The sequence below is a fragment of the Neofelis nebulosa genome, chromosome X (assembly GCF_028018385.1).
Source record: "Neofelis nebulosa isolate mNeoNeb1 chromosome X, mNeoNeb1.pri, whole genome shotgun sequence".
In the NCBI taxonomy this organism is placed as follows: Eukaryota; Metazoa; Chordata; class Mammalia; order Carnivora; family Felidae; genus Neofelis; species Neofelis nebulosa.
This window is the reverse complement of record NC_080800.1, coordinates 83,041,069-83,113,157: the sequence shown is the minus strand read 5'-3', so window position 1 is coordinate 83,113,157 and position 72,089 is coordinate 83,041,069. Positions and strand designations below refer to the sequence as shown.

General features: G+C 39.9%; 1 pseudogene; it reads right to left on the bottom strand.

Annotated features, from left to right (window-relative positions):
• Positions 1–21,653: 21,653 nt before the first annotated feature.
• LOC131502109 (NADH dehydrogenase [ubiquinone] 1 beta subcomplex subunit 5, mitochondrial-like) lies at positions 21,654–67,341 on the bottom strand (annotated as a pseudogene).
• Positions 67,342–72,089: the final 4,748 nt, after the last annotated feature.

Sequence of the window (72,089 nt, the reverse complement as noted above, 5' to 3'; positions counted from 1 at the left end):
AAAGCTCACTATTGCTGTCAGGACCTTATGGGCACTTACCTTGCTCTTTCACAGCACAAGATCACTGCGTGAGGAGCATGTTAGATATTGAGTAGACACCTACTTGTTGGTAAGTGGACCACAGAATAGGGAGATGAGTCACTGGGTGGAAATAATGGAGTCAGACACCAGAAATAGGAGTAACACACCAAATTCCCTCCAAAACTGGGGCTCATTCTGCACCCTATCACTTAATGCTTCTAGTGCTTTCTTTGAATACTTGTATTATTTCATTTTTAAACTTACAAGTATTTGAAGCATTTGAAATTCTTCCTGATTTAAGACAGAGAAATGGGTCCATTTTTACCTATTTACCTGAGTGAATGGATATCTTGTTATCACCACGCCACTTCATTTTTCTTAATTGTTTTTAAATTTAAATTCCAGTATAGCTAACATATAGTGTTCCATTTGTTTCACGTGTGTAATATAACGATTCAATAATTCTATATATTACTCAGTACTCATCATGATAAGTATAGTCTTTAATCTCTATCACCTTTTTCAACCATTACCCCACACACAACTTCCCTCTGGTAACCATCGGGTTGTTATCTAAAGTGTCTCTCTCTCCTCTCTCTCTGTCTCTATCTCTCTCTTTCCCTCCTTCCCTCGCTCGATTTTCTTTGTTCACTTGTTTTGTTTCTTATTTTTTTCTTTTTTTTAATATAATTTATTGACAAACTGCTTTCCATACAATACCCAGTGCTCATCCCAACAAGTGCCCTCCCCAATGCCCTTCACACACTTTCCCATCTCCCCCACCCCTCATCAACGGTTACTTTGTTCTCAGTGTCCAAGAGACTCTCATGGTTTGCCTCCCTCCATCACTGTAACATTTTTCCCCTTCCCTTCCACCATGGCCTTCTGTTAAGTTTCTCAAGATACACATATGAGTGAAAACATATGGTATCGGTCTTTCTCTGACTGACTTATTTGGCTTAACATAATACCTTCTGGTGCCATCCAAGTTGCTGCAAATGGCCAGATTTCATTCTTTCTCATTGCCAAGTAGTACTCCATTGTATATATAAGCCACATCTTCTTTATCCATTCGTCAGTTGATGGACATTTAGGCTCTTTCCATAATTCGGCTATTGTTGAAAGTGCTGTTATAAACATGGGGGTACATGTGCCCCTACGCGTGTGCACTCCTTGGGTAAATTTCTAGCAGTGCTATTGCTGGGTCATAAGGTAATTCTATTTTTAATTTTTTTGAGGAACCTCCACACTGTTTTCCAGAGCAGCTGCACCAGTTTGCATTCCCACCAACAGTACAAGAGTGTTCCCATTTCTCCACATCCTGGCCAGTATCTATAGTCTCCTGATTTGTTCATTTTAGCCACTCTAACTGGCGTGAGGTGGTATCTCAGTGCGGTTTGATTTGTGTTCCCTCATGAGGAGTGACGTTGAGCATCGTTTCGTGTGTTTGCTGGCCATCTGGAAGTCTTCTTTGGAAAAATGTCTATTCATGTCTCCTGCCCAATTCTTCACTGGATTATTTGTTTTTTGGGTGTCGAGTTTGGTGAGTTCTCTGTAGGTTTTGGATACTAGCCCTTCATCCGATATGCCATTTCCAAATATCTTTTCCCACTCCGTCGGTTGCCTTTTAGTTTTCTTGATTGTTTCCTTTGCAGTGCAGAAGCTTCTTATCTTCATGAGGTCCCAAAAGTTCATTTTTGCTCTGAATTCCCTTGCCTTTGGAGATGTGTGAAGTAAGAAATTGCTGCAGCTGAGGTCAGAGAGGTTTTTTTCCTGCTTTCTCCTCTAGGGTTTTGATGGTTTCCTATCTCACATTCAGGTCATTTATCCATTTTGAGTTTATTTTTGTGAATGGTGTAAGGAAGTGGTCTAGTTTCATTCTTCTGCATGTTGCTGTCCAGTTCTCCCAGCACCCTTTGTTAAAGAGACTGTCTTTTTTTCCATTGGATACTCTTTCCTGCTTTGGCAAAGATTAGTTGGCCACACATCTGTGGGTCCAATTCTGGGTTCTGCATTCTATTCCATCGGTCTGTGTGTCTGTTTTTGGGCCAATACCATACTGTCTTGATGATCACAGCTTTGTAGTAGAGGCTAAAGCCTGGGATTGTGAGGCCTCCCGCTTTGGTTTCTTCTTCAATATTGCTTTGGCTATTTGGGGTCTTTTGTGGTTCCATACAAATTTAGGGTTGCTTGTTCTAGCTTTGAGAAGAATGCTGGTGCAATTTTGATTGGGATTGCATTGAATGTGTAGATAGCTTTGGGCAGTGTTGGCCTTTTGACAATATTTATTCTTCCAAACCATGAACGTGGAATGTTTTTCCATTTCTTTGTGTCTTCTTCAATGTCCTTCCTAAGCTTTCTAGAGTTTTCGGCATACAGATCTTTTACATGCTTGGATACGTTTATTCCTAGGTATTTTATGGTTCTCTGTGCAATTGTGCATGGGATCAGTTTCTTTATTTCTCTTTCTGTTGCTTCATTATTGGTGTATAAAAATGCAACCGATTTCTGTACATTGATTTTCTACCATGCGATTTTGCTGAATTCATGTATTAGTTCTAGCAGAGTTTTGGTAAAGTCTGTCTGGTTTCCCAGGTAGAGTATCATGTCATCTGTGAAAAGTGAAAGTTTGACTTCATCTTTGCTCATTTTGATGCCCTTGATTTCATTTTGTTGTCTGATTGCTGACGCTAGGGCTTCCAACACTATGTTAAACAACAGTGGTGAGAGTGGACTTCCCTGTCATGTTCCTGATCTCAGGGGAAAAGCTCTCAGTTTTTCCCCACTGAGGATGATATCAGCTGTGGGCTTTTCATAAATGACTTTTATGATGTTAAGTATGTTCCTACTATCCTGACTTTCTCGAGCGTTTTTACTAAGAAACGATGTTGTGTTTTGCCAAATGCTTTTTCTGCATCTGTTGACAGGATCATATGCTTCTTATCTTTTTTTTTTATTAATGTGATGTACTACATTGATTGATTTGTGAATATTGAACCAGCTCTGCAGTCCAGGAATGAATGTCACTTGATCATGGTGAATACTATTTATATGCTGTTGATTTTGATTTGCTAGTATCTTCTTGAGAATATTTGCATCCCTATTCATTGGGGATAATGGCCTGTAGTTCTCCTTTATTGTGGGGTTTCTGTCTGCTTTGGGAATAAAGGTAATGCTGATTTCATAGAATGAGTCCAAAAGTCCTCCTTCCGTTTCTGTTTTTTGGAACAGCTTGAGAAGGATAGGTATTAACTCTGTTTTAAATGTCTGATAGAATTCCCCTGGGAAGCCATCTGGCACAGTACTGTTATTTGTTTTTTTTTTTTTTATATATATAACTTATTAAGTTTCTTCACTAGTTATGTGTCTGCTAAAATTTTCTATTTTTTAACCTTTGAGTTTTGGTAGTGTGTGGATGTGTAGGAATTTTTCCATTTCTTCCTTGTTGTCCAGTTTGTTGGTATATAATTTTTCATACTAGTTGCTGATAATTGCTTGTATTTCTGAGGGATAGGTTGTAAGAATTCCATTTTCATTCATGATTTTATCTGTCTGAGTCTTCTCTCTTTTCTTTTTGAGAAGCCTGGCTAGAGGTTTATCAATTTTGTTTATTTTTTCACCAAAACAGCTCTTGGTTTCATTGATCTGTTCTACTGTGTGGTTTTTTAATTCTGTATTGTTGATTACTACTCTGATCTTTATTATTTCTCTTCATCTGCTGGGTTTGGGGTGTGTTTTCTGTTCTCCTTCTAGTTCCTTTAGGTGTGCTGTTAGACTTTGTATTTGCAATTTTTCTTGTTTCTTGAGATAGGCCTGGATTGCAATGTATTTTCCTCTTAGGAGTGCCTTTGCTGCACCCCAAAGGTTTGGGATTGTTGCATTTTCATTTTCATTTATTTTCATACATTTTTTGAATTTCTTCTCTAATTTCCTTGTTTACTGATTCATTCCTTAGTAAGATGTTCCTTAACATCCATGCTTTTGGAGTTTTTCCAGACTTTTTCCTGTGCTTGATTTCAAGTTTCATAGCATTGTGATCTGAAAGTGTGCATGGGATGATCTCAATTCTTTTATATTTATTGAGGGCTGTTTTGTTTCCCAGTATGTGATCTATCTTGGAGAATGTTCCATGTTCACTCAAGAAGAAAGCGTGTTCTGTTGCTTTGGGAAGCAGAGTTCTAAATATATCTGTCAAGTCCATCTGGTCCAATGTATCCTTCAGGGCCATTGTTTCTTTACTGATTCTCCGTCTAGATGATCTGTCCATTGCTGCAAGTGGAGTATTAAAGTCCCATGCAATTACCATATTCTTATCAATAAGGGCGCTTATGTCTGTGATTAAGTGTTTTATATATTTGGGGGCTACCGTATTCGGTGCATAGACATTTATAATTGTTAACTCTTCCTGATGGATAGACCATGTAATTATTATATAATGCCCCCCCTTCACCTCTTGTGATAGTCTTTAATTTAAAGTCTAAGTTCCGGAAGATGGCGGCGTAGGAGGACGCTGGGCTCACTGCGCGTCCTGCTAATCACTTAGATTCCACCTACACCTGCCTAAAGAACCCAGAAAACCGCCAGAGGATTAGCAGAACGGAGTCTCCGGAGCCAAGCGCAGACGAGAGGCCCACGGAAGAGGGTAGGAAGGGCGGCGAGGCGGTGCGCGCTCCACGGACTGGCGGGAGGGAGCCGGGGCGGAGGGGCGGCTCGCCGGCCAAGCAGAGCCCCCGAGTCGGGCTGGCAAAAGCGGAGGGGCCGGACGGACTGTGTTCCGACAGCAAGCGCGACTTAGCGTCTGGGAGGTCAGAAGTTAACAGCTCTGCTCAGAAAGCGGGAAGGCTGGAGGACAAAGGGAGGGAGAGCTGCTGAGCCCCCGGACGACAGAGCTCAGCTTGGCGGGGAACAAAGGCGCTCGCCAGCGCCATCTCCCCCGCCCATCCCCCAGCCAAAATCCCAAAGAGAACCAGTTCCTGCCAGGGAACTTGCTCGCTCCGCGCAAACACCCAACTCTGTGCTTCTGCGGAGCCAAACCTCCGGCAGCGGATCTGACTCCCTCCCGCTGCCACAGGGCCCCTCCTGAAGTGGATCACCTAAGGAGAAGCGAGCTAAGCCTGCCCCTCCTGCCCCCATGCACCTTGCCTACCCACCCCAGCTAATACGCCAGATCCCCAGCACCACAAGCCTGGCAGTGTGCAAGTAGCCCAGATGGGCCACGCCACCCCACAGTGAATCCCGCCCCTAGGAGAGGGGAAGAGAAGGCACTCACCAGTCTGACTGTGGCCCCAGCGGTGGGCTGGGGGCAGACATCAGGTCGGACTGCGGCCCTGCCCACCAACTCCAGTTATACACCACAGCACAGGGGAAGTGCCCTGCAGGTCCTCACCGCTCCAGGGACTATCCAAAATGACCAAACGGAAGAATTCCCCTCAGAAGAATCTCCAGGAAATAACAACAGCTAATGAACTGATCAAAAAGGATTTAAATAATATAACAGAAAGTGAATTTAGAATAATAGTCATAAAATTAATCGCTGGGCTTGAAAACAGTATACAGGACAGCAGAGAATCTCTTGCTACAGAGATCAAGGGACTAAGGAACAGTCACGAGGAGCTGAAAAACGCTTTAAACGAAATGCAAAACAAAATGGAAACCACGACGGCTCGGATTGAAGAGGCAGAGGAGAGAATAGGTGAACTAGAAGATAAAGTTATGGAGAAAGAGGAAGCTGAAAGAAAGAGAGATAAAAAAAATCCAGGAGTATGAGGGGAAAATTAGAGAACTAAGTGATACACTAAAAAGAAATAATATACGCATAATTGGTATCCCAGAGGAGGAAGAGAGAGGGAAAGGTGCTGAAGGGGTACTTGAAGAAATTATAGCTGAGAACTTCCCTGAACTGGGGAAGGAAAAAGGCATTGAAATCCAAGAGGCACAGAGAACTCCCTTCAGACATAACTTGAATCGATCTTCTGCACGACATATCATAGTGAAACTGGCAAAATACAAGGATAAAGAGAAAATTCTGAAAGCAGCAAGGGATAAACGTGCCCTCACATATAAAGGGAGACCTATAAGACTCGTGACTGATCTCTCCTTTGAAACTTGGCAGGCCAGAAAGGCTTGGCACGATATCTTCAGTGTGCTAAACAGAAAAAATATGCAGCCGAGAATCCTTTATCCAGCAAGTCTGTCATTTAGAATAGAAGGAGAGATAAAGGTCTTCCCAAACAAACAAAAACTGAAGGAATTTGTCACCACGAAACCAGCCCTACAAGAGATCCTAAGGGGGATCCTGTGAGACAAAGTACCAGAGACATCACTACAAGCATAAAACATACAGACATCACAATGACTCTAAACCCGTATCTTTCTATAATAACACTGAATGTAAATGGATTAAATGCACCAACCAAAAGACATAGGGTATCAGAATGGATAAAAAAACAAGACCCATCTATTTGCTGTCTACAAGAGACTCATTTGAGATCTGAGGACACCTTTAGATTGAGAGTGAGGGGATGGAGAACTATTTATCATGCTACTGGAAGCCAAAAGAAAGCTGGAGTAGCCATACTTATATCAGACAAACTAGACTTTAAATTAAAGGCTGTAACAAGAGATGAAGAAGGGCATTATATAATAATTACAGGGTCTATCCATCAGGAAGAGCTAACAATTATAAATGTCTATGCGCCAAATACCGGAGCCCCCAGATATATAAATCAGTTACTCATAAACATAAGCAACCTTATTGATAAGAATGTGGTCATTGCAGGGGACTTTAACACCCCACTTACAGAAATGGATAGATCATCTAGACACACAGTCAATAAAGAAACAAGGGCCCTGAATGATACATTGGATCAGATGGACTTGACAGATATATTTAGAACTCTGCATCCCAAAGCAACAGAATATACTTTCTTCTCGAGTGCACATGGAACATTCTCCAAGATAGATCATATACTGGGTCACAAAACAGCCCTTCATAAGTTTACAAGAATTGAAATTATACCATGCATACTTTCAGACCACAATGCTATGAAGCTTGAAATCAACCACAGGAAAAAGTCTGGAAAACCTCCAAAAGCATGGAGGTTAAAGAACACCCTACTAACGAATGAGTGGGTCAACCAGGCAATTAGAGAAGAAATTAAAAAATATATGGAAACAAACGAAAATGAAAATACAACGATCCAAACTCTTTGGGACGCAGCGAAGGCAGTCCTGAGAGGAAAATACATTGCAATCCAGGCCTATCTCAAGAAACAAGAAAAATCCCAAATACAAAATCTAACAGCACACCTAAAGGAAATAGAAGCAGAACAGCAAAGGCAGCCTAAACCCAGCAGAAGAAGAGAAATCATAAAGATCAGAGCAGAAATAAACAATATAGAATCTAAAAAAACGGTAGAGCAGATCAACGAAACCAAGAGTTGGTTTTTTGAAAAAATAAACAAAATTGACAAACCTCTAGCCAGGCTTCTCAAAAAGAAAAGGGAGATGACCCAAATAGATAAAATCATGAATGAAAATGGAATTATTACAACCAATCCCTCAGAGATACAAACAATTATCAGGGAATACTATGAAAAATTATATGCCAACAAATTGGACAACTTTGAAGAAATGGACAAATTCCTAAACACCCACACTCTTCCAAAACTCAATCAGGAGGAAATATAAAGCTTGAACAGACCCATAACCAGTGAAGAAATTGAATCGGTTATCAAAAATCTCCCAACAAATAAGAGTCCAGGACCAGATGGCTTCCCAGGGGAGTTCTACCAGACGTTTAAAGCAGAGATAATACCTATCCTTCTCAAGCTATTCCAAGAAATAGAAAGGGAAGGAAAACTTCCAGACTCATTCTATGAAGCCAGTATTACTTTGATTCCTAAACCAGACAGAGACCCAGTAAAAAAAGAGAACTACAGGCCAATATCCCTGATGAATATGGATGCAAAAATTCTCAATAAGATACTAGCAAATCGAATTCAACAGCATATAAAAAGAATTATTCACCATGATCAAGTGGGATTCATTCCTGGGATGCAGGGCTGGTTCAACATTCGCAAATCGATCAACGTGATACATCACATTAACAAAAAAAAAGAGAAGAACCATATGATCCTGTCAATCGATGCAGAAAAGGCCTTTGACAAAATCCAGCACCCTTTCTTAATAAAAACCCTGGAGAAAGTCGGGATAGAAGGAACATACTTAAAGATCATAAAAGCCATTTATGAAAAGCCCACAGCTAACATCATCCTCAATGGGGAAAAACTGAGAGCTTTTTCCCTGAGATCAGGAACACGACAGGGATGCCCACTCTCACCGCTGTTGTTTAATATAGTGCTGGAAGTTCTAGCATCAGCAATCAGACAACAAAAGGAAATCAAAGGCATCAAAATTGGCAAAGATGAAGTCAAGCTTTCGCTTTTTGCAGATGACATGATATTATACATGGAAAATCCGATAGACTCCACCAAAAGTCTGCTAGAACTGATACATGAATTCAGCAAAGTTGCAGGATACAAAATCAATGTACAGAAATCAGTTGCATTCTTATACACTAACAATGAAGCAACAGAAAGACAAATAAAGAAACTGATCCCATTCACAATTGCACGAAGAAGCATAAAATACCTAGGAATAAATCTAACCAAAGATGTAAAAGATCTGTATGCTGAAAACTATAGAAAGCTTATGCAGGTAATTGAAGAAGATATAAAGAAATGGAAAGACATTCCCTGCTCATGGATTGGAAGAATAAATATTGTCAAAATGTCAATACTACCCAAAGCTATCTACACATTCAATGCAATCCCAATCAAAATTGCACCAGCATTCTTCTTGAAACTAGAACAAGCAATCCTAAAATTCATATGGAACCACAAAAGGCCCCGAATAGCCAAAGTAATTTTGAAGAAGAAGACCAAAGCAGGAGGCATCACAATCCCAGACTTTAGCCTCTACTACAAAGCTGTCATCATCAAGACAGCATGGTATTGGCATAAAAACAGACACATAGACCAATGGAATCGAATAGAAACCCCAGAACTAGACCCACAAACGTATGGCCAACTCATTTTTGACAAAGCAGGAAAGAACATCCAATGGAAAAAAGACAGTCTCTTTAACAAATGGTGCTGGGAGAACTGGACAGCAACATGCAGAAGGTTGAAACTAGACCACTTTCTCACACCATTCACAAAAATAAACTCAAAATGGATAAAGGACCTGAATGTGAGACAGGAAACCATCAAAACCTTAGAGGAGAAAGCAGGAAAAGACCTCTCTGACCTCAGCCGTAGCAATCTCTTACTCGGCACATCCCCAAAGGCAAGGGAATTAAAAGCAAAAGTGAATTACTGGGACCTTATGAAGATAAAAAGCTTCTGCACAGCAAAGGAAACAACCAACAAAACTAAAAGGCAACCAACGGAATGGGAAAAGATATTTGCAAATGACACATCGGACAAAGGGCTAGTATCCAAAATCTATAAAGAGCTCATCAAACTCCACACCCGAAAAACAAATAACCCAGTGAAGAAATGGGCAGAAAACATGAATAGACACTTCTCTAAAGAAGACATCCGGATGGCCAACAGGCACATGAAAAGATGTTCAACGTCGCTCCTCATCAGGGAAATACAAATCAAAACCACACTCAGATACCACCTCACGCCAGTCAGAGTGGCCAAAATGAAGAAATCAGGAGACTATAGATGCTGGAGAGGATGTGGAGAGACGGGAACCCTCTTGCACTGTTGGTGGGAATGCAAATTGGTGCAGCCGCTCTGGAAAGCAGTGTGGAGGTTCCTCAGAAAATTAAAAATAGACCTACCCTATGACCCAGCAATAGCACTGCTAGGAATTTATCCAAGGGATACAGGAGTACTGATGCATAGAGGCACTTGTACCCCAATGTTTATAGCAGCACTCTCAACAATAGCCAAATTATGGAAAGAGCCTAAATGTCCATCAACTGATGAATGGATAAAGAAATTGTGGTTTATATACACAATGGAATACTACATGGCAATGAGAAAAAATGAAATATGGCCTTTTGTAGCAACGTGGATGGAACTGGAGAGTGTGATGCTAAGTGAAATAAGCCATACAGAGAAAGACAGATACCATATGGTTTCACTCTTATGTGGATCCTGAGAAACTTAACAGAAACCCATGGGGGAGGGGAAGGGAAAAAAAAAAAAAAAGAGGTTAGAGTGGGAGAGAGCCAAAGCATAAGAGACTGTTAAAAACTGAGAACAAACTGAGGGTTGATGGGGGGTGGGAGGGAGGGCAGGGTGGGTGATGGGTATTGAGGAGGGCACCTTTTGGGATGAGCACTGGGTGTTGTATGGAAACCAATTTGACAGTAAATTTCATATATTAAAAAATAAATTAAAAAAAAAATAATAAAAAAAAATTTAAAAAAAAAAAAATAAAAAAAATAAAGTCTAGTTTGTCCGATATAAGTATGGCTACTCCAGCTTTATTTTGACTTCCAGGAGCATGATCGATGGTTCTCCATCCCCTCACTTTCAATCTGAAGGTGACCTGGGGTCTAAAATGAGTCTCTTGTGGACAGCAAATAGATAAGTCTTGTTTTTTATCCATTCTGATACCTTATGTCTTTTGATGGGGCCAGTTAGTCCGTTTACATTCAGTGTTATTATTGAAATATACGAGTTTAGACTTGTTGTGTTATCTGTAGGTTTCATGCTTGTAGTGATGTCTCTGGTACATTTTGGTCCTTGCAACTTTTCACTCACAGAGTCCTCCTTAGGATCTCTTGTTGGGCTGGTTTACTGGTGATGAATTCTTTCCGTTTTTGTGTGTTCGAGAACAGCTTTATCTCTCCTTCTAGTCTCAATGGCAGGCTTGCTGGATAAAGGATCCTTGGGGGCATATTTCTCCTGTTCATCACATTGAAGATTTCCTGCCATTCCTTTCTGGCCTGCCAAGGTTCAGTAGATAGGTCTGCTACTACCCTCATTTGTCTACCCTTGTAGGTTAAGTCCCATTTATCCCTAGCTTCTTTCAGAGTTTTCTCTTTATCCTTGTATTTTGCCAGTTTCACTATGATATGTTGTGCAGAGGATCGATTCAAGTTATGCCTGAAGGGAGTTCTCTGTGCCTCTTGGATTTCAATGACTGTTTCCTTCCCCAGATTGGGGAAGTTCTCAGCTATGATTTGTTCAAGTACACCTTCAGCCCCTTTCTCTCTCTCTCTCTCTTCTTCTTCTGCTTCTGGAATTCCTATGATACGGATATTGTTCCGTTTGATTGAATCACTTAATTTTCTAATTCTCCCCTCGTAATCCTGGATTTTTTTAACCTCTATTTTTCTCAGCTTCCTGTTTTTACATAATTTTATCTTCTAATCTACCTATTCTCCCCGCTGCCTCTTCAATCTGCACTGTGGCCGCCTCCATTTTATTTTGCACCTCATTTATAGCATTTTTTAATTCATCATGACTATTTCTTAGTCCCTTGATCTCTGTAGCAATAGATTCTCTGCTGTCCTGTATGCTTTTTTCAAGCCCAGCAATTAATTTTATGATTATTATTCTAAATTATTGTTCAGTTATGTTGCTTAAATCTGTTTTGATCAATTCTTTAGCAGTCGCTACTCCCTGGAATTTCTTTTCAGGTGAATTCTTTCGTTTCATCGTTTTAGCTAGTTTTCTGTCCCTTATGAGTTTTAAAATTTGTTGTGTGCTCTGCACCTGTGAGCACTGCTATATTAAAGGGTGGTCATACACTGTCCAGGGCCTGGCCCCTCAGGAGGTATTTTTTTGGAAAGTGTTACTTGCTCTCTGTTGTGACTTTGGTTAGTTTAGTTCCCTACTCATAGTCATGTCTTGGACCCTCCACCAGGTGTGCTTTGATTTTTTCCTTGACATACCCCTGTAAAGGAAAACAAACAGACAGTCAAACAGGAGACAAAAACATGCAAACACACAAACATATAAAACAAACAAACAAACAAAAAAAAACACAATCCAACAGCAAAAGCCCAGAAACACCAGCTAAAAGTAAAGAACAGGGTGGAGGCAGTGCTGATGGAAGAGCACATACAAAGAGAGAAAGGACAGGGGCGGGGAAAAAGAAAAAAAATAAACGTTAACCAGGCAGAGAGACTAAAAAACTTAATCCAGAGAAAGAGCAAGGAAAATAAGGAAGGAGGCGGGGAAAAGAAATGAGAATAAAATTACTCAGACAAAGAAACTATATGGCTTGATTATTCCAGAGAGAGAGAAAGGAATGTAAAGAACGAGGTGTAGAACATGTATCAAGAGAATGGATTAAATATGTCTGTGTAAACCAACCAATAACCAGAGGAATCAGCCTAGAGGAGGGAAGAGATAAGAGGGAGAAATGGACGGGAGGGGGGGGGAATATATCTATATAGCAAGAAGTGTCCCAGAATTAATCCTGGTAATGCAGCAGCACTGATCAGGAGGAGGGGTCTGTCTGGTCCTACAGTGTCTACCCAGCTCCAGTAGATACACAGTTACCCAGCGTGGAAGGACCTGGTTTGGCGTAGGCTGGTCCCGCCTCCACTGTGGGCCCTGCAGACCGATCCCTGAGGCCCCACCTTGGTGGTGGTGGTGGGGAGAAAAATGGCAAACCCCCAGTCTCTTCTCCATGACCCAGTGTCCCGAATCACTCCTTTGGAGCCATCCTCCCTGTGCTGCAGGCGCAGACAAGGCTGTCTGTCTTGCTCCTCCAACTCTTTTGCCCTGGAGGCTTGGCTGGGAGTTAAACTCAGCCTCCGTGTGCCCCAGTACTGGGGAAGCGCCTCCCCATATGAAGTCCCGGCTGCTTTTGTCCTGTGCCACAGCCCTTCAGGGGAGGGGACCGGTTTCTCCTACTGTGGACAGCGCCCCTGATCTCCCAGTGAACCCGGGGGTGGCTCCCCTCCTCCCCAGGTGTGCTAACAGGGCAGCGGACCCCAGCCCAAAGATGGGATCTGCAGTTAGAGATGGGATCCCTCTCCGTCCTGGTCCGAGGTTCTTCCTCTTGTCCAGATACAGTCCTACACTTCCCCAGCTGCTCTTTGTCTCTCGGCAGAAGGGCATCCCTCCCCTCCGTGCCTACACAGCCCATTTTATCTCCCCCAGTTTGCAATCACCCACCTATGGTCTCTCAAGCTGTCCCAGTTTCTCCCTTGTAGACTCAGTTTCTTTTCCTCCCAGACTCTTGTGGTTCAGAGTCCTTTCGCTTCAGTCCTTCTTTGTTTGGGAGACATGGGAAATACAGACCCCCTACTTCTCTGCCATGTTGTGAGCCTCATTTGTTTCTTAAATGCCACATATGAGTGAGGTGATATGATATTTGTCTTTCTCTGACTGACTTATTTCACTTAACATTATGCTCTCTAGCTCCATTCATGTTGTTTCAAATGGCAAGGTTTCATCCTTTTTATGGCTGAATGATATTCCTGTGTACGCGCGCGCGCGTGTGTGTGTGTGTGTGTGTGTATCACTTCTTCTTTATCTATTCATCTCCCAGTGGGCACTTGGACTGCTTCCATAATTTGACTATTGTAAATAATGCTGCAATAAGCATAGGGGTGCATGTATCCTTTTGAATTAGTGTTCTTGTATTTTTGCATAAATACCCAGTAGTGCGATTACTGGATTGTAGGGTAGTTCCATTTTTAACTTTCTGAGGAAACTCCATACTGTTTTTTACAGTGGCTGCACCCGTTTGCATTCCCACCAACAGTGCAAGAAGTTTCCTTTTTCTCCACATTGTCGGCAACACTTGTCATTTCTTGTGGTTTGGATTGTACCCATTCTCATAGGGGTGAGGCGATACCTCATTGTGGTTTTGATTTGTATTTCCCTGATGATAAGTGATGTTGGGCACCTTTTCTTTTTTTAATTTTTTAATGTTTATTTATTTTTGAGAGACAGAGAGAGGAAGAGACAGAGAGTGAGCAGGGGAAGTGCAGAGAGAGAGGGAGACACAGAATCCGAAGCAGGCTCCAGGCTCTGTCTGTTGGACATCTGTATGTCTTCCGTGGGTAAATGTCTGTTCGTGTCCTCTCCCCATTTTTAAATTGGATTATTTGACTTTTGAATGTCACAACAGCACTTCTAAATCATCAGTCACATCTCCAATGATTTGAAATGCTGCTTTAATCACATCCTAATCTTGAAAATATAATTAGGTTGTATTAGTATCATATTTTCTGTTTCATTAGTCATGCTGTCAATTCAAGAGTCAACATCATCTTCTTATATTGTACACTATGTATTGTGTGCTTTAGTATCTGATAGGACCAAATGTCACATCCTCCCATTACACTTATTTTCCAGATTTATTTGACAATTGCTGTTTATTCTACCAAACAATCTGACAATCAACTTATCTAAGCCTATCAAAACAGCTAATGGCATTTTAATGGGATTGCATTAAGTTAGTAAATTAACTTAGGGTCATTGGGACCATTATGATATTGAGTTCTTACCTAAGAATATTATATGTGTTTCTACTGCCTCAAGTTTAATTTTGTGGGGTTTTTCTTTATGCATTGTCCATTGCTAGCTGAGTTTATGACCAATCCTTTCCTTCTCGCCCATTATACCGTATAATACTTTTGTTTGTTTGTTTGTTTGTTTGTACATATGAAGGTTATTGAGTTTTGATGTTGACAGCATAACCTGCTACTTTCCTAGATTCTCTTTTTGTTTGTTGTACTTTTCCTAGCATTGGGGGGGGGGGGGTTTCCAACATGTAATCATATTATCAACAAATACAGAGAATTTTACCTCGTCCTTTGCTTCTAATTGCTTGCCCTTGTCAGTTGTATTCATAACACCTCTCACACGGTGTCGAATATTGGAGGAGAAAAGTAGGCATTGTGTCTTGCTTTTGGCTTCATAAGGAAAGCCTCTAGTGATTCTCCATTAAGCAGGATGCTGGGGCTTTGTGTGTATGTGTGTATGTGTATGTATGTATATATGTATATACACAAATATATATACATATTATCCTCTGCTTTCTATCTTCTTGAGTTCTATAACATGGATGGATCAATGGATGAATGTGAATGGGTATTGATGCTGTCAAATGCCTTTTCTGCATCTGTGGAGGTGGTCATGTAATTTTTCTCTTCAGCTCTATTAATACAACAGTCATATTATTAGATTTCATGACATTACACCTTTGCAGTCTTAGGATAAACTGCACCGTGTCATGAACTGGTGTGTGTGTGTGTGTGTGTGTGTGTGTGTGTGTGTATGCTTGTGCCATAGGATTGTGTTTGATGATATTTAAGAAACTCCCTTCGTCATATTCTTCTGTGCAATTAGACTGTAATTTTCATTTTTGGTGAAAATTTGCTAGATTTTGGAATCAGTTATGTACTTGTTTCATCATCTTATCATTAAAAGTTTGGTAGAATTTGCCTGAGGAAAGTACCACTCCAGCCACTTTTCTTTCTTTCTTTTTGTTTAATATAATTTATTGTCAAATTGGCTTACATAGAGTGTGTAAAGTGTGCTCTTGGTTTTGGGGGTAGATTCCCGTGGTTCATCGCTTACATACAATACCCAGTGTTCATCCCATCAAGTGCCCTCCTCAATGCCCATCACCCATTTTCCCCTCTTCCCCCAACAGACACATGAAAAGATGCTCAACATCACTCATCATCAGGGAAATACAAATCAAAACCACACTGAGCTACCACCTCACACCAGTCAGAGTGGCTAAAATGAACAACTCAGGAAACTACAGATGCTGGCAAGGATGTGGAGAAACGGGAACCCTCCTGCCCTGTTGGTGGGAATCCAGTCGCTTTTCTACGGGAGAAGTCTTGAGCCAGTTCCTCTATTTCTTCCAAGTAATGGGTTTGTTTAGACCTTCTGTCTCAACTGGGGTCAACTGGGTTAAGTTGTAATTTTCTAGAAATACGTCCATTTCATCTATGTGTTCAAGTGTAGTTGAATAGAGTTGTGCAAGTTCTTCACTTGAGAGTCTTGAGATCTTCCTTTGTTTTGATGACAATTTCCCACTTGTTACTTGAAATGTTCTGTGTCTGTCCTTTCCTGCCTGTTTTCTTGATTACTATACCATTGATTTGTGCATCTTGTTGATCCCTCCTGAACAAGCCTGCCAATATCTTTATGCATAAGTTCTATTGTAGTTTTGTTTTCTAACCCTTTTATTTCTAATTTTACTTTTAATGATTCTCTCTGTCTACATTCTTTTAGTTTCCATTGTGGTCCTTTATCTGGCTTTTTGACTGAATGTTTTATTTACTTATGCTTATTTTTATTGACACAGGTATTTTTACCATAAAATTTACTCTGACAATTGTTCTAGCTTCCAATTCTGATATATTGCATTTTCATTATCATTACTCCCATCAAATTCTGTAGTTTTAACCTGAATTTTCCACTTATTTCTAAGATTTGTTTAACAGCCTCAGAAAGAGTCAGTTTTCACGAATGTTCCATGTTTGTCTGAAGAGTAGATGTATTACCTAATGTAAAGCTTCAGAATTCAGATGTCTATCTATAAGGTTTGTCTTTTGCATTCTGATGTTTAGATCTTCTGTATGATTATTACATTTTTGGGGGGCAAATTGGTCATTCTTGGAATGAGGGACTTGTGTTAAAATCATTGATCATCAGTGTCTTTCTTCCTATTTCTCCTTATACTTCCTACAGCTTTTGCTCTATGAATAGTTTTGCTGTGTGACTGGGTACATAATTATTCATAACTCACATCTTCCTTGTAAATTTTATCCTTTAGCTTTATCAATGGTGCTCTTTTTTCTCATCTAAATCATTTTGATGTCAATTCTATCTTCTTGAATATCAGGATTGTAAACCCTGCTTTCTTTTTTTATTTGCAATTGCCTTAACCATGTGAATGACATTGTTTTAGGTGTATCTCTTGAAAGAGAATGGTTTTGGATGTTGCTTCAATGGCAACCTTGAAATATTTCTACCATTTACACTTTTTGATGGGATCACTATGTTTGGTCATTTGGCTCTGATCTGTTATAATGTTTATACACACATATAAACTATATATGTAACCTCAGTAGGTCTTTCACTAGGTTGTCCACTTCACTCTCTCCTTTTTGTTGGTGTTCAGAATGGTTATTATTTGTTTTCCAGTAGTTACTTCCATTACTCCTTAATAGCCTACCTAATATTCTTGATATGGAATGGACACTTATTTGTAAATAAATAGGTGGGCAAAGGATATCAATACACAATTCACATAAAAACAATACACATACAAACTGTCAGTTATATGATTGAATTAGTTCTGGAGATCTAGTGTACAGCATGGTGACCATAGTTAATAGTATTATATCGCATACTTGAAATTTGTTAAGAGGCTAGATCTCAAGAGTTCTCATTAAAGAAAAGCAACCATGTGACGTAATGGATGTGTTAATTAGCTTGATTGTGGCAATCATTTTGCAATGTGTACGTATATCGAATCATCAAATTGTACACTTCAAAATATATACAATTTTAATTTCTCAATTATACTTCAATACGGCTGAGGAAAAAACCAACTGCATACCCACTGCCCTTTTAACATATGCTTAATTAAAATAATTAGAGAAATACAAATTAGTACCCTGGGCTATCATGCTAAGTGCAACAGGCACGTTGCTGAAAAAAATATATAATGCTATCTCAATTTTGCAAAAGCATATATGTATGTGAATATGTTTTGTGTATTTCAACACACATGCATACACACACATCTCTAAGTAGGTGAATGTGTACACACACACACACACACACACACACACATCTCTAAGTAGGTAGATGTATGGGATCGTGAGTACTGAGTTCCTGAGTTCCTTTCATAAGCCTGACTGACCTCAGTTGTCTGTAAAATGGTCATAGTAATACTTACCTCACAAAGCTGTTATGAGTAGAGAAGAGAAAACCTATAGAAAATGTGTGACCCATAATGCTTCAACAAATTAAAGTTTGTTCTCCCCTGTGTTCTTCCTCTCACAAAAGGGCTCACTTAAGCATGGATATCTCATAGAGGTACTTGGATCAGAGGCAGCAAGAAATAAAATGTATACACACTTATGTGATAAATGAGCTTTGCTGTCATTTCTTTGTAGGAGGAGATACCTACACATGGTGTGGGAGAGGAAGCAAATCATCCCCTAACTACTTTTTATTTGATGTGTGTTATCCTACTTGCCACAAATATGCCACTCATAGATCATTCCTGCTAATGTTTTCACCTGCATTGTATTCTTCCAAAAGTTTTCTTATTCAGGTATTTAGATATTTCTGCATGCATGTATTTATATGTTTATATTCAAAAGATGAGGTCTCAGGTTTCATGTAGTCTTATAAACTTATATCACTCTAGTGGATTTATTTGTGTCCCACAAAAGGTATGTCGAAATCCTAACCCCCATATCTGTCAACATGACCTCATTTCAAAATAGAGTCTTTGCAAATGTAATTAAGTTAAACATCCCGAGATGAGATTACCCTGAATTTAAGGTGGTTCCTAGATTCAATGACTGCTGTCCTCCTAAGAGAAACAAAAGAGAGATTGCACACACACAGGGAAGAAGATCAGTCGCACTGCCACAAACCAAGGAAAGCCAGGAGCTACCCGAAGTTGGAAGAGGTAAGGAAAGATTCTCTTCTTGAGGCTTCAGGGAGAGTGCGGCCTTGCCAACACCTTATTTTAGACTTCTTGTCTCCATAACTGTGAGCCACTAAATTCCCCTTGTTTTAGGTCACAATTTTTTTCATATTTTTTTAACTGAAGCCCTAGGAAACTAATACACCTATTAGCAACATACTTCAGTGTCATCGGTTGTGAATTCATGTCAGTCTATATACTTTTTTTTAAATTCCTGTGGGAATGGTAATATAAATTATGATATATAAAAATAGATATGGCTGAAAATTTCTTATGTGCTAATATTTTATGGATTGTCTCATTTAATGGTCACAGCACTCCTATGAGGTAGATACTGCTGCCAATTCCTATTTTGTAGGCAAAAAGTTGAGGGACACAAAGAACAAGGACTTGGCCAGGACTGCACATTTAAGGAGCAGGACAGCTTGGGTTTGTACCCAGTACTTCATGCTCCAGAGCATGCCCCATGCCTAGGAAACTGTCAAAGATTTGCTGTTCATTAACAGAAGCAGTGTGCACAAATATTATTATTTTAGGAGGTTATTTAAATGAATATTCAGTATGTGTCAATATACTTACATGAAAAAAGTTGGACCTGGTGACAAAAGATGGCTTGTGATCTTGGTGAAAGCACATTCATTGCAATTATGGGGAAGGAAGACACAGTGCAGTGAGGTAAGGAGTCAATGGGAAGTGAAGAATGATAACAGGAAATGCAGGAAATAACTTCTGTAACTTTGTCTTTGAAGGAATCAAGGAGAGAGGAAGAGACAGAGAGAGGGAGAGAGAGAGAGAAAGGGAGAAAGAGAGAGGAAAGGTGAGAGAGAGAGAAAGAAAAGAAGAGAGAGAGAGAGAGAGAGAGAGAGAGAGAGAGAGGGAGAGAGAGAGAGAGAGGGAGAGCGCACCACCTCTGGCTTAAAGGAGATGAGGGGTCCAAGGAGAGACTATTTTTCTTGTTTTTAATCTTTAATGGCTTGAAAGGGCTAATTTAAAAGTTCGTGTGAAGGAGCCATCTCATCTCAGATTTTGCCCACATATTTATTTCTCTTCTTAGTCTCTTGTTTTAATTATAGAGTTAATGAAATGACTCTAATGGAACAGTATGAGTTTTAAGTTGAGTACCACATATATTTAATTATCAGTGAATGAAATAAATGGATAATTGTGTATCAAAGAAATGTTAGCAATTTGTAGGTTTTTGCCTCTCAGGGAGGCATCAGACAGCTGAAATCCTGGTGGATGTGGTGAGATAACATATGCTCTGAAGACCCCTATACTGATGACTGCACAAAAGGTCCAAATTTTTCCTATAAATGTATTAGCATTCTGAGCAGTCCAGGAGCAGCAGTTAAGCTAGTACCACACTGCTTCCCTGGTGTCATTTCTCACTGAGCTCATCAGGTGAGTCAAAAACGAGCCTGTCTTCCCAGCGTGGGGAACTGCATTAGGTTCTGCTCAGAGGCAGGATGGTATTAAACAGCCCTTTGGGGCTTCTGAGTCACTGAAGAAAGTAGAGAACCTTCCCTCTACTATATATTGAGTGCCCAATATCAAGGGCACTCAAAGGCAATTTTATTGACTTATTTTTTTTAATGTTTATTTTTGACAGAGAGAGAGAAAGAGAGAGAGAGAGAGAGAGAGAGAGAGAGAGAGAGAGAACCATGAGCTGGGGAGGGACAGAGAGAGAGGGAGACACAGAATCTGAAGCAGGCTCCAGGCTCTAAGCTGTCAGCACAGAGCCCGACACGAGTCTCAAACACGCTGACCCCAAGACCATGACCTCAGCCCAACGCTAAGACTGGATGCTTAACCGACTGAGCCACCCAGGCGCCCCGATTATTATTTTTTATAACTGAGTGTGGGTCACGGTTATGGACTGAATGCTTCTGTTCACCTCCCCATGCCCCCATGCCCCCATGCCCCCACACCCTCGCCAAATTCATGTGTAAGTTCTATCCCCTAAGATGATGGAATTTGGAGTGGGGCTTTCAGGAGCTCATTAGGATTGAATGAGGTCATAGGGGTATGACCCTTATGATGGGATTAGTGTCTTTAGAAGAGGAAATACTAGAGATCTTGCCCTCTCTCTCTCTCTCCCTCTCTGCCAACTGAGGGCTCAACAAGAAGACAGCCATGTATAAGCCAGGAAGAGAGCTCTCCCCACATACCAACTGTGCTGGAATCCTGGTCTTGGACTTCCAGCCTCCATAACTGCAAAAAAAAAAAATGCATGTTTGTTGTTTAAGTCACCCAGCCTATGGTATGTTGTGATGAGTGCCCAAGCTGATTAATGTGTTCACCTTTTCCTCATTTGTATGTCTTGCAATATTTTTGAAAACTAGACCTTCTACATAATACATGTTTGCAACTCTGGCTTCTGATATTTTTCAACAATTTTGCTGTTGCTAGATCTATATCGTTTGTTTGTTTAGCCATATGTCTGGAAGAAACCTTTGAAATTTGCTTCCTCCTTTGTTAAATACAGCAGATGATGCCTTGTTTAGTGTGTGTGTGTGTGTGTGTGTGTGTGTGTGTGTGTGTACTTTTGTGCACATATAAGAGCATGTCTTGCTCAGTTTTGTTCTTGCTTCTATTTATAGGTCTGTCTTATTAAGGGCATCCACTGGTTCTGTGTAGTCTAAGGATGAATAAATGATTGGATAGAGTATGTGCTCCAACAACTCCAGCCAGTAAGGCTTCTGTGCTCTGTCATTATATCTGTGTGTGGGTAGGGGAGCACATTCAAATTTCTGGGTTCTTGTCACATCTCCTCTGTCTGTGAATGCTTGGCGCTCTCAGGGCTGGGGCCATGGCTAAGGTTTGGGTTAGGTCTCAAGAGGGGACATGACCTGGACCCCCAGCAGTGCAGTGGTCTCCCCAGAGGGCTGAGTTGAGGGCACAGGTTAGGATGCGGGTCAGGCTCAGTCTTTGGGTTCAGGTTAGGATGCAGGTCAGGCTCAGTATTTGGGTTCAAGTGCCAGCCTCTGGTGTGGGCCAAGCTTAGCTTTGACCTCAGCATCCCCCTTGTGCAGCTCCATCCCTGCTTTAGAGATGGCATGATGACTTTCCAGGTTCCAGCTCAATAATCTTGCACCGGTTCTGGGCTCCAAATCCATTCTGTTCTCAGACCTAGGAATTGGGCCCCCATAAGGAAAGAGCCTTGGCTAGGGATATGGTTAGATCCCAGGAAGGTTCAGGAGCTGAACCGACACCAGTCCAGTGACTGGAGGGCTGAGTTGAGGGAGTCTGTTAGGGTGTGGGACAGGCATAGGGTTTGGGGCAATGGACGACCGATTGTGTGTCCGATGCTCAAGTTTGGGCCCCAGATCCTCCTCTGAGGCTCCATTCAGGCCCTGGAAACATCAAGGTCAACTCACCACTAGTCAGGAGTGTTTGGATAACTGGGCCCTTTCTTATCTCTGCTATGCATTCATGTAGCTGCAGCCAGGAATATGCTCACTGCAACCATGACCAGAAGCTCAGGCTAGCAGAGTCATTACAGGTCCCACCTATCCACTTCAGAGATAATCAATGCCACCAACAGCTTCCCAAATTCAGCCAATCCCTTTAAGCACAGCAGAAAACCTCCTGTTCCTCCTGACCTGCCACACTGTAGAATTCCATACCTATCAAGCTGGAGGATGGAATGAGATGGAATGGGAGCAGCCCCACCCAAACATCACAGAATCCCACTATTTTATGTAAAGTTCAGCAGTTTTCAAAGCATTCAGATTATTGTACACCTCTGGTCACTTTCCAAGGCATGGAAATGGCTGGTTAATAAAATGTTGTCCAGCATCATAGTTGCTTTTTTGGAGACAGGAGCTGCCAGTCCTCTCAGTGGCCATAGCCAGAAATCCTCCTCCTTTTTCTGAGCCCGACCTTCTTTCACAATTGTAACATTGCTTTAGAGAAGTGTCTATTCATGTTTTCTGCCCATTTCTTCACTGGGTTATTTGTTTTTCGGGTGTGGAGTTTGATGAGCTCTTTATAGATTTTGGATACTAGCCCTTTGTCCGATGTGTCATTTGCAAATATCTTTTCCCATTCCGTTGGTTGCCTTTTAGTTTTGTTGGTTGTTTCCTTTGCTGTGCAGAAGCTTTTTATCTTCATAAGGTCCCAGTAATTCACTTTTGCTTTTAATTCCCTTGCCTTTGGGGATGTGCCGAGTAAGAGATTGCTACGGCTGAGATCAGAGAGGTCTTTTCCTGCTTTCTCCTCTAAGGTTTTGGTGGAGGTTCCTCAGAAAATTAAAAATAGACCTACCCTATGACCCAGCAATAGCACTGCTAGGAATTTATCCAAGGGATACAGGAGTACTGATGCATAGGGGCACTTGTACCCCAATGTTTATAGCAGCACTCTCAACAATCGCCAAATTATGGAAAGAGCCTAAATGTCCATCAACTGATGAATGGATAAAGAAATTGTGGTTTATATACACAATGGAATACTACGTGGCAATGAGAAAGAATGAAATATGGCCTTTTGTAGCAACGTGGATGGAACTGGAGAGTGTGATGCTAAGTGAAATAAGCCATACAGAGAAAGACAGATACCATATGGTTTCACTCTTATGTGGATCCTGAGAAACGTAACAAAAACCCATGAGGGAGGGGAAGGGAAAAAAAAAAAAAAGAGGTTAGAGTGGGAGAGAGCCAAAGCATAAGAGACTGTTAAAAACTGAGAACAAACTGAGGGTTGATGGGGGGTGGGAGGGAGGGCAGGGTGGGTGATGGGTATTGAGGAGGGCACCTTTTGGGATGAGCACTGGGTGTTGTATGGAAACCAATTTGACAGTAAATTTCATATATTAAAAAATAAATAAATAAATAAAAAACAATTGTAACATTGCTCTTGTTGGCTCCTCTCTGAGCTCCCAAGATAGAGAAACACTTTGTGATGTCAGCTTTGGGTCTGGGCACTCCACTGTGGCTACTGCTTTCCTCCTCATGCTCTAGTGATGACTCAGCCTACAAAGGTGGCAGTGGAAGCAGCTGTACACTCTGACCTCTTATTGAGTAAGAGTTGCCTCAAGTCCTCATTAAAACAGCATATGTATTTTGATTTAATAGACACCAACCATCAGTGGCTTGTAAGGAGATGGGGACTTATGAGGAAAGCTTTACACATTCCCAGGCCCTTGTTTATAATCCCAGTAAGAAAAACCCCTGACCTCCCCTGCTTATAGGTAATGTGTTGGCCGAAGGTCAAAACCTGAAATAAATATTGCAACTGGTGTTCATGACTTCAACTCGTAAGAAAGACTGCACTCCCTACAAGGCCAGCTTCCACACATAAATCTGCACTTATTTTGTTTTATTTATTTATTTTATCGGGGGGGGGGTATTACTTTAGTTAGTAAAAACACAAGCTCTCCTCCCTGAGAAATTTCTTGACTTCATTTTTTAAACGCATATTTTTTTTTAAAAAAGTAATTTTAGGCTTACAACAAAATCTGGAGGAAGGTAGAGATTTTCCAAATACTTTCTGCCCTCACACATGCATAATCACCCTCATTATCATCTTTCACCAGAATGATACTTTTTTTTTTAACCACTGATGAACCTACATTGGCACACCATAATCACCCAGTACCCATAATTTGACCTCAGGCTCACCATTGGTGTTGTACATTACGTGGATTTAGACTAATATATAATGACACATTTCTATCACTATAATATCACACACAGAATTTTTATTGCTGTAAAAGTCCTCTGTGCTCTGTCTATTCATTTCTCACTCCCTCCACACACACACTGTCAGCCTTTACATTGAGTCCATAGTTTTGCCTTTTCCACACTGTCACATAATTGTAATCCTACACTTTTCAGATGGCTACTTTCACTTAGTAATATATATTTAAGGTTCTTCCATGATTTTTCATGGCTTGATATCTCATTTCTTTTTAGCACCGAATAAATAAATATGCCATTGTCTGGATGTATCATAGTTTATCTACTCACAAACTGAAGGACATCTTCAGAAACTTGATTGCTTCCAAGTTTTGGCAATTGTGAATAAAAATTCTACAAACATCTGTGTACAGGTTTTTGCGTAGACATAAGTTTTTAACTTCTTTGGATAAATAAACAAGGTACATGATCGTTAGGTAGTATGGTTAGAGGATGTCTAGTTTTGTAAGAAACCACCAAACTGTCTTACAAAGTGGCTGTACTATTTTGCATTCCCACCAGCAATGAAGAAGAGTTATTTTTGCTCTACATCCTTGCCAACGTTTGGTGTTTTCGGTGTTCCGGATTTTGGCCATTCTAGTAAGTGCATAGTGGTACTTCACTGTTGTCTTAATTTGCATTTTCCTGATGACATATGATGTGACTCATCTTTCATAGGCTCATCTACCATCTACCTATCTTCTTTGATGAGGTGTCTGTTAAGATCTTTGGCCCATTTTTGTAATCAGGCTATTTGTTTCTTATGGTTGAGCTTTAAGAGTTCTTTGTATATTTTTGATAGCAGTCCTTTGTCACATGTGTCTTTTGCAAATACTTTCTCCCAGACGGTGGCATGTTTTCTAATTTTCTTGACATTGTTTTTCACAGAGCGGACGTTTTCATTTTAATAAAGTCCAACATATCGGTTATTTATTTCATGAATAGTGACTTCTGAATTTTATCTGAAAAGCCATCACCATACCTAAGGTCATCTAGTTATTCTCCTATGTTATCTTCAAGAAGGCTTATAGTTTTGCATTTTACATTTATGTCTGTGATCCATTTTAAGTTAACTTTTATGAAGAGCATAAGGTCTGTATCTAGATTTTTATTGTTTTGTATGTGGATGTCTTTTTGTTCCTGCACTATTTTTGAAGAGACAATTTTTACCCATTGTATTGCCTTTGCTCCTTTGTCAAAGATTGGTTGACTACATTCATGTAGGTCTACTTCTGTGCCCCTCCATTTGATATAATTTTCTATGACTTTGTCAAAATTACACTGTCTAGATTGCTGTAGATTTATAGTAAGTCTTGAAGTTGGGTATCTTCAGCCCTCTAACTTTGTAGTTCTCCTTCAATATTGTGTTGGCTATTCTGGGCTTTTGCTTCTCCATATAAACTTTAGCATTCATTAGTTTTTGTTTTTGTTTTTGTTTTTGTTTTTGTTTTTGTTTTTTGAAATGGGTTTAGACAAGTTAATTACCAAATACATTGGGCAGAATAAGCATCAAGCATAATCAATACATTCTGGAAAAGAAGTATCATGGGAGGGGATAACAGGTAGTCCTAACAGATACTAAAGCATAGAATATGCACTATAAAAGAGTGTGGCATTTTCCATGAATAGACAGAAAGATTAATAAAACAGTACAAAGAATACTTACAACCAACTACATTTGAGAATTTAAAATATAATTAAGACAGTATTTCCAATCAGCAGATATATCACAGATTATTTACAAAATGGTATTGTGATAACTTGATGCCCATAAGCATAAGGCCATTCCACATAGAACAATTCCTGACAGCAGAAGACTAGAAACAAGACTAATGTCCACCAATAGGTAGATAGTTGAATAATCCAACATACATCCATACTAGAGAGTACTATGTCACTATGAAAACAATAGAGACTCCATCTCTTTACTGTTATGCAGTGTTCTCTAGGTTATACTGTTAAGTGAAAAAAGAAAGGTGCAGAAATGTGTGTAGAGATGCTGCATTCCAATACGGTATCTACTAGTCATGCATGGCTATTTATATTTAAATTTATTAAATTTAAAAGACACTCAAAATTTAGTTATTCCAGGGTTAGAGGAATAGCAAAGATGGAAGCTTATGATGTATATTTTCTGAAAAATATAATACATATTTACTGGCTCCATGAACTGAGAAGGTCAGAAACAGTGATCAATCCAGTAGTACTGAGCAATTCTAGTACCCAGGCTGATTCCTCTAAAATAATTTCCCACTGAAAGAAAGCCAGGATTCCTTGGAGAAATGGTGGGTTCCAGGTCTGGGGTAGAGTTTTTCACAGGAGAGTCTGGACCAAACTATCATTCCTGAAAACATGTCAAAACCAATCAGAGGCCAACCTAAAGAGGCTCCCACTGGCCAAACATAGAACAATTTGAGCATCAAATAAAATAATGACTACAATGGATCAAAACACAACACACATACAAATATTTACGAACTCCGCATGACAGTCTAAAAGCAAAGCAAAACAAAACAAAACAAAACAAGCTCATTGCTCATCTTTAGAGGCTCCTAGAGAAACAACTCATTATTGTGAAAAGTGGAAATGTTGCCAGAGAATTAAGCAGTCATCTTACCCTTCTTGTGCATACCATATGCAGCGTGATCTAATAGCCGATGAAAGGAAGTTTCTTGTATATATGGATTCCAGCTAATAAATGAAGAGGTAATTATAGAACTAGAATAGCGCCCTTTTGCAACCTTTAATGAAATGCAGTTCTGGCAACTATCTTCAGACTGCAAAAATCATGTGGTAAAAAGGAGATGGAAATGTTATACTAGATGTATCAGGCTGAGAACACTCAAACCCAGCCATCAACTTTAACGTCAGAGAAGAGACAAGACACAATGAACCTTCTGGTGCAACTCCATAGGAAGTTCAAGTTTGCTGTCAGAGGGCAAAAACCGTAGATTACCTCACTGGGTCTCTGTGTACTGATAATACTCTCATAGTGTCTCTTTTTTGTTTTTTGGGGTTTTTTTTTCACACAACACTGTATAAGTTTACAGCATGCAGCATAGCGACTTAACATACAAATATACTTCAAAATGATCATCACATAAAGTTAACATCCATCAACTCACATAGTTACAAAAAATTTTTTCCGTGTGATGAAAACCTTTAGGATTTACTGTCTTAGCAACTTTCATATATATCATACAGCATTGTAAACTATAGTCACGATGCTATACATTACATCCCAAGACTTCTTTATTTTATAGCTGGAAGTTTGTATTTTTTTGACCATTTTCACCCAACTCCTCCTTCCCCTCCCCCTGTACCACCACTGCTTTTGCTAACCACTAATCTGTCCTTCATACTTAGGAGTTCAAGTGTTTGTTTGTTTGTTTGTTTTAGATGCCACATGTAAGTAAAATCATATGGTATTTGTCTTATTTGACTTATTTCATTTAGCATATCATAGTGTCTGTTTTTTTAAACCACACAAAATCCTTGACAACAGGGAAATGTTTTGCTTCACAACACTGAGCAGAGTTCTGCCAATTGCCTGGGTCCAAATCTAGTGCCTCTAGTATGCTCTTGCAGTCAGTGGTGTGAAGAGCCAAGGTGTTGTGTTTTCAGCAAAGGGTTAGGGACCTAGGGCAATGCCAAGATACTTCTGATACAGAGAACAAGTCAGTGAATCATGGTTGCCATAGAAACCTAATGTTATTATGGTGAACATGAGGACTTTTCATCATGACTTTACAGACAGACATGGCCATGGAGAAGAGCAGGTCCTGTCTTCAGTTATTTGGGTCTCAGAAGAAACTGTGAGTGTCTTACTGTGGTGGATGAGTCGACTTGGGGTGTGGGGAGACAAAGGGATCTTAGATCCATTCACCTCTTTCTTCCTTTGGGACTCAATGTCCTGGCCATCTCTTAGGGAGATGAAATGGCTTTTGGGGTCCCACCTGGCTCCAGTAAGTGTAGTGTCCAATTACAGGGGTGTCCTGGAACTATTTTCTTTTTTAAAAGGCAGGGTGACTGACTCTTTATGAACCTCAGCTTCTCCTTCTGCAAAACAGGGATGAGAATGCTGCACCCACACGATCGCTGAGAACGTTCAGTGATACACATGAGCAAGCTTCTGCCCTTGTGGTTATTGCAGGATCATGAATGCCTGTATGAATTTAGGCCACTCCCTATTCCTTTTCAACTTTGTAGTTAGGAGGTAGATGAGGGAAGATGAAGAAAAAGGCCTCGTGAGAAGTCCATTATAACATGTCCCTGTTATGTTGTATCATTGTATCATTGTCACTAATCCAGTGCCTCACACAGCTCCCAGTACCAAGTTACATCAGCAAAGCGTGGTGATTGCTGGATCTCTCTCTCTCTCTCTCTCTCTCTCTCTCTCTGTCTCTCTCTCTCTCCCTCCATGTACATCTCTTCATGCCAGTGGAAGAGCTCATATAAAGAGCCTGATGGAGACAGGTCCTGAGTTTCTGTGTCCTGATGGCTGCTGAAGCTTCTCCAGATTCAAGGGCAGCGGTCCTCACATTTTTATTAGGATATGATGCCTGGATCAAATGAGTTCATAGATCTGAAAAAAAAAAGCATGTTGTGGAATTTCTCCTGTGAGGTTCACACATGAGCCTTAAAGTAGAGAAGGTACTTTAATCTCATCATGGAGAAGAAGTTTAGCAGGTGAAATTTCATTCCACCAGCAGCTATGTGCTGTGTAGCAGCCCTTGAGCCCCATCTTAGAGATTCCAGCTTTTGCTGAAAGGAATGAATTGTCCTACTTGAAGAAGGAATTTGATCTTCAATATGCATTTGGAATGAATGTACCTACATTGTCCTCATTTTATAAATATTATTCAGAGATTCCTATGTTTCTCTCAGATGGATTTGATATATGCAGTTGGTTAGAAGCTCTGCATGGCAAGTGGAGATTTTAGCATGGATTTCTCCCTGACAGCCACATTTTATCCATTTTGCAATCAACTTTTTAAATCCAGAAAGCTTGCAAGTGTTACTTAGAAATTGTCAGTTATGAGAATATGATAATTTCTAAAATAATAATTACCATAGAATTTTCGCTGCTGTAGTAATACCCAGCCACATTCCCTAAAACAACCAGGCATTCTTAAAGAGCACTATGGTTATTTTCCCAGGATATAACATTTTCAGTTCTGTACTGTAAGGCTTTCTCTCCTTACTCCTCTGCCACAACTCACAACTTGCTCTGTCCCCAGGCAACCACTGATATTCTGCCACTATAGATTATTTTTTATTTCCTAGAATTCTGTTTAAATGGAGTCAATGGAACCATAAAGGTTGTATTATGTTATTAGGGGAGGTCTTCCTACTTTCCTTCAGCCTATTTATTTATAGATTTTTCCATATTATTGTATATGTCAGGAGTTCCTTCACTTTTATAGCTGAGTAGTATTCTGGTATATGAATATACCACAAAATGTTATATCCATTCACTTGTTGATAGATATTTGGTGGTTTCCATTTGGGGGCTCTGGTAAAAAAAGCTACTAGGAACGCTTGTGTGTGGGTCTTTACATGGACACATACTTTCTTTCTCTAGGACAAATGCTAGAACTGCAATGGCTTGATGATATGGTAGATGTAAGGTTAACATTGTAAGAAACTGCCCAACAGTTTTTCAAAGTGGTTCTACCATTTTTGTCCTACCAGTAGCGTATGAGAGGTCCACCCTCCACAACTTTGCTGATGTTTGCTATGGTCAGGCTTTTCAATTGTGGCTATTTACAAGAGGTTGCAAAGGTACCTCACTGCAGTTTTAATTTACATTTCCCTAATGATTGATGGTATTGAGTATATTTTTGTGTGCTTATTTGCTATTCTCATGTCTTCTTTGATGGAGTTATGTTCAAATCTTTTGCCTGTTTATTTATTGGACTGCGTCTTTCTTATAGACATTTCTTTTTTAAATTGTGGTATAAAAACATAACTTAAAATTTAGTATCTTATCCTTTTAGCTTTACAATACTGTTTCCTTATGAATCTTGTTGTGCAGAAGGCCTCTTAAATGTTTCAACTTGCAAAACTACAACTATATGGCCATTGAACAACAATTTCTCTTTTCTCCCTCCCTAAGCCCCTGGCAACTGCCATTCTACTTTCTGTTTCTACGAGTTTGACTACTCTAGATATATCATACTACTGGGATCATGCATGTGCCTTTTTGTGACTGACATGTTTAACTTAAATAATGTCCTCAAGGTCCATCCATGTTGTAGCATATGACAGAACTTCCTTTTGTTTTAAGGCTGAATAATAATCCATTGTAGGTATATACCGCTTTTGAAATCCATTCATTCTATGATGGACATTTTGGGTTGCTTCCACCTCTTTGTTACTGGGAACAATGCCGTGATGAATATGAGTTTGCAAGTATCTCTTTGAGAACCCATTTTCAGTTCTTTTGGATATATACCAGAAGTGGGATTGCTGGATCACGTGATCATTCTATTTTTAGTTTGCTGAGGTGCCTCAATGAGGTTTTCCATAGCGGCTTCACCAGTTTACATTTCCATCGACAGTGCACAGAGGTTCCATTTTCTTTACATCCTAGCCTACACCTGTTGTTTTCTGTTTTATTTGAGATTGGCCATCCTAACGGTTGTGAAGTAACATCACATTCAGTTTTGATTTGCATCTCCCTGGTTGTCAGAGATGTTGCACATATTTTCATATACTTGCTATCCATTTGTATATCTGCTTAAGAGAAAAGTCTATACAAATCTTTTTCCCATGCTTTAATTGGATCATTTAGAGTTTTTGTTGCTGCTGTTCCTGTCGTTGACTGGTAGGACATCTGTGTATATATATATATATATATATATATATATATAGTATATATAGCATAGTACATATAATATATATATATATATATATATATATATATATCAGATATACTAGATATTTACCTTTTATAAATGGTCTACCAATATTTTCTGCCAATATTTTCTCCTATTCCATAGCTTGCCTCTTCAACCCCTTCAGTGTTTCTTTTGCTGTGCAGAAGTTTTAAATTTTGATGTAGTCATATTTGACTACTTTTGCTTTTGTTGCCAATGATTTTGGCGTCATACTCAAGAAATCATTACCAAATCAAATGTCATGAAGATTCTCCCCCATGTATTCTTCTAAGATTTTTATAGTTTCAAATCTTAGATTTCAATCTTTAGTCCATTTTAAATTACCTTTTGTATATGGTGGAAGGACGATACAGCTCCAACTTCAGTCTTTTGCATGCGGATACCCAGTTTGCTCAACACCATATATCGAAGAGACTATACTTTCTGCTTTCCATAGCCTTGGCAACCTTGTCAGAGATCATTTAATCATACACATGAGGGTTTATTTCTGGGTTATCTAATCTGTTCTATTGGTTTATATATTTGTCTTCATGCCATTACCATACTATTTTGATTACTGTGCCTTTGTCATATATTTGTAAGCAGGAAGTGTGAGGCCTACAGCTTTGTACACCTGTTTCAAGACTGTTTTCACTATCAGAGAGGAGTCTTTGAAATTCCATATGAGTCTTAGGAAAATATTTTTTCTATTTCTGCAAAAAAATGCCATATTAAAAACTGACATACAATTATCATGCAGTGTTATACAGTATCCGCTATACAATGTAATGATTTAACAATTCTGTATGTTTCTCAGTGCTCATCAAGACAAGTGTACTCTTAATCCCCATGACCTATTTCACCCATCCCCCCTCCCACCTCCCCTAGAGCAACCATCTGTTTTTTCTCTCTATTTAAGGGTCTGTTGTTTGTTTGTTTGTCTCTTTTTTTATTTGTTTGTTCCTTTGTTTTGCTTCTTAAATTCCACCTATGAGTGAAATCATGTTATTTTTCTTTCTCTGGACTAGCTTATTTCGATTAGCATTATACCCTCTAGGTCCACCCATGTCACTGGAAATGGCAAGACTTCATTCTTTTTTATGGCTGAATAGTATTCCTTTGCATGGTGTGTGTGTGTGTGTGTGTGTGTGTGTGTGTAGCACTTCTTTGTTTATCAATATATGAAATTTATTGTCAAATTGGTTTCCATACAACACTCAGTGCTCATCCCAAAAGGTGCCCTCTTCACTACCCATCACCCACCCTCCCCTCCCTCCCACCCCCTATCAACCCCCAGTTTGTTCTCAGTTTTTAAGAGTGTCTTATGCTTTGACTCTCTCCCACTCTAACCTCTTTTTTTTTCCTTCCCCTCCCCCATGGGTTTCTGTTAAGTTTCTCAGGATCCACATAAGAGTGAAACCATATGGTATCTGTCTTTCTCTGTATGGCTTATTTCACTTTACATCACACTCTCCAGTTCCATCCACGTTGCTACAAAGGGCCATATTTCATTCTTTCTCATAGTGTAGCTCTTCTTTATCCATACATCTATCAATGGACACTTGACTTGCTTTCATATCTTGGCTATTGTACATAATGCTGCAACAAATATACACATGCATATATCTTTTCCAGTTAGTGTTTTTTGTATTCTCTGGGTAAATACCCAGTAGTGGAATTTCTGGGTCATATAGCAATTCTATTTTTAATTTTTTTGAGCAATGTCCATACTGTTTTGCACAGTGGCTGCACCAGTTTGCGTTCCTGCCACAGTGGTTCCTTTTTCTCCACATCCTCACCAGCGCTTGTTGTTTCTTGTGTTCTTGATTTTAGCCATTCTGACAGGTATAAAGTGGATATCCCATTCGGGTTTTAAGTTTCATTTCCATGATGATTACTGATGTTGAGCATCTTTTCATGCACATATATTGGAAGAATCAATATTGTTAAAACGTCCATACTACCCAAAGCAATCTATAGACTTAATGCAATCCCTATCAAAATATCAACAACATTTTTTACAGAACCAGAAAAATCAATCCTAAAATTAGTATAGAACCACAAAAGACCCCAAATAGCCAAAACAATTTTGGCAAAGAACAAAGTTGGAGGTATCACAATTCCAGATATCAAGGTATGCTACAAAGCTGCAGTAATCAAAACAGTATGGCATAAGTCTTTTGATACGGATTGCACTGAATCTGTAGATCATGTTAGGTAGAAAGGACATTTCAGCAATTCATAGCTTCCAATCCACGAACATGGATGTCTTTCCATTTGTTTATGTTTTCTTTAATTCTTTTCAGCATGGTTTAGAAGTTTTCACTGTACGAGTCTTTTGACCACTTGGTTAAGTTTAATTCTAAGGATCTTATTCTTTTTGATGCTATATAACATGGGATTACTCTTTGAATTGTTCACTGTTAGTACATAGAAACACAACAGTGTTGCTTTTGTGTTGGGCAACTTAGCTGAATGTATTTGGTAGTTGTGGAATGTTTAGGGTTTTCTACATACAAGATACTGTCATCTGTGAACACAGATAATTTCACTACTTCCTTTCCAAATTGGATGTATTTTATTTCATTTTCCTTCCTAATTGCTTTGGCTAGGACTTCCAGTCCTCTGTTGAATAGAAGTAACAAAAGAGGGTATCCTGTCTTTGTTCCTAGGGAACACTTTGAGTTTTTCACTGTTGAGAATAATGTTAGCTATGGTCATTTCATACATGGTCTTTGTTATATTTCTGTAACTTCCTTCTATTCACAATTTTAGTGTGCAGTGTTTTTGACATGAAAGTGTGTTGAGTTTTGAAAATGCTTTTCCTGCCTCCAGAAGATCATGTGATTTTTGTCCCTCATTCAGTTTAATATGATGTATTACACTGATTGGTTTCCCTACCTTAAACTATCACTGCATTCCAGGAATAAATCCTACTTTGTCATACAATATAATACTTTTAGTGGGTTGTTGAATTGAGTTTCCTAATATTTTGTTGAGGATTATCCCATCAAAATTCCTCAGGTATATTGGTCTCTAGTTTTCTTTTCTTGTAGAATCTTTGTCTAATTTTGGCATCAAGATCATGCCAACCTCATAAAAATGAGTTTTGAGAGAGGAGCCAAGATGGCAGAAAAGCATGGAATTTTTTTTTGTGTCTTGCATCCATGAAATACAGCCAGACCAACACTAAACCATCCTGCACACCTAGAAAACTGATCTGAGGATTAACACAACAATATGCACAACCTGAACCAAAGAATTCAGCAGGTACGTGGCACAGAGAGGTGAACTGGGGGAGAGGGAAGCAGCGTAGGGCAAGGAGCCACTTTTGCGTGTGGAGAGAGGACGGAGAAGGTGTGTGGGGGAGAATACAGGAAAAACGCCCCCCACAAAACAGCTGGGGAGAAAGTGGAAAAGTGGAAACAGCCACAGGGACAGAACTAAAAAGGGAGAAAGGAGAAAGGGGAGGGTTTAAGTTACATTAAGAATATAAACAGAGGGAGTGCAGAGTCTGAAACTCCACAGCTCGATACCAGGCGGTGCTCTGGTGGGAAGGGCAAATCCCCAGGAGCAGAGTGGAGTCCAGGGTTCTTCAGGCCACATGGGGAGAGGTGGTTCCCCATCTGGGAAGACACCTGGTAGAGGCTGTGTGAGTCCTCCGAAAGCAAGGCCCCAATGGACCCAGGAGAACAACCACATTCACTGGGGCTGGAACAAGGTCATTAAGGGTGAAGCCTGGTGCCAGATGTGTGTTGTGATTTTTCATAAGCCCTGAAGCGCTGCTGCTACATTATCTCGTGAACTTTTTCTGAGGTGGGTTGGCACCCGGCCGCAGTCTCTGGGCAGCAGCAGCAGTGCAGACCCGCAAACGTTTCTGGGTGCAGCCAGCACCTGGCCATTGCTCAGTAAGACACTCCGCAGAGGGGCAGAAAAAGTCAAAGCCGCAGTCCCTCAGAAGGGGTCAGGAAAAGCAGCCCCATCTGAGACAAAGCTCAGGAGGGAGGTGCTGCCTGGGGCTTGGTCACGGACAGTGTAAAAGCAGGGAGTGGACAGAAGCTGAAGACAAAGGATGGGTGTGCAACTGCTGATCAGGGAGAGCAGAGTTCCTATACTAGAGACTGGGTAGCTGGGTGATGCCATTTTCACCGCTTCCGTGCACGTTCATATACACCTACAAGTGCCACAACAATCCACCCCAGTAGGCTAAGCAGCGCCGTCTAGTGGAGAATTGAGCCATTACACTAAGCCCCACCCAACTTGGCCAACTTCGATCTTTAGGAACACAAATCTCTCCACCTGCTTACTTTATGGACTATAAAATTCTTCATAGTTTGACTTCTAGGGGAAAACGAAGTAACTTCATTCGTATTTCAGTCTGTTCACCGGACCATCTATTCAATTTTCTTTCTTTCTTTTTCATTTTCTTTTTTTCTTTTTTCTCTTTTTTGTTTCTTGTCTTTTTCATGAATACATAAAGAGAAGCAATTCATTTTTACTTTCAGTTTTTATTAAAAATATATTTTTCAACTACATTTTCTGCTTTTGTGCAAATTTTTTCAAATTCTATTTTACTTCCATCATTTCATTTTAGTCTACTTCATGTATTCATTTTTTTTTTCAAATTTTCAAACAATTTCCTTTTTCTTTCTTTTTTTTTCCTTTCCCCCTTTTTCTCTAATCTATCAAGCACCTTTCAACACCCAGACCAAAACACACCTAGTATCTAGCATCATTTATTCCATTTGTGTGTGTGTGTGTGTGTGCATGTGTTTGCTCTTTTTTTTTTAATTTTCATATGTTTTTTTAATTTTAACATTGTTCATTTTAATTTCCTTACCTCATTAATTCCTTTTCTCCCTTCAAAATGGCGACATGAAGACAAAAGCAGGAAGAAACGACAGCCATGGACTTAACCAACACAGATACAAGCAAGATGTCTGAACCAGAATTTAGAATCACGATAATAAGAATACTAGCTGGAGTCGAAAATAGATTAGAATCCCTTTCTGCGGAGATAAAAGAAGTAAATCTTGTCAGGATGAAATAAAAATGCTATATATGAGCTGCACTCTCTAACGGATGCCACAGTGGCAAGGAATGGAGAGGCAGAACAGAGAATCAGCGATATAGAGGACAAACTTATGGAGAATAATGAAGCAGAAAAAACAGGGAGATTAAGGCAAAAGAGCACAATTTAAGAATTGGAAAAATCAGTGACTAATTAAAAAGGAACAACATCAGAATCATAGGGGGGGTCCCAGAAAAGGAAGAGAGACAAATAGGGGTAGAAGGGTTATGTGAGCAAATCATAGTGGAAAACGTCCCTAATCTGGGGAAAGACACAGACATCAAAACCTAGGAAGCACAGAGGACTCCCATTAGATGCAACAAAAACCATTAGACCATCAACAAGCCATACCATAGTCAAATTCACAAAATATTCAGGCAAGGAGAGAATCATGAAAGCAGCAAGGGAAAAAAAAGTCCCTAACCTACAAGGAAAGACAGAGCAGGTTTGCAGGAGACCTATCCACAGAAAGCTGGCAGGCCAGAAAGGAGTGGCAGGATATATTCCATGTGCTGAATCAGAAAAATATACGGCCAAGAACTCTTTAGCCAGCAAGGCTGTCATTCAAAATAGAAGGAGAGGGGCACCTGGGTGGCTTGGTCGATTAAGCGTCTGACTTCGGCTCAGGTCATGATCTCATGGTCCGTGAGTTCGAGCCCCGCGTCAGGCTCTGTGCTGACAGCTCAGAGCCTGGAGCCTGTTTCAGATTCTGTGTCTCCCTCTCTCTCTGCCCCTCCCCTGTTCATGTTCTGTCTCTCTCTGTCTCAAAAATAAATAAACGTTAAAAAAATTAAAAAAAAAACAAAATAGAAGGAGAAATAAAAAGTTTCCCAGACAAACAAAACTTAAAGGAGTTTGTGAGCAATAAACCAGTCCTGGAAGAAATTTTAAGGGGAACTCTCTGAGGGGAGAAAAGATGAAAGTAGAAAGAAAGAGAGAAAGAAAGAAAGAAAGAAAGACACCAAAAACAACAAAGATTACAAAGGACCAGAGAACACCACCAGAAACTCCAAATCTACAAGCAACATAATGGTAATAAATTCATATCTTTCAGTACTCACTCTAAATGTCAGTCGACTCAGTGCTCCAATCAGAAGACATAGGGTAACAGAATGGAACAGAAAACAAGATCCATCTATATGCTGTTTACAAGAGACCCACTTTAGACCTAAAGACACTTTGAGATCGAAAGTAAGGGGATGGATAACTATCTATCATGCTAATGGTCAACAAAAGAAAGCCATAGTAGACATACTTATATCAGACAATCTAGGCTTTAAAATAAAGATTGTATCAAGAGATGCAGAAGGGCATTATATCATAATCAAGGGGTCTATCCACCAAGAAGACCTAACAATTGTAAACATTTATGTGCCAAATGTGAAGACACCCAAATATATAAATCAATTAATCACAAACATCAAGAAACTCATCGATAGTAATATCATAATAGTAGGAGACTTCAACACCCCACTCACAGCAGCGGACAGATCATCTAATCAAAAAATCAACAAGATGGGGCGCCTGGGTGGCGCAGTCGGTTAAGCGGCCGACTTCAGCCAGGTCACGATCTCGCGGTACGGTCCGTGAGTTCGAGCCCCGCGTCAGGCTCTGGGCTGATGGCTCGGAGCCTGGAGCCTGTTTCCGATTCTGTGTCTCCCTCTCTCTCTGCCCCTCCCCCGTTCATGCTCTGTCTCTCTCTGTCCCAAAAATAAATAAAAAACGTTGAAAAAAAAAATTTAAAAAAAAAAAATCAACAAGAAAACAATGGCTTTGAATGACACACTGGACCAGATGGACTTAACAGATATATTCAGGAAATTTCATCCAAAAGCAATGGAATATACATTCTTCTCCAGTGCACATGGCACGTTCTCCAGAATAGACCACACACTGGGACACAAATCAGCCCTCAACAAGTACAAAAAGTTCAAGATCATACCATGCATATTTTCAGACCATAATGCTATGAAACTCTAAATCAACCACAAGAAAAAATGTGGAAAGATAACAAATACTTGGAGACTGAAGAACATCCTACCAAAGAATGAATGGGCTAACCATGAAGTTAAAGAGGAAATTGAAAAGTATATAGGAGCCAATGAAAATGATAACACCACAGTCCAAAATCTCTGGGAGGCAGCAAAGGTGGTCATAAGAGGGAAATATATACCAATCCAGGCCTTCCTGAAGAAGGAAGAAAGATCTCAGATATACAACCTAACCTTACACCTTAAACAGCTGGAAAAAGAACAGCAAACAAAACGCAAAAACAGCAGAAGACAGGAAATAATAAAGATTACAGCATAAATCAATGCTATCGAAACCAAAAACACACTAGAACAGACCAATAAAACCAGAAACTGGTTCTTTGAAAGAATTAACAAAATTGATAAACCACTAGCTAGTTTGATCAAAAGGAAAAAGGAAAAGACCCAAATAAATAAAATCGAGAATGAGAGAGGAGAGATCACAACCAACACAACAGAAATAAAAACAATAAGGGAATATTATGAGCAATTATATGGAAATTAAATGGGCAATCTGGAAGAAATGGACAGATTCCTAGAAACATATACACTACCAAAACTGAAACAGGAATAAAAAGACAATTTGAACAGACCCATTACCAGTAATGAAGTCGAATTAGTATTCAAAAGTCCCCCCAAAAGACAAGAAGTCCAGGGTCAGACGGCTTTACCGGGGATTTCTACCAAACATTTAAGGAAGAGTTAACACCTATTCTCTTGAAGTTGTTCCAAAAAAAAAGAATTGAAAAGGAAGGAAAACTTCCAAACTCTTTCTATGAAGCCAGCATTACCTTGATTCCAAAACCAGACAGAGACCCCACTAAAAAAGAGAATTATAGACCAATTTCCCTGATGAATATGGATGCAAAAATCCTCAACAAGATACTAGCCAACCGGCTCCATCAGTACATTAAAAACATTATTCACACAACCAAGTGGGATTTATACCTGGGATGCAGGGCTGGGTCAATATCCGCAAAACAATTAGCGTGATTTATCACATCAATAAAAGAAAGGACAAGAACCATAGGATCCTCTCAGTAGAGGCAGAGAAAGCATTTGACAAACTACAGCATTCTTTCTTGATAAAAACCCTCAAGAAAGTAAGGATAGAAGGATCATACCTCAAGATCATAAAAGCTGTATATGAAAGACCCAACGCTAATATCATTCTCAATGGGGAAAAACTGAAAGCTTTCCCCTTAAGGTCAAGAAGAAGACAGGGATGTCTACTCTCGCCACTGTTATTCAACATAGTATTGGAAGTCTTAGCCTCTGCAATCAGACAACACAAAGAAATAAAAGGCATCCAAATGGGCCAGGAGGAGGCCAAACTTTCACTCTTCACAGATGACATGATACTCTATATGGAAAACCCAAAAGATTCCACTGGAAAACTACTAGAGCTGATTAATGAATTCAGCAAAGTTGCAGGATATAAAATCAACACACAGAAATCGGTTGCATTCCTATACACCAACAATGAAGCAACAGAAAGAGAAATCAAGGAATTGATCCCATTTTCAATTGCACCAAAAACCACACACAAAAAAAGCCTGGAATAAATCTAACCAAAGGGGAGAAAAATCAATACACTGAAAACTATAGAAAGCTGATGAAAGAAATTGAAGAAGACACAAAAAAATGGAAAAAGATGCCATGCTCCTGGATGGGAAGAAAAAATATTGTTATAATGTCAATACTACCCAAAACAATCGACATATTCAATGCAATCCCTGTCAAAATAACAACCGCTTTCTTCACAGAACTACAACAAATAATCCTAAAATTTGTATGGATCTAGAAAAGACCCCGAATAGCCAAAGCAATCTCAAAAACGAAAACCAAAGCAGGAGGCATCACAAGCCCGGACTTCAAGCTATACTACAAAGCTGTAATCATCAAGACAGTATGGTACTGGCACAAAAAGAGACACTTAGATCAATGGAACAGAATAGAGAACACAGAAATGGGCTCACAAACGTATGTCCAACTAATCTTTGACAAGGCAGGAAAGAATACCCAGTGGAATAAAGACAGTCTCTTCAGCAAGTGGTGTTGGGAAAACTGGACAGTGACATGCAGAAAAATGAACCGGGACCACTTTCTTACATCATACACAAAAATAAACTCAAAATGGGGGAAAGACCCAAAACAGATGAACATAAGGGAAAGAAAACAAAAATAATATAAAAACAGGGAGGGGGAGAAAAGATAAGAGACTCTTAACTATGGAGAACAATCAGAGGGTTACTGAAAGGTTTGTGGGAGGGGGGATGGGCTAAATGGGTAAGGGGCCTTAAGGAATCTACACCTGAAATCATTGTTACACTGTATGCTAATTCATTTGGATGTAAATTAAAAAAAATTAAAAAAATTAAAAAAAATGGATGGAAGACCTAAATATAAGACAGGAAGCCATCAAAAGCCTCGAGGAGAAAGCAGGCAAAAATCTCTTTGATCTTGGCCACAGCAACTTCTTACTTAACATGTCTCCGAGGCAAGGGAAGCAAAAGCAAAAATGAACTATTGGGACCTCATCAAGATTAAAAAAATAAATTAATAAACTGCTGCATGGCATAGGGAACAATCAGAAAAACTTAAAGGCAATCGATGGAATGGGAGAAGATATTTGCAAACGACATATCAGATAAAGGGTTAGTATCCAAAATCTATAAAGAACTTATCGAACTCAACACCCAAAAAACAAATAATCCAATGAAGGAATGGGAAAAAGACATGAATAGACACTTCTCCAAAGAAAACACCCAGATGGCCAATGGACACATGAAAAAATGCTCAACATCACTCATCATCAGGGAAATACAAATCAAAACCACAATGAGATACCACCTTACACCTGTCAGAATGGCTAACATTAACAACTCAGGCAACAACAGGTGGTGGCGAGGATGCGGAGAAAAAAGGATCTCTTTTGCATTTTTGGTGAGAATGTAAGCTGGTGCAGCCCTTCTGGAAAACAGTAAGGAGGTTCCTCAAAAAATTAAAAATAGAACTACCCTACGACCCAGCAATTGCACTAGTAGGCATTTGTCCAAGGGATACAGGTATGCTGTTTCGAAGGAACACATGTTTATAGCAGCACTATCAACAATAGCCAAAGTATGGAAAGAGCCCCAATGTCCATGTATGGATTAATGGATATAGAAGATGTCGCATATATATATATATATATATATATATATATATATATATATATACATATACACACACACACACACACAGTGGAGTATTACTCGGCAATCAAAAAGAATGAAATCTTGTCACTTGCGACTATGTGGATGGAATGAGAGGGTATAATGCTAAGTGAAATTAGTCAGAGAAAGAAAAATATCATATGACTTCACTCATATGAGGACTTTAAGACAGAGAACAGATGAACATAAGGGAAGGGAAGCAAAAATAATATAAAAACAGGGATAGGGACAAAACTTAAGAGACTCAAATATGGAGAACAAACAGAGGGTTGCTGGAGGGGTTGTGGGAGGGGGGTCAGCTAAACAGGGAAGGGACATTAAGGAATCTACTCATGAAATCATTGTTACACTACATGCTAACTAATTTGATGTAAATTTTAAGAAAACTAATTTTTTTTTAAAAAATGAGTTTTGATGCGTCCTTTCTCCTTCAATTTTTGGAAAGAGTTTTGGAAAGACTGATGTAAATTCTCCTTTAAGTGATTGGTAAAATAGGGGGCGCCTGGGTGGCTCAGTCGGCTAAGCGTCCGACTTCAGCTCAGGTCATGATCTCGCAGTTCGTGGGTTCGAGCCCCGCGTTGGGCTCTGTGCTGACAGCTCAGAGCCTGGAGCCTGTTTCAGATTCTGTGTCTCCCTCTCTCTGACCCTCCCCCGTTCATGCTCTATCTCTCTCTGTCTCAAAAACAAATAAACGTTAAAAAAATTTAAAAAAAAATGAAAAGCATTGCTGTTAGATTTACAACAAAAACTTAAAATTTTTTGAATCCTCTGATGTCTAATTTCGTTGTCAACTACTCCTGCTACTCAACTTTAAATGCCTATCTGCTCCAGCGTGTTAGATCAGTAACACTTCTTTCATTTAAGTAATATTTTTCTAGTGATTTATATGTCGCTGGGCACACAGCACAGAGAATGTGACAGGCAGGCTCCCTGGAGTTTTCATTCTGGTTTGGGAACACTGGAAGTTAGTAGGCAAAGAAATTAATAAGCATATTAATGTCATATGAGGAATTGTGCTTTGAAGAAAATAAACACCTGAGTAGAAAATGACTGGAACGGAGATTATTATGGATGGGGTTTTCAGTGAAGCTCTTTCTCAGGAAGTGACATGTTAAATGAGTCCTGAACAGAAGAAGAAGGCAGGCATAGGCAGGCCCCCTTAACTGGGAGAGAAGGCCTTACATGTAGCAGAAGCCTCCTGTCATCTCAGATGGACCCTTTCATAGACTACATCGGAGAGACCACCCTCCTGGGAATAAGGCAGACAGATCAAAAATCTACCACTTTGAATAACAAAGAGGTAATGGAGAAAGTAAAACCTGTAATACAGGCCCAGGAGAAGAACCAACATTGAAACTACACAATGGTTGCCTTGTCCTTCAGTCTCTATTAAGAGAGATTCTATCAGGAAAAGGTAATAGTCTGTTAGCTCTATGCAAGAAGACAAATGTTTGGGTTACAAGTTGCCTCAGTTTCCCAAGCTCGCAACTTCTCCCCCACTCAATTGTACCGTTTTGTGCTTTGATGCTAGGATTCCAAGAGTCAAGGTCAAGCTTGGACTAAACTTGCTTGGAATGGCGTCCACTTGAGATCATAGTTCACTATCCTATGGGGTGGGCACTAACATCTATCTTGCTCCCTGTGAACATTTCCAGTTATGCAGATTTAGAGATCAAGAGAGGGAGGGTTGGAATGCAGACAAGGAATGGACAACAGTGCCTGACAGACAGTAAACACCCAATACAAATTAACAAAATAATGAAACGTAGATGCAGGAGCAAGCAGGAAACAAAACTACTACGTATCTGTCCTCTCAAACTTTTCATACACATATGACTTTTTCAAAGAGAATTAGGACCAGACTGTACTTACTGTTTCATAATCTCCTTTGAAGGAAATATTTTGCTTCTGCTTCTAAAAAAAACTATGCCTTTTCAGTGGGGGGGGGGGGAAGACTCCTAGAAAATGGACATAGATGTCACCAAATGATCATAGGGCATGTGGGGGGAGTGTGGGAAATACACTGATTCCATTGTGTAAGCCAAAGCGTTCTGCACTTTTCCACACAGAAGCACTTATCCTTCCTTCTATATATATATATGTCCATCATGGGATCTTCAAGTCTGGGGCCTGGAAGTCCTGCTTCTAAGCAAACTGAAGAGAAAGCTGCATGAGTTAGCATGTACAATTATTGTGAAGATGCTTGAGACTTAGAAACACACATACGCCCACATGCACACTGACATGCATGTGTGCATACATACATGCATGCAAACACTATCAAATAAATTGTTCTAATCTGCTCCTTTACCCATAAAACCTATACTGGGAATATTTTTCCAAAGCAATGAATATAAAAGCATCATATTCATTATCAGTTCAAAATCATCCTATATTTCCAACCTTTTATTCAATAAAATTTTCGTATTTTAAACCCTACAGAAATTGAAATTTAAAATAAAAAATATCCTCTCTCACCAGCATGCACACATCGAATTATTTTCAAATGAAACTTTTACTGTGTTATTTTTTTGCAACAGTATATGAACATATGTCGAAGTCAATAAATGTATTCTTGCATTACCATTTTGTGACTCAATTTACAGATTTTCCCATTTTACTAAACTTTACCTCTTTACCATTGTCAGATTACCAATTAATACCTTTCATTGTTTATCGAGTATGAAACAATATATAAATGTTTATTTAGAAACTGAAATTATTCTATCCTTCCCTACTCTCCCACTTTCTGCTCCCCGTAATACAAAGACAGTCTCTGTTAATTTATTTGTGCCTGTTTCCTGGAATTTTCCTCTGTGTGTAATGCACCTCTTAACAATCACGCACACTCTTGTACACTCATGTTGGTATATATTATTTTGCATAATGCAATCATAGTCTTCATAATATTCAACAACTTCTGTTTTGCATAATATGATTCATTTTCATTTTAATTAATTTGTGTTTGGGGGCATATGTCCAAGTGTTTATTGGAGGTTTATACTTCTTTATATGTACATTCTTCCTTGATATTATTGACTCATCTCTACTGTTGAGTATTTCATACATCAAGGATATAAACACTGTAGCTGAATAGAAGTTGTAAATAATTTCTCATCACTTTTCACATGCCTTTTGATTTTTAATTTTTGGTACATGGATGGCATTCTACACTTTATAATGATGTTTAGCATTTAGAAAGTACCTCAGCACATTGTTTGTATTTATTTATTTATTTATTTATTTATTTATAATATGAAATTTCTTGCCAAATTGGTTTCCATACAACACCCAGTGCTCATCCCAAAAGGTGCCCTCCTCAATACCCATCGCCCACCCTCCCCCCCACCCCCATCAACCCTCAGTTTGTTCTCAGTTTTTAAGAGTCTCTTATGCTTTGGCTCTCTCCCTCTCTAACCTCTCATTTTTTTTTTCTTCCGCTCCCCCATGGACCTCTTTTAAGTTTCTCAGGATCCACATAAGAGTGAAAACATATGGTATCTATCTTTCTCTGTATGACTTATTTCACTTAGCATAACACACTCCAGTCCCATCCACGTTGCTATAAAAGGCCATATTTCATTCTTTCTCATTGCCACGTAGTATTCCATTGTGTATCTAAACCACAATTTCTTTATCCCGCACATTGTTTTAAAAAGAACAACTGACTAATAATGCGTTGAGGTATATCAAATGTCAGCTTATAGGACAGAGTAGCAAAAAGCTTAGTCTTTTGTGCAATTTCAGGTTTTGAGTCCCGGAGCATTAATTTATAAGGTGTTTTCTTAGGTCATGTTACTTATTCTTTTAACTTCAGTTCCATTGTCTGAGTAATAGGGATAATTATTGTTCTTGAATGGAGCTATTAGTATTACATGAGATTGAACAGAAAAAGAAAAAAAAACCTGCATAAGATACTTTTGTACCTGTAAATATCTTACCATTCAGGTTCCCTTTCCAAAAGTCAACAGTCAGTGCTTCTTCCTTGGGTCCATTAAAACATCTCAGGAATCAGCCACTCTATGTGTCCCCATACCGAGGCCTATTGACCCATGGGGCAGGATTTCATGCCCACCATCATCTTCATGCCCAATGGAGGCATGACACAACCCAGTTTACATTTGAAGGAGTTTCCCACAATTGGGTCTTAAGCCCAGGAAATCAATCACCTAAACAGGAGGCTGCCGGTTGGCCTGTTTGACTCTGGAAAATTTATACAGCTCTGTAAATGTGAGTTTGGTCATCTCTAAAAATGGGACTAAGAATGGTGCCTTCCTCACAGATTTGTTGTAAGAAAAAAAAACAGAGAAACTCTCAAAGAATGTCTGGTACATAGCAGGACTTTGATAAATGTTACTCTCAGCCCACCCCACCTCTTCTGTCCCACAAGATAGAAGATTTGAAACAAGACCACATCTGGAAATGTAGCAGCAAGAAGTAAACTTTGGTCCCATCTCACCATTTCCTTTTTTCCAAGTACTTTCCTATCTCTCCATTTTCTTTCTAGCTTGACTAGAAGCAATTTCTTATTGTGCTCCAGGAAGGAGAAATAGTATGGAAGAGCATAGAATAGGAACAGGTCAGCTACACAGAAGATGAGAGTCATCAAACATGCATCTCAGTTGCCAGACTCATTAACTGACCACAGGATATTGGGCAAGTCCCTTTCCCTGTGCTGGCCTCCAGTCTAACACAGAAGAACATTCAATATACAAACAGGGGTTAGAGGCATCAAATGTGGGATCAGAAATGACCAGGATTTGACCCTGGGAATCATTACTTGTTGGTCGTATGATGCTAACCAAGAGTTTTATCTGTTAATCTACTATCTGCTCTATGACTATCGATGTCTTTTGTGATTGTTGATTCTTATTATTCCCACCATCAGTCCAAAGGGTGAATAAAGAGGGGTAGGGATTCCCTTGCCAGCTGTTACAATTTCCCAAGAATCTATTATTTTATCACTGTTGGATAAAGTGGTTGGTGTACAATGTAAAAGAACTTTAGGAAGCTCATGAACAGACCAGGATGTACAACATTATTTAATATATAATGAATTTGGCATTTCCAATCAAATTCAGTGCTCGAGGTTTGGATCTCTGTCACTTCACTAAGTGTTCATTAATAAATACAATTAGATCACCTCTTATACCCTGACATTTAATCAGAACTCTTCTACTTGCTGGTACTTAAGGTACAAATTAAGATAAAAAGGAAAGCAAATAAAAAACCACCCAGAATACTTACCTCTATATTTGGTATGATAATAGTTCTATGAAACATATACATGTTACATTCGTATGCACGGAAAAAAAAATGATGGAACAAAATAGCAAAATGTGAATTTCAAAGATGATGGGATTGGTATGAACTGAGATGTTTAACCTCTGCCTTTGTCTCAGTATGAAACATTTGCTAAGATGAGTATGGCTTTTATTTATGATAAAAAGTGTAGCTCTTACAAGCTCTACTACTTATGAACAACAGTTCAAGTAAAAAGCATAAAAAGCTATAAATTTAATTGAGGTTAAGGAAAAATTTTGTTCCTCTGTAATTACATCTTCTTTGTCTTCCTCTAGAGATAATCACTATCCAGAGTGAAATAAGTGTCATGTTAACACATCGCTTTATCCTTTTATGCCATATAAGAACGTACTTAAACAAAATACAGTATTGTTGTTCACATTCTCACTGCACACTCACACACACACACACACACACACACACATTCACAACACACACACGGCAGGCACCCTTATCCCCCATCTTGCTAATTTATTTAACTGTGTGTGTGTGTGTGTGTATAAGAGGGAGTGTGCAAGAGAGAGAGCTTTGTAAACAAATCAAGGTGAACCCTTTTTCAAGATCCCAAAACCGTGTTTGACCCATCGTCAATGCCAGTGTTTGTTTCCTTCCCAACTGTGTTAGTCTTAACAAATTACCAGACTGGATGGCTTAAACAGCACAAATTGACTTGTTGAAGTTTTGGAGGCTAGAAGTCGAAGATCAAGGTTCTGGCAAGGTTGATTTCTGGTGAGACCTGTCTCCCTGGTTTGCAAATGGCCACATTCTCACTGGGTCCTTACATAGCCCTTCCTCTCTGCGTGTGTGCAGGGAGAGAATCAGTTCTAGTTTTTCTTCCTCTTCTTATGAGGACACCAGTCCTATAGGACTAGGGTTCCATCCTTATGACCACATTTAACCTCAACTACCTCCTTAAAGTCCCTATATCCAAAGAGAGCCACGTTGAGGATCAGGACTTTAATATGTGAATGTGAGCATAAAATTAATTCCATAATGTTCTGCCCTCTGAACCCCCAAAATGCATGTTCTCGCATGCAAAAATACATCCACTGCCATCTCAACAGCGCCAAGAGCCTTAACTCACTCCAGCATGAATTCCAAGTGTAAAGCCTCATGTAAATATCATCTAAATGGCATATGGATGACTTGGAGGTATGAATCAACCTGAGCCATAATTCCTCCCAGCTGTGAACCTGTGAAACCAGACAAGCTGTGTGCTTCCAAAATACAAAATGAGGGGGGCAGGCATAGAAAAGACACTCTCATTTGAAGAAAAGAGATATCAGAGGGAAAACATGGATAAACAGATTCCAAACAAGTCAAATACACAGCAAGGCAAATTCCATTATTCTTTGAGCTCAAGAATAATGCTCTTACGCTGGATGATCTCTCAAGACTCACTGGGACAGCAGTTTCACTCTAAGAGCCGAGACAGCATCCCCACCCGCATAAAATAGCCCTACAAGGCAGTGTGGTCCCTGAGGCACTGGCCTCTGAAACTGAGGAGGTGGCCCCACCAGTGAAACCCAGGATAAACCCACAGACTTGCCCCCGTTGACTTGTAGTGGGAGGAGATAGAAGCACTGATGTCTTGGAATAGTCTTTGGAGGGTGATTCTTCCCTTTTCCTGAAGGATAGAACATGTTTGCAAAAAAATAACTGCACTCCGCTCCCTCCCCCAAAGTCCCCACAATTCCCACAGCCTTTTTCCCCTTCTATCCCCATTTTTTTTCTGTCCATTTCAATCCCAGGTGGCAGTGTCTCTGCTGGTAGAATCCCATCTCTATTTCTGAATTCAGCTGAGATGGCTGATTAAATCCAGAGGTAATCTCTTCCTGGAGTGATTTCCCAGCCATATCGTTGGTGTTTTCTCCTGAACAAGCTTTCTCACATTTTTATACTATACGTAGGCTCAGAATGTTCCATACCTTCAAGGCCCATTTCTTTTTTGCTTGCTAGTTCATTGGATTTATCTCTCCTCTCACATTTTATTATCAGTAGTAAGGGGAAACCAGCCCACACTTCAAAATTTTGCCTAGAAATCGCCCCTGCTAAATATCCAAGGTGGTGACTCACAAGTAGAAACACTAATGGTGCATTCTGGCATGATGCTAATCATAAGAATAGTTAATATTGCTGTGCCCCACCGTGTTGTATGTGCTAAGGCTAAACTTACTCATTTCATCCTCAGCAGAGCCTATGAGGAAGAGCTATTGTTCCCTGAATTTAAACACCAGGAAACTGAGGCACAGTGAAGGCAGAGCTAGCAAGTCACAAGACAGATTTGAACAGATTCTGTGTGGCTGCTGAGCCCCATATCTCTCCAGTGTACACTATTGCTTCTCATCTGATAAGGCCCTCAAAACACAAGAAAATAAAAGAAAGAAAAACTGAATTACAACTTTTTTCCCACAATTTAATAGGCAGGAATTTAAAATATTGACAACAATCGCTGTGGTCTGCAATATGGAGGGAAATTATCTTGTTATATTGAGGAAAGGGTTTCCTTCACATCTTGTCTTCTTTCCTGTCCCGTAAGTACGTTCCCATTCTAAAGGCTTTCCTGTGGATGGTCTAAGAATACACTTTCTTCCCTGTCACTTATTATTATTTTTTAAAATGCAGTTTCTTTTTTTTCAATACATGAAATTTATTGTCAAATTGGTTTCCATACAACACCCAGTGCTCATCCCAAAAGGTGCCCTCCTCAATACCCATCACCCACCCTCCCCTCCCTCTCAACGCCTATCAACCCTCAGTTTGTCTTCAGTTTTTAAGAGTCTCCTATGCTTTGGCTCTCTCCCACTGTAACCTTTTTTTTTTCCTTACCCTCCCCCATGGGTTTCTGTTAAGTTTCTCAGGATCCACATAAAAGTGAAACCGTATGGTATCTGTCTTTCTCTGTATGGCTTATTTCACTTAGCATCACTCTCCAGTTCCATCCACGTTGCTACAAAGGGCCATATTTAATTCTTTCTCATTGCCACGTAGTACTCCATTGTGTATTTAACCACAATTTCTTTATCCATTCATCAGCTGATGGACACGTAGGTTCTTTCCATATTTTGGCTATTGTTGAGAGTGCTGCTATAAACATTGGGGTACAAGTGTCCCTATGCATCAGTACTCCTGTATCCCTTGGGTAAATTCCTAGCAGTGCTACTGCTGGCTCATAGGGTAGGTCTATTTTTAATTTTTTGAGGAACCTCCACACTGTTTTCCAGAGTGGCTGCACCAATTTGCATTCCCACCAACAGTGCAAGAGGGTTCCCATTTCTCCAGATCCTCACCAGCATCTATAGTCCCCTGATTTGTTCATTTTGGCCACTCTGACTGGCGTGAGGTGATATCTGAGTGAGGTTATGATTTGTCTTTCCCTGATGAGGAGCGACGTTGAGCATCTTTTCATGTGCCTGTTGGCCATCTGGATGTCTTCTTTAGAGAAGTGTCTATTCATGTTTTCTGCCCATTTCTTCACTGGGTTATTTGTTTTTGGGTGTGGAGTTTGGTGAGCTCTTTATAGATTTTGGATACTAGCCCTTGGTCTGATATGTCATTTGCAAATATCTTTTCCCATTCCGTTGCTTGCCTTTTAGTTTTGTTGGTTGTTTCCTTTGCTGTACAGAAGCTTTTTATCTTCATAAGGCCCCAGTAATTCATTTTTGCTTTTAATTCCCTTGCCTTTGGGCATGTGTCAAGTAAGAAATTGCTGCGGCTGAGGTCAGAGAGGTCTTTTCCTGCTTTCTCCTCTAAGGTTTTGATGGTTTCCTGTCTCACATTCAGGTCCTTTATCCATTTTGAGTTTACTTTTGTGAATCGTGAGGGAAAGTGGTCTAGTTTCAACCTTCTGCATGTTGCTGTCCAGTTCTCCCAGCACCATTTGTTAAAAAGGCTGTCTTTTTCCATTGGCTATTCTTTCCTGCTTTGTCAAAGATTAGTTGGCCATACGTTTGTGGGTCTAGTTCTGGGGTTTCTATTCTATTCCATTGGTCTATGTGTCTGTTTTTGTGCCACTACAATGCTGTCTTGATGATTACAGCTTTGTAGTAGAGGCTAAAGTCTGGAATTGTGATGCCTCCTGCTTTGGTCTTCTTCAAAATTACTTTGGCTATTCGGGGCCTTTTGTGGTTCCATATGAATTTTAGAATTGCGTGTTCTAGTTTCGAGAAGAATGCTGGTGCAATTTTCATTCGGATTGCATGGAATGTGTAGATAGCTTTGGGTAGTATTGACATTTTGACAATATTTATTCTTACAATCCACGAGCACGGAATGTTTTTCCTTTTCTTTATATCCTCTTCAATTTCCTTCATAAGCTTTCTATAGTTTTCAGCATACAGATCTTTTACATCTTTGGTTAGATTTATCTTTGGTATTTAATGCCTCCTGGTGCAATCGTGAATTGGATCAGTTTCTTTATTTGTCTTTATGTTGCTTCATTATTAGTGTATAAGAATGCAACTGATTTCTGTACATTAATTTTGTATCCTGCGACTTTGCTGAATTCATGTATCAGTTCTAGAAGACTTTTGGTGGAGTCTATCGGATTTTCCACGTATACTATCATGTCATCTGCAAAAAGTGACAGCTTGACTTCAGCTTTGCCAGTTTTGATGCCTTTGATTTCCTTTTGTTGTCTGATTGCTGATGGTAGCACTTCCAACACTATGTTAAACAACAGCGGTGAGAGTGGGCATCCCTGTCGTGTTCCTGATGTCAGGGAAAAAGCTCTCAGTTTTTCCCCATTGAGGATAATGTTGGCTGTGGGCTTTTCATACATGGCTTTTATGATGTATAAGTATGTTCTTTCTATCCTGACTTTCTCGAGGGTTTGTATTAAGGAACGATGCTGAATTTTGTCAAATGCCTTTTCTGTATTGATTGACAGGGTCATATGGTTCTTATATTTTCTTCTATTAATGTGATGCAGCACGTTCATTGATTTCTGAATGTTGAACCAGCCTTGAATCCCAGGAATGAACCCCACTTGATCATGGTGAATAATGCTCTTTATATGTTGTTGAATTCGATTGGCTAGTATCCTATTGAGAATTTTTGCATCCATATTCATCAGGGATATTGGCCTGTAGTTCTCTTTTTTTACTGGGTCTCTGTCTGGTTTAGGAATCAAAGTCATACTGGCTTCCTAGAATGAGTCTGGAAGTTTTCCTTCCCTTTCTATTTCTTGCAATAGCTTGAGAAGGATAGGTATTATCTCTGCTTTAAACATCTGGTAGAACTCCCCTGGGAAGCCATCTGGTCCTGGACTCTTATTTGTTGGGAGATTTTTGATGACCGATTCAATTTCTTCGCTGGTGATGGGTCTGTTCAAGCTTTCTATTTCCTCCTGATTGAGTTTTGGAAGAGTGTGGGTGTTTAGGAATTTGTCCATTTCTTCCAGGTTGTCCAATTTGTTGGCATATAATTTTTCATAGTATTCCCTGATAATTGTTTGTATCTCTGAGGGATTGGTTTTCATCATTCCATTTTCATTCATGATTTTATCTATTTGGGTCATCTCCCGTTTCTTTTTGAGAAGCCTGGCTAGAGGTTTGTCAATTTTGTGTATTTTTTCAAAAAACCAACTCTTGGTTTCGTTGATCTGCTCTACAGTTTTCTTAGATTCCATATTGTTTATTTCTGCTCTGATCTTTATTATTTCTCTTCTTCTGCTGGGTTTAGTCTGCCTTTGCTGTTCTGCTTCTATTTCCTTTAGGTGTGCTGTTAGATTTTGTATTTGGGATTTTTCTTGTTTCTTGAGATAGGCCTGGATTGCAATGTATTTCCCTCTCAGACCTGCCTTTGCTGTATCCTAAAGCGTTTGGATTGTTGTATTTTCATTTTCGTTTGTTTCCATATATTTTTTAATTTCTTCTCTAATTGCCTGGTTGACCCACTCATTCTTTAGTAGGGTGTTCTTTAACCTCCATGTTTTTGGAGGTTTTCCAGACTTTTTCCTGTGGTTGATTTCAAGCTTCATAACATTGTGGTCCGAAAGCATGCATGGTATGATCTCAATTCTTGTATACTTATGAAGGGCTGTTGTGTGACGCAGTATGTGATCTATCTTGGAGAATGTTCCATGTGCACTCGAGAAGAAAGTATATTCTGTTGCTTTGGGATGCAGAGTTCTAAATATATCTGTCAAGTCCATCTGATCCAATGTGTCATTCAGGGCCCTTGTTTCTTTATTGACTGTGTGTTTGGATGATCTATCCATTTCTGTAAGTGGAGTGTTAAAGTCCCCTGTGATTACCACATTCTTATCAATAAGGTTGCTTATGTTTGTGAGTAATTGTTTTATACATTTGGGGGCTCCCGTATTCAGCGCATAGACATTTATAATTGTTAGCTCTTCCTGATGGATAGACCCTGCGATTATTATATAATGTCCTTCTTCATCTCTTGTTACAGCCTTTGACTGAAAGTCTAGTTTGTCTGCTATAAGTATGGATACTCCAGCTTTCTTTTGACTTCCAGTGGCATGATAAATAGTTCTCCATCCCCTCACTCTCAATCTGAAGGTGTCCTCAGGTCTAAAATGAGTCTCTTGTAGACAGCAAATAGATGGGTCTTATTTTTTCATCCATTCTGATACCCTGTGTCTTTTGGTTGGAGTATTTAGTCCATTTACGTTCAGTGTCATTATAGAAAGATATGGGTTTAGAGTCATTGTGATGTCTGTAGGTTTCATGCTTGTAGCGATTTCTCTGGTACTTCTTCTCACAGGATCCCCCTTAGGATCTCTTGTAGCGCTAATTTAGTGGTGATGAATTCCTTCAGTTTCTGTTTGTTTGGGAAGACCTTTATCTCTCCTTCTATTCTAAATGACAGACTTGCTGGATAAAGGATTCTCGGCTGCATATTTTTTCTGTTCAATACATTGAAGATCTCTTGCCAATCTTTTCTGGCCTGCCAAGTTTCAGTAGAGAGATCGGTCACGAGTCTTATAGGTCTCCCTTTATAAGTTAGGGCAAGTTTATCCCTTGTTGCTTTCAGAATTTTCTCTTTATCCTTGTATTTTGCCAGTTTCACTATGATATGTCGTGCAGAGGATCGATTCAAGTTACGTCTGAAGGGAGTTCTCTGTGCCTCTTGGATTTCAATGCCTTTTTCCTTCCCCAGTTCAGGGAAGTTCTCAGCTATTATTTCTTCAAGTACACCTTCACCACCTTTCCCTCTCTCTTCTTCCTCTGGGATACCAATTATATGTATATTATTTCTTTTTAGTGTATCACTTAGTTCTCTAATTTTCCCCTTATACTCCTGGATTTTTTTATCTCTCTTTTTCTCAGCTTCCTCTTTTTCCATAACTTTATCTTCTGGTTTCACCTATTCTCTCCACTGTTTCTTCAGTCCGAGCTGTCGTTGTTTCCATTTTGTTTTCCATTTCGTTTAAAGCGTTTTTCAGCTCCTCGTGACTGCTCCTTAGTCCCTTGATCTCCGTGGCAAGAGATTCTCTGCTGTCCTCTATACTGTTTTCAAGCCCAGCGATTAATTTTATGACTATTATTCTAAATTCACTTTCTGTTATATTATTTAAATCCTTTTTGATCAGTTCATTGGCTGTTGTTATTTCCTGGAGATTCTTCTGAGGGGAATTCTTCCGTTTGGTCATTTTGGATAGTCCCTGGAGTGGTGTGGACCTGCAGGGCACTTCCCCTGTGCTGTGGTGTATAACTGGAGTTGGTGGGCGGGGCAGCAGTCAGACCTGGTGTCTGCCCCCAGCCCACCGCTGTGGCCACAGTCAGACTGGTGTGTGCCTTCTCTTCCCCTCTCCTAGGGGCGCGAGGTGGGGTGGCCTGTCTGGGCTACTTGCACACTGCCAGGCTTGTGGTGTTGGGGATCTGGCGTATTAGCTGGGGTGGGTAGGCAAGGTGCATGGGGGCAGGAGGGGCAGGCTTAGCTCACTTCTCCTTAGGTGATCCACTTCAGGAGGGGCCCTGTGGCAGCGGGAGGGAGTCAGACCCGCTGCCGGAGGGGTGGCTCTACAGAAGCACAGCGTTGGGTGTTTGCGTGTAGCAAGCAAATTCCCTGGCAGGAACTGGTTCCCTTTGGGATTTTGGCTGGGGGTTGGGCGAGGGAGATGGCGCTGGCGAGCGCCTTTGTTCCCCAACCAACTTAGCTCTGTCGTCCGGGGGCTCAGCATCTCTCCCTCTCTTTGTCCTCCAGGCTTCCCGCTTTCTGAGCAGAGCTGTTCACTTATGACCTCTCAGATGCTAAGTCGCGCTTGCTGTCGGAACACAGTCCGTCAGGCCCCTCTGCTTTTGCCAGCCAGACTCGGGCGCTCTGCTTGGCCGGCGGGCCACCCCTCCGCCCCGGCTCCCTCCCGCCAGTCCGTGGAGCACGCACTGCCTCGTCGCCCTTCCTACCCTCTTCCGTGGGCCTCTCGTCTGCGCTTGGCTCCAGAGACTCCGTTCTGCTAGTCTTCTGGTGGTTTTCTGGGTTAGTTAGGCAGGTGTAGGTGGAATCTAAGTGATCAGCAGGGCGCGCGGCGAGCCCAGCGTCCTCCTAAGCCGCCATCTTCGGAATCCTCCATTTATAGCATTTTTTAGCTCCTCCTGACTGTTCCTTAGTCCCTTGATCTCTGTAGCAATAGATTCTCTGCTGTCCTCTATACTGTTTCCAAGCCCAGCAATTAATTTTATGACTATTATTCTAAATTCATTTTCTGTTTTATTGTTTAAATCGTTTTTGATCAGTTTGTTAGCTGTTGTTATTTCCTGGAGATTCTTTTGAGAGGAATTCTTCTGTTTCGTCATTTTGGATAGTCCCTGGAGTGGTGCAGAACTGCAGGGCACTTCCTCTGTGCTGTCTTGAATAACTGGAGTTGGTGGGCGGGGCCGCAGTCAGACATGATGTCTGCTCCCAGCCCACAGCTGGGGCCACAGTCACATTTGTGTGTACCTTCTCTTCCCCTCCCCTAGGGGCGGGATTCACTGTGGGGTGGCATGGTCCATCTGGGGTACTTGCACACTGCCAGGCTTGTGGTGCTGGGGATCTGGCATATTAGCAGGGGTGGATCAGCAAGGTGCACAGGGGCGGGAGGGGCAGGCTCAGCTCACTTATCCTTTGCCGATCCGCTTCGGGAAGGGCCCTGCAGCACTGGGAGGGAGTCAGACCCTCCTCTGGAGGGATGGATCCTCAGAAGCACAGCGTTGGGTGTTTGTTCGGTGCAGGCAAGTTCCTTGGCAGGAACTGGTTCCCTTTGGGATTTTGGCTGGGGGATGGATGAGGGAGATGGCACTGGCAAGCACCTTTGTTCCCCTCCAAGCTGAGTTCTGTCATCCAGGCCTCAACAACTCTCCCTCCCGTTGTCCTCCAGCCTTCCTGCTCTCTGAACAGTGCTGTTAACTTATACCTTCCAGGTGTTAAGTCCTGCTTGCTGTCAGAACACACTCCGTCTGGCCCCTCCGCTTTTGCAAGCCAGACTCGGGGGCTCAGCTTTGCCGACGGGCTGCCCCTCCATCCCGGCTCCCTCCTGCCAGTCCGTGTAGGGCGCACCTCCTCTCCGCCCTTCCTACCCTGTTCCGTGGGCCTCTTGTCTGCACTTGGCTCCAGAGAATCCGTTCTGCTAGTCTTCTGGCGGTTTTCTGGGTTATTTAGGCAGGTGTAGGTGGAATCTAAGTGATCAACAGGACGTAGTGAGCCCAGCGTCCTCCTACACCTCCATCTTCCCTCCTGAGATCTAAACTGTAGTTTCAAAAGCAATAGGTCATCTGGATGTCTTCTTTAGAGAAGTGTCTATTCATGTTTCCTGCCCATTTCTTCACTGGATTATTCGTTTTTTGTGTGTGGAGTTTGGTGAGCTCTTTATAGATTTTGGATACTAGCCCTTTGTCCTGTATGTCATTTACAAATATCTTTTCCAATTCCGTTGGTTGCCATTTACTTTTGATTGTTTCTTTTGCTGTGCAGAAGCATTTTATCTTCATGAGGTCCCAATAGGTCATGTTTGCTTTTAATTCCCTTGCCTTTGGGCATGTGTCAAGTAAGAAATTGCTGTGGCTGAGGTCAGAGAGTTCTTTTCCTGCTTTCTCCTCTAGTGTTTTGATGGTTTCCTGTCTCACATTCAGGTCCTTTATCCACTTTGAGTTTATTTTTGTGAATCATGTAAGAAAGTGGTCTAGTTTCATTTTTCCGCATGTTGCTGTCCAGTTCTCCCGGCACCATTTGTTAAAGAGACTGTCTTTTTTCCATTGGATATTCTTTCCTGCTTTGCCAAAGATTAGTTGGCCATACTTTTGTGGGTCTAGTTGAAAAGATGCTCAGCATCGCTCTTCATCCGGGAAATACAAATCAAAACCACACTCAGATATCACCTCACGCCAGTCAGAGTGGCCAAAATGAACAAATCAGGAAACTATAGATGCTGGAGAGGTTGTGGAGAAACAGGAACCCTCTTGCACTGTTGGTGGGAATGCAAACTGGTGCAGCCACTCTGGAAAACAGTGTGGAGGTTCCTCAAAAAATTAAAAATAGAGCTACCCTATGACCCAGCAGTAGCGCTGCTAGGAATTTATCCAAGGGATACAGGAGTACTGATGCATAGGGGCACTTGTACCCCAATGTTTATAGCAGCACTCTCAACAACAGCCAAATTGTGGAAAAAGCCTAAATGTCCATCAACTGATGAATGGATAAAGAAATTGTGGTTTAGATACACAATGGAGTACTACGTGGCAATGAGAAAGAATGAAATATGGCCCTTTGTAGCAACGTGGATGGAACTGGAGAGTGTTCTGCTAAGTCAAGTAAGTCATACAGAGAAAGACAGATACCATATGTTTTCACTCTTATGTGGATCCTGAGAAACTTGACAGAAACTCATGGGGGAGGGGAAGGAAAAAAAAAACAAAAAGAAGTTAGAGTGGGAGAGAGAGCCAAAGCATAAGAGACTCTTAAAAACTGAAAACAAACTGAGGGTTGATGGGGGGTGGGAAGGAGGGGAGGGTAGGTGATGGGCATTGAAGAGGGCATCTTTTGGGATAAGCACTGGGTGTTGTATGGAAACTAATTTGACAATAAATATCATATATTAAAAAATTTAAAAAAAATTAAAAAATTTAAAAAAAGCAATATGTATTTCTCTTAGGTAAAATAGATAATATAGAAGAGAGGGAAAAAAGCATTACCCCAAAACATACAACCAAAAGACGGCCCCTGAAAGTTTTAATCTGCATTATATTCTTCAAGAATGCATTACATTCTTGCTTATGCAGGTATTTTATGCTTGTTCATGTATGCATATGGTTGTATATTTATATAGGGAAGGTAAGATCTCGTGTTAGTTTTCTAACCTAAATGTCATGGTAATGGATTAATTTATGTCCTGAACAAGATATGTCCAAACCTCAACCTCTGAACTTGTGATGGAACCTTATTTGGAAACAAGGTCTATGCACACATAGTTAAGGACCTTGAGATCTAGGGTAGTCCCTAAATCTAATGAGTGTTGTTCTTATAAGAGAAACAAAAGGAGGCATCACACACAAGGAAGAAGGCCATGTGAAGATGGGGCAGAGGTTAGAGTTATGCTGGCACAAACCACAGAAGACCAGGAACCACCAGACACTGGAAGAGTCAAGAATGAATTTTGCCCTAGAGCCTTCAGAGGAAGCATGGCCCTGTCTGACACCTTGATTTTGGGCTTCTGACATTCAGAACTATGAAAGAATACATTTTTGATATTTCAAACGACAGAATTTGTGGAGACTTGTTATGGCATCCTAGGCAATTAACACACTCACTACAACATATTCCATATATCACTGTGAATAATTCTTAGACAATATCTGAACCTAGTGAGAATAAAGTGGCTTGTGACCTTGGTGAGAATGTATCATTGCAATCATGGAGACAGAAGCAGTTAGATAAAGATTTGGTGGGAAGTGAAGGTCAAAATCTCTGGAACTTTGATTTTGAAGGGGAAGGGGGGGTCAGAAAGACGGAGAGACAGAGTGAGAGGCTTATGCCTGCATGAGAATTAGGGGTCAGAGAAGGGAATTTTTTTCTTTCTTTTTATGTTTTTTTTTTAACTTGTTTTATTTTTTATTCTTTTTAATTTACATCCAAATTAGTTAGCATATAGTGTGCTACAATGATTTTAGGAGTAGATTCCTTAGTGTCCCTTACCCATTTAGCTCATCCCCCCCAACCCCTCCCGTAACCCTCAGTTTGTTCTCCATATTTATGAGTCTCTTCTGTTTTGTCCCCCTCCCTGTTTTGATATTATTTTTGCTTCCCTTCCCTTATGTTCATCTGTTTTGTCTCTTAAAGTCCTCATATGAGTGAAGTCATATGACTTTTGTCTTTCTCTGACTGACTAGTTTCACTTAGCATAATACCCTCCAGTTCTATCCACGTAGTTGCACATGGCAAGATTTCATTCTTTTTTATTGCTGAGTAATACTCCATTGTATATAGATACCACATCTTCTTTATCCATTCATCCATCGATGGACATTTGGGCTCTTTCCACACTTTGGCTATTGTTGATAGTGCTGCTATAAACATGGGGGTGCATGTGTCCCTTCGAAACAGCACACCTGTATCCCTTGGATAGATGCCTAGTAGTGCAATTGCTGGGTCGTAGGGTAGTTCTATTTTTAGTTTTTTGGGGGGAACCTCCATACTGTTTTCCAGAGTGGCTACACCAGCTTGCATTCCCAAAGGGAATTAAAAAAAATATTTGATACCTTGAAGTTTGAACAAGTTTAAAAGTTAATGTTTAAGAGTTATTTCATCTCAGATTTAACCGTTGAATTTTCCAGTATATTCATTTTCCTCCTTATCCTCTTATTTACACTACATAATTAATGGAACACTTTCAATGGACAGTATGGGTTTTAAGCCAATATATATTTAGTTATTAGTGAATGAAAGAACTGACAATTGTATGTCAAAGAAATGCTAGTAAATCTTGGTTTTCTGCATCTCAGGGAGACAGCAGTTGGCTGAAATTCTGGTGTGATATGGTTGGATAACGCATGGTCTGAAGGCTCCTGCAATGGTGACTCCAGGACTGGTCTAGAATATTCCTGTAAATGTATTAACCTATGGAGCAGTCCAAGAGCAGCAGTTAGGCAAGTACCACACCTTGCTACCATGATGTGCTCTATCACTGAGGTGAGTTAAAAACAGGCCCGTCCTTTTAACCATATGTGGAATTTAAGAACCAGAACAGGTGAACATAGGGAAAGGGCAAAAAAAGAGAGAAGGAAGCAAACCGTCAGAGACACTTAACTGTAGATAACAAACTAAGGGTTGCTGGAGGGGAGGTAGGCCAGGGATGGACTAAATGGATGATTGGGTATTAAGGAGGTCACTTGTTGTGTTGAGCACTGAATGTTATATGTAAGTGATGAATCACTAAATTCTACTCCTGAAACCAATATTACATTATATGTTAGCTAAGTAGAATTTAAATAGAATTTTGAAAAAGAAAAAAAAAACAGAGCTGTCTTATTGCATCATTAATTATAATAGACAAGATATGGAAGCAACCCAAGTGTCTATCAATAGGCAAATGGATAAAGAATATGTGATACACACACACACACACACACACACACACACACACCACAGTGGAATATTACCCAGCCATAAAAAGAATGAAATCTTGCCATTCACAATAACATGGATGGACTTAGAGGGCATTATACTCAGTAAAACAAGTCAAACAGGCAAATACCATATGATTTCACTTATTTTTGGAATCTAGTAAACAAAACAAATGAACAAACAAAACATAACAGAAACAAGCTCATAAATACAGAGAACAAACGTGGTTGCCAGATGGTAGGAGATGAAGGGGGGATGGGTGAAATAGATGGAGGGGATTAAGAGATACAAAACGGAAGTTATAAGATAAATAAGTCGTGGGGATGAAAAATACACCACAGACAACATAGTCAATAATATTTTAATAACTTTGTGTGGTGACAAAGGGTGCCTACGCTAATAGTAGTGAGCGTTTTGTAATGTATATAATTGTTGAAACACACTTTGTACACCTAAAACTAATATAATATTCTGTGTCACCTGCACTTCAATAAAAAAAAGCAAACAAAAAGTAAACGAATAAGCAGCCCTGTCTGCCCAGGGTGGGGAACTGGATTAGGGTCTGCTCAGAAGCATGATGTTGAGCATTGCTTATAAGCTTCTGATTCACCCAAGAAACTAGGGATCCTTCTGTCTACAAGATTTTAAACACAAGGTGTATAAGAGAAATATATGCTTCTTTCATAAGGATATCTATATTTTCATTAGGAGAAACAGTGAGAAATACCTTTTCACTATGCCTGCCTTAGCCCTGAAGCTCAGCCAGCCTCTATTGCTGCGTCTCAACTTTTAAAGGGCCCTTGAAGTCCCACTACATGCCATATATTCTGAGTAGGTTTTCTCATTTTTCCCTTGGGACACTTGTGTGGCAAAAGTATCCTGAGTCCCATTTCACAGATGGCAAAGCTCATGCTCACAAAACCAAATTCACCTCTCCAGTTAAATGGCAGGATGGGAATGAGGTTCCATCCTTCACCCTCTCTTGAGGACACAGAGCAGGCTTGTGTTTAGAAGATGGGTTTCTAAGCCTTGATAAATGAGCATTTCACACTCCCCTGATATTGTGGCACCATGGGTATTCATCCAAAAGCCCCTTTTAACAATGATGGTAATAATGCACATGTATGTTCATGTACATGTACATTCTTCATTTCATAAACACTCATTATATTCAATTTTATAGGAGAACCAAGTAGATTTCAAAATTGAATTGATTCTGTGTGTGTGTGTGTGTGTGTGTGTGTGTGTTTCCTCTGGCTCAACCACCCCATCTCAAGTGTAGCTCTAGATTCAGTTCATACAAGGGGTGGATTCTGAACTCAGATTTAGATATCCTAGAAAATGTTGGACACCAAGGAATTACTGCCATGAAGTGAAAAATTCCCAAAAACTCTGGCTGAAACCATTCAACCAAGATCACAAACTCCACCTTTCCTTCTTCCTTGCTGAGCCTCCTGGTCTGTGCCCCAGACCTGCAATTCTGGCTCTGGCTATCAAGTGGCATCCATCTCCATTTTCTTTTTCAAATAAACCAAGCAAAGAATAAGAAAAGTCTTGGGATCATTTGTTTACTAAGATTATGTTTGGAAAATTCATATGTATATTAAAGCAGTTCCATTTGCTGTTGGCCCCAAACCTATATCGCATTTAGTGATATATTTTTTTCCCTCTTCAGTGCAGGTTGACCATGTCCACAATGTAGCATGTCCCTCCCAGAGACAAATTTTCTCCCTCCACCACCTCACCCCCATACAGGCTTCCCAGTCTCAGTCCAGTGCCCCATTCTGTCTCAGGCACCTCCTACCTGTCCTGTTCTGCCCTGCCCTAAGCCCACCTGCCTTACCTCCTACTGCCATGGTGCAACACTATCGCCTGTGTATCATTTTAAGAATGTCCTGGGGTATATATATATATCATCTATACATATATCTATACATATATCTATCTATCTATCTATCTATCTAACCCATCAGTTCTATCAGACAGAATTTAAATTATATAAATTATTGTATACAATTGGTTCACATGCTAGGTCTTAAGGGAAGGTGTTTTTGTTTGTTTGGTTGGTTGCTTGGTTGGTTTTTGGTTTTTGCCCCTTGAATAAACAAACCTCCTGTAGAGAAATTGATGGTGGAAGTACGTTGGTGCCACCTCGTGACAGGAGCCTGAGCTGCAGTTTGAGCATGGCTGAGCAGGAAGGTGGGAGGGAGGGGCTGTGGTGAAAACCCACCAGACAGCTTTCAGGACATCTGAGTAGAAAGGGGACATTCCCAAGGGTACAGAGACATTCTCAAGGGTGCCTGTGTGAGGTGTCCAGACTCTTTCCATGCTGAATAAAAGCTCTAGGCCACTGGAACAACAAGATCACTTTGATTTTATGCCTTGAGACCTCTGGATAAATAGGTATATGCCTATATAAACAAAAAATGGATCTGTGCCCTTTATGATCATTGTAACCTGTTTTAGCACATTTTTTTTACCATCTTTCTATATAAACACATATTTCAATGATAATATTTTCAATTACTTTACAACAAAATTTCACTTATTTTTTAAATAAAGACCAGTTGTGGCATCATATGAATGGCCCAACATTTATTTCTCCAATACTAGTAATGTAAATATAGTTCTTTTACCACATTTTCTATTACAAACAATAGTATGCTAACATTCTCTCTTCTTAAAGTTTATTTATTTATTTTGAGAGAGAGAGAGAGAGAAAACGAGTGGGGAAGGGGCAGAAAGGGAGGGGGTCAGAAAGTCCAAAGCGGGCTGGGTGCTGACAGCAGAGAGCCCAGTGTGGGACTGTAACGCATGGACTGCAAGATCATGACCTGACCTGAAGTCGGATCCTTAACTGGCTGAGCCACCCAGGCAGCCCTCTCTTGTCTTAATTTTAAATCCAGTACAGTTAACATGCAGTGTTCTGTTAGTTTCAGGTGTACAATATACTGATTCAACAATTCTATACATTACTTAGTGCCTATCATGATAAGTCTTCTCTTAATCCCCTTCACCTACATCACCCACCTCCTCCCTGGTACTATCAGTTCTCTGTAGCTAAAGAGTCTATTTCATAGTGTTTTGTGGTCTTTCTCTCTCTCCCTCTTTTCCTTTGCTCATTTGTTTTGTTTCTCAAATTCCACATAGGAGTGAAATCGTATGGTATCTGTCTTTGTCTGACTGACTTATTTTGCTTGGCATTATACTCTCTAGCTCCATCCATGTTGCTACAAATGGCAAGATTTCATTTTTTTTTTATGGCTGAGCGATATTCCATTGTATATATATACTACTTTTTATCCATGAATCAATCGGTGGAACTTGGGCTGCCTCCATAATTTGTCTATGGTAAATAATACCACAATAAGCAGAGAGGTGCATGTACCTTCTCGAATTAGTGTTTTTGTATTCTTTGGGTAAATACCCAGCAGTAAAATTACTGGATCGTACGGTAGTTACATTTTAACTTCTTGAGGAAGCTCCATACTGTTTTCCAGAATGACTGAGCCAGCTTGTATTCCCATCAACAGTGCAAGGGGGTTCCTTTTTCTGCACATCCTCTCCAACATTTGTAGTTTCTTGTGTTTTTGACTGGGGTCATTACGACAGGTGTGAGGTGATATCTCACTGTGGTTTTGATTTGCATTTCCCTGATGATGAGTGATGTTGAGCATCTTTTCATGTGTCTTTTGGCCATCTGGATGTCTTCTTTGGAGAAATGTCTGTTCATGTCTTCTGCCCATTTTTTAATTGGATTATTTGTCTTTCGGGTGTTGATTTGTATACATTCTTCATAAATTTTGGATGCTAAACCCTTTTATTATTTAATTTACTTTTAAAATTTACATTCAAGTTAGTTAGCACATAGTGCATCAATGATTTCAGGAGTAGATACCTTAATGCCCCTTACCCATTTAGCTCATACCCCCTCTCACAACGCCTCCAGTAACCCTCTGTTTGTTCTCCATACTTAAGAGTCTCTTACGTTTTGTCCCCCTCCCTGTTTTTATGTTATTTTTCCCTCCCTTCCGTTATGTCCATCTGGCTTGTATCTTAAAGTCCTCATATGTGTGAAGTCATATGATATTTGTCTTTCTCTGACTAATTTTGCTTAGCATAATACCCTCTAGTTCCATCCACGTAGTTTCAAATGACAAGATTTCATTCTTTTTGAGTGCCGAGTAATACTCCATTGTGTGTGTGTGTGTGTGTGTGTGTGTGTGTGTGTGTGTATCCCTGATGATGAGTGATGTTGTGCATTTTTTCATGTGTCGGTTGTGGATGCTAAGACTTTATCAGATATATCGTTTGGAAATATCTTCTCCCATTGAGTAGTTTGTCCTTTAGTTTCGATTTTTTCCTTTGCTGTGTAGAAACTTGTTATTTCGATGTAGTCCCAATAGTTTATTTTTGCTTGTGTTTCTCTTGCCTCAGGAGTCATATCCAAAAAAGAAAAAAAAAAGGAGTTGTTACAGTCGGTGTCAGAGAAATTACTGCCAGTGCTCCTTTCTAAGATGTTTTATATTTTCAGGACTCACATTTAGTTCCTTAATCTATTTTAAGTTCATTTTTGTGTGTGGTGTAGGATTGTGGTCCGGTTTTATTCTTTGGCATGTAGCTGTCCAGCTTTACCAACATCATTTGTTGAAGAGACAGTCTATTTCCCACTGGATATTCTTGCCTCCTTTGTCAAAGATCAATTGACCAAATAGTCATGGGCTTATTTCTGGGATCTCTATTCTGTGCCACTGATCTGTGTGTCCATTTTTGTGCCAGTGCCATACTGTTTTGAGTACTACAGTTTTGTGATATAAGTTGAAGTCTGTAATTTTGATACCTCCAGCTTTGTTTTCCTTTCCAATATTGCTTTGGCTGTTCGGCGTCTCTTATGGTTCCATACAAATTTTAGGATTGCTTGTTCGCGTTCTGTGAAAAATGCTGTTGGTATTTTTTCACAGCGATTCCATTAAATCTGTAGACTCTTCAGGATAGCATGGACATTTTAACAGTGTTTGTTCTTCCTATCCATGAGCATGGGATGTCTTTCCATTTGTGCTGTCTTCAATTTCTCTCATCAATGTTTTATAGTTTTCAGAGTACAGGTCTTTTATATCCTTGGTTACGTTTATTCCTAGGCATTTTATTATTTTTGATGCCATTGTAAATGGGATTGTTTTCTTAATTTCTCTTTCTGCTGCTTCATTATTAGTGTGTAGACATGCAACAGCTTTCTGTACGTTGATTTTGTATCCTGAGACCTTACTGAATTCATTTATCATTACTAATAGTTTTTGGGGTAGAGTCTTTAGGGTTTTCTATATATGGTATCATGTTTTTCTGCCAATAGTGAACGTTTTACTTCTTTCGTACCAATTTGGATGCCTTGTATTCCTTTTTCTTGTCTGATGGCTGCGCCTAGGACTTCTGGTACTATGTTGAATAAAAGTGGTGAGAGTGGACATCCTTGTCTTGTTGCTGACACTAGGAGGGGAAATCTTTCAGTTTCTCCACGTTGAGTATGATGTTCACTGTGGGATTTTCGTATATGGCTTTTATTATGTTGAGGTATGTTTCCTCTGAACCAACTTTGTTGAACGTTTTTACCATAAATGGATCTTATACTTTGTAAATGCTTTCTCTGCATCTTTCTAAATGATGACATGGTTCTTTTTTTTTGTCACTGGAAAATTGTTTATTCAGGGGTTAAAGGTTTATATAGTTAGTTCAATATTTATGTAATTTAAAATTATGAATTACCTGTGAGTAATCTAGATATCTACAATACAGACATTTGTGTAAACTACTATATTTCTTGGTATTTAACATAATTGGACTTCTCTAACTTCCAATTATGAGTCAAATAAAACATTAAACTTTCAAAGTTACACCGTTGGGAGTTCACAAATTCCTATTTGTTCAAGTTTCTATATTTACCTATATACCTTCTTATAGGAGGAAGCCAAAACCCACAAATCAAAAGTTTTAATCTGCCCTTCACAATGGGTACCAAATCATCATAATGTACACTTTAAATATCTTACAATATTGTCCACTATGCCCCAATACAATAAAGCTGAAAAAAATGAAATCCCACACTAAAGTCTTAATCTGAACCAATGCTGAGAAATAGAGCAATAGAAGGCCTTTTATTCATCGCATGAGCAAAAATACAGAATATATTTTAAATTAATATACTTATACCTAAAGAGAATATACTTTGTATTTAGATAAATAAGAGATTCGATGTTGGGAGTTGCTTTTGGAGAATGATCAATCAGCGCCTTATCAATGGAAGGATACTGATACAAGGGACCATCGCCTCTGGGATACATTAACTAACCTTGGTACTTCCAGTTACTTTAACCATAAATCAGACTTTTCAGCTTCAATTTGAAAAATAGCCATTGTCTTTTCATAATTCTTTTCAGGGCCATCGAAGAAAGTTCTGGAAATCCATCTTGATATAGGATGCTTGAAACATTCCCAGTGTTCCAGGATTTGGCCTTCTGGAATTTCTGCTAACTCAGGCTTCACCAATGAATATATTCACCAGAGTTATGCCAATTGCTACTGGAATCCCACTCAACAAAAATGTAGAATTTCATTAAACTCAAATAACACCTGTCATAGAATCCAGAAGGTTTGGTGATAAACAGTCTTTTCTCATTGTTTCCACTGTGTCGCACTGAGCTGCAGTCTTCAGAAAGCCATGGAAGAGGAAGCCCCTGAATCCAAGCTGAGTGCCGAGATAGTGGCCAGAGAGAGCGGACACTGCAGTGACAGAAACCCACTGTAATGAACTCATGACCACCATGGCTACTGCAAGCAATTCGGATCATATGGTTCTTATCCTTTCTTTTATTAAAGTGGTAAATCACGTTGGTTGATTTGCAAATATTGAACCACTCTTGTATCCAATGACTAAACCCCCTTGATTGTGGTGAATTATTTTTTAAGTGTATTGTTGGATTCGGTTTGATAATATTTTCTTGAGGATTTTCACACCTATGTTCATCAAAGTGATTGGCCTGTACTTCTCTCTCTCTCTCTCTCTCTCTCTCTCTCCCTCTCTCTCTCTCTGTCTCTCTGTAATGTCTTTATCTGGCTTTAGTATCAGGCTACTACTGGCCTGCTAGAATGAATTTGGAAGATTTCCTTCCTCTTCTATTCCTTTTTTGGAATAGTTTGAGAAGATTAGGTATTAACTCTTCTTTAAATGATTGGTAGAATTCACCTGTGAAGTCATCTGGTCCTGGACTTTTGTTTCTTGGGATATTTTTGTTTTGTTTTCTTTCGTTTCATTACTGATTCTGTTTCATTGCTGTTAGTTGTTTTGTTCAAATTTTCTATTTCTCCCGATTCAGTTTGGGGAGGTTACATGTTTCTAGGTATTTATCCATCTCTTCCAGTTTGCCCAGTTTGTTGGGATATAATTTTTCATACTATTCTCTTATAATCCTTTGCATCTCTGTGATGTCAGTTGTTATTTATCTTCTTTCATTTGTGATTTTGTTTATTTGACTCCTCTCTCTTTTTATGATGAGTCTGGCTAATGATTGATCACTTCTGTTGATCTTTCCAAGGAACCAACTCCTAGGTTCATTGATCTGTTCTTTTGTTTTTTGTTTTGTTTTGTTTTGTTTCTTTTTCATTTATCTCTTCTCTAATCTTTATTATTTCCTTCCTTCTATTGTTTTTGGATTTTGTTTGTTCTTTTTCTAGTTCCTGGAGGTGTAAGGTTAGATTGTTTACTTTTAGATTTTTCTTGCTTCTTCAGGTAGGACTGCATTGCTGTAAACTTCCTCCTTAGGACAGCTTTTGCTGCATCCCAAAGATTTTGGATTGCTGTGTTTTCTTCTTCTTTCATCTCCATGTATTTTTATTTTAATTCCCCGTTTATTTATTTGTTAGCCCATTCATTGTTTAGTAGCATGTTATTTAACTTCTATGTATTTGTGCTAGTTCCAGATTTTTCTCTTGTGGTTCTTTTCCTGTTTCACAGCATTGTGGTCAGAAAAGGTGCATGGTGGTATGACTTTGATCCTTTTGAATTTGTTGAGACTGTCTTGTGGCCTAATATGTGATATATTCTGGAGAATGTTCCATGTGCACTCGGAGAAAAATGTGTATTCTGCTGTTTCTGGATGGAATGTTCTGAATATATGTGTTAAATCCGTCTGGTCCAAAGTGTCATTCAAAGACATTGCTTCCTTGTTGATTTTCTGTTTAGGAGATCCACCCATTGATGTCAGTGGGCTGTTAAAGCCCCCTACTATTATCGTATTATTATGAATTGCCTTCTTTATGTTTGTTATGAACGGCTTTATGTATTTGGATGCTCTCTGCATAAATATTTACAATTGTTATATCTTCTTGTTGCATTGTCCCCTTTATGATTATGTAATGTGCTTCTTTGTCCCCTCTTACAGTTCTTGTTTAAAATCTCTTTTGCCCAATATAAGTATTGCTACCTTGGCTTTCTTTTCATATCTATTTGCATGATAAATGTTTCTCCATCACTTCATTTGCAATCTGCATGTGTCTTTAGGTCTGTAGTGAGTCTCTTGCAAGCAACATATAAATGTGTCTTGCTTTTTCACATTTCTGTCACCCTATGTCTTTTGATCAGAGCGGTTGGTCCATTTACATTAAAATTAGAGATAGGTAGGTAATCATTACCATTCTGTTACCCAATTTATGGTGGTTTTTGTGGTTTTTCTCTGTTCCTTACTTTTCTTGCTCTCTTTCTTCACAGTTAGTTGGCTTTTTTATTGATAAACTTGGATTCCTTTCTCTTTAGTTTTTCCTTATCTGTTACTGTTTTTTTTTTCTTTTACCGTTCAGCTTGTATATAATATCTTGTGCAAATAGTTGATGGTTGCTTAAGTTTGAACTCATTCTTTACTCCTCTCCCCTCACCCCACGTTTTAGGTGTATGTTGCCATACTTTACATCTGTTTGTTTTGAGAGACCCTTCGACTGTTTTTTATAGATGTACTTATTTTTACCGCTTTGATGCTTCCTACATTTCTTATTTCTGCTTATGGTATTTCCTTTCCACTCAAAGAATCCCCTTTAACATCTCTTGTAGGGATGGTTTAGTGATCATGGATTCCTTTAGCTTTTGTTTGTCTGGGAAACTCTTTATCTGTCCTTATATTCTGAATGGCAGCCTTCCTGGATAGAATATTCTTGGCTGCAGATTTTTTAGTTTCGCCACTTTGAATATATCATGCCACTCCCTTCTGGCCTCCAAAGCTTCTGTTGAAAAATCCACTGATAGCTTTATGGGGTTTACCTTGTATGGAATTGTTTTCTTTCCTCTTGCTGCTTTTAAAATTATCTCATTGCCACTGCTTTTTACCATTTTAAGTATTATGTGTTGGTGTTGACCACTTTAGGTTGATTTTTGGGGGGGCCGCCTGTGCTTCCTGGATCTGGATTTCTCTTTCCTTCCCTAGATTTGGGATGTTTTCTTCAGCTATTATTTTTTCAAATTAATTTTCTGCCCCCTTTTCTCTCTCTTTTCCTTCTGGAGCCCCTATAATGTGAACATTATTACGCTTGATGGTGTCACTGAGGTCCCAAAGTCTGTTTTCATTTTGTGTTTTGTTTCCTCTCAACCGTCCAGCTTGGTTGCTTTCCATTACCCTGCCCCCCAGGTTGCTGATACGATCTGCTTCATCTAGTCTACTATTCTTTATATCTGGTGTATTTTTAATTTCAGTTATTGGGTTCTTCATCCCTGATTGTTCCTTTTTTATGATTTCTATCTCTTTGTTCAGGGTCTCACTGAGGTCCTCCAAACTTTTCTCGCATCTCATGGTATCTTTATGACCATTACTGTCAATTCTCTGTCAGACATACTACTCAATCCCCATTTCACTTAGGTCTCTTGCTGTGATTTTGTCTTGTTCCTCCATTTGGGACATATTCCTCTGTCTCCTTATTTTGTCTAACTCTCTGCACCTGTTTCTATGTGTTAGGAAAGTTAACCACATCCCCTGCTCTTAAAACCAGTGGCCTTATGAAGAAGCAAGCCTGTAGTGCCTGCAGTGCAGTGTCCCCTATTTACCAGAATTTAGCGCTTCGGGGTTTCTCGTATGTTTGTTGTGTGCACCCTGCTCTTGTGGCTGAGCTGCTTTTTCCTTCAGTTCAGCCATCCACAATGGCGCTCTTTGCCTGTGGTGGGCAGAGTTTGGTCCCTGTGTTGCTGGTGGGCCAGTCTGGGACCACCTTGGGCTTGATTTGAGTCAGACCAGGCATCTCCCAAGGATACACTAGCACTGAACTACAGGGTACTTTCCCTGTTTTGTCCCCTGAGAAGCTTTCCTTGATGGGCAAGGCCTGCAGTCAGACCCCCTGTCTGCCCACAGCCCACTGCTGGGGCCACAGTCTGATTGTTGTGTGTGGTTATGTTTCTCTCTCCCCAGGGCAGAAGTCACTTTGGGGTGGCACTGGCCCTTCTTGGGGCTGCTTGCAAACTTCCAGGCTTGTGACACTGCTTTACATAAGGTCCGTCCAAGAGAGGATTGGAGGGGGTGGATCCATGGAAGCGTGGGGGGCTGGGGAGGAGAATGGACTTGCAGTGTTAGCAAGGTTTGCATGGGTCTGCTGTGGGAGAAGACCTGGAGCCAAGGCCCGATTGGAGGGGGCATGTCCACAGTGAAACACGAGGGCTGGGTGTCCTGTCAGCAAGTTAAGTAGGGAACGTCAGCACCTCACTGGTTCCTTGTTTGTTCCCCCAGGTGGCTGTGTGTTCATGCTGCGGTTGGGGGGAGGAAACTGGCTCCCACCAGCTCCTTTGTTTGTGGGCAAGTCCCCCACACATCCCTGCCCTTTCAACACATGCTCCAAGATCAGTAAATAAATATCCCTCCCATGTCCCCATGTGATTTTCAAACTGCCCCTTCTATGCTGTATCTCCACAGGGCTGTTTGTTGTCCTGTCTCTTTAAGGGTGGGAACTCAGTTTCCCCTCACCATGTTGGGTTTAAGTCCCACTGGTTGTACAAACTCGTGAAATTTGGCCCTTCTGGTTTTTGCAGCCAATGTGATGAGAATTTGTCTTTCCTGTGCGGGCTACATAGTGTGAGAGTCTATTTCTCTCCCCTCTCCACACCTTGGGCAGCCCTCTCTCCTGAGGGCAGTCTCGTGGGTCCATTTAGTACCCCACTGCATCTTCACTCTTCCTACTTTCTTTCATCAGCTTCTTCTCTATATTTATCTGTGGAGAGTTTCTTCTGCAAGCCTTTGGGTTTTCTTATGGGCTATTTACACTGATATGAATGCTATCTGGTAGTATCAATGAGCCAAGGTGAGCTTAGAGTTTTCTGACTCCACCATCTTCCCGGGGAGTCTCTTAACATTCTTCTTCATAGGCATTCAGATGTTTTAGTAAGCATTTCTCTTAATAAGTTCTTGAAAGTGTTTTTCTCAAAACCATGAAAACTGTATTTTATATGAACACAACTTTGAGAGAAACTATTTTATGTTTCTAACAATGCTGTATGATAGTGCCTGTTTCCCCACACATTACAAATGTGAATCATTGCTAATCTGATAGGCAACAAATCGTCCCTCCTGGTTGTTTTCATTACAACTCATGTTTGCTCCCTGCATAGAATTGTACCTTTTCTTTTCTTT